This window comes from Chelonoidis abingdonii, chromosome 1, assembly GCF_003597395.2.
Source record: "Chelonoidis abingdonii isolate Lonesome George chromosome 1, CheloAbing_2.0, whole genome shotgun sequence".
In the NCBI taxonomy this organism is placed as follows: domain Eukaryota; kingdom Metazoa; phylum Chordata; order Testudines; family Testudinidae; genus Chelonoidis; species Chelonoidis abingdonii.
In genome coordinates, this window is record NC_133769.1 from 149,360,714 (window position 1) to 149,432,436 (window position 71,723).

General features: G+C 48.5%; 3 non-coding genes across 3 annotated transcripts; 2 read left to right on the forward strand and 1 right to left on the reverse strand.

The window, feature by feature from the left end:
• The first annotated feature begins 17,929 nt into the window (after positions 1 to 17,929).
• TRNAM-CAU (transfer RNA methionine (anticodon CAU)) lies at positions 17,930 to 18,002 on the forward strand. The gene has a single exon. It is a non-coding gene; the product is annotated as a tRNA-Met (tRNA).
• Positions 18,003 to 32,988: 14,986 nt separating this feature from the next.
• On the reverse strand, positions 32,989 to 33,061 carry TRNAR-UCU (transfer RNA arginine (anticodon UCU)). Its single transcript has one exon. It is a non-coding gene; the product is annotated as a tRNA-Arg (tRNA).
• Positions 33,062 to 41,692: 8,631 nt separating this feature from the next.
• Positions 41,693 to 41,774, forward strand: TRNAS-GGA (transfer RNA serine (anticodon GGA)). Its single transcript has one exon. It is a non-coding gene; the product is annotated as a tRNA-Ser (tRNA).
• Positions 41,775 to 71,723: the final 29,949 nt, after the last annotated feature.

Consider the following 71,723-nt stretch of genomic DNA (forward strand, 5'->3'; position numbering starts at 1 on the left):
TTATCACACCACCTCCTGCTCCCAAGCCCCATGGGAGAATCTAGAAAGGGAGTCATGTCCCTCACTGCGCTCCAAAGAGCGCTAGGACTCCTTCTGCCAGCACTCACTCCTGAGCATCCCAGCTCCTGGACTCTTCGCCCAAAGGCTCAAGGCCTGGGGTAGTCCACTGCACAGTCAAACACAATGGTTTCGGAATTGAAGGAAGACAAAAATGGAGAGAAAAAACAGAGAGAAAAAGCTTTGTCTGTCTCCCCTCCCCCTCCAGCAAGACAGTATCAAGACCAGCGAGGGGGGGGGCGGTTCCCCACCCATTTTATCTGCAGCGAGAGGGAAAGTCTGGGGCTGCCTTTAGTGCCTGGCTGGGGTCTCCTGGGCAGTGGAAAACATCCCGTGTTTGGTGCTGCCGAGAGGATCGTGCAGAACTGAGACGTCCCTTGGCTTGGATCAAAGGGGGATGTTGGATGGAATTTATCACACAACCCTCCCTGCTCCCCAGAGCCCCATGGGGAGAATCTAGAGAAGGGGGAGTCATTCCTCACCTGCGCTCCCACAAGAGCTGCTAGGACTCCTTCCTGCCAGCTACTCACTCCTGGATTCATCCTCAGCTCCTGGGATCTTTCTGCTCCAAAGGCTCCAGAGGCCTGGGGTGTGGAGGGTGTCACTGCACAGTCTGAAACACAATGGAGGTTTCTGGAATTGAAGGAAGGAGCAGAAAATGGAGAGGAAAGAAACAGAGAGAAAAAGCTTTGTCTGTCTCCCCTCCCCCTCCCAGCAAGAAATGTTATCAAGGACCAGCGTTAGGGGAAATGGTGCCCTGGGCAAAACCTGTACTTTGGTGCTTCCTCATTGCCCCTGGATGATTCCCCTCCCCCTTTACCCCTCGCTCCTGCACTCCCAGTCCTTGCACCTCCTTCACTCCTAACTCCTGCCCCCTCCTGTGCCCTAACCCCTACACTGTGTCCCCTTTGCCCTTAACTCCCACACTCCCCTCCTGTGCCACCAGCCACTGTCCCTCTCCTGCACCTTCTTCACCCCTAACCCCTGCACCCACTCCTGGACCCACGTGGGGACACTGACCTGTGTGCATGGAGCACCTGCCATTGCTTCCCGCTCCTGCCTGGAATGCTGCTCGTCCAGGCATCCCTAGAGCCTGTGGGGGCGGGGCGAGAAGCAACATCACCTGAGCTCCCTGCTTCCAGGTCACTTTCCTCAGCCTCTATGGGGCCATGGAGGACCATTGGGGCAGGAGAGAGTAGTGAGCACCTTTGCACTGCCACACGGTGCCCTTTGACCCCGTGGAGCCCTGGGCGGCTGCCGGAGGGCCCCACCCCTAAGGCCGGCCAGGCTCCCCAGCACAAACAGCAGAGAACACAGAGAGACTGGCCACACACTGAGCAGTGGTAGCCTCGGTGGCTCGTAATGGAGGCTCGGGGTGGCTCAGCCTCCTCAAACCTTGCATTGCCCAGGGGTCAGTGGGGTCCATGACTAGGGGCCCTGGCCAGATTGGGCCCCCCTGGAAAAGTCTCCCCTATGTCAGCCTCAGGGTGGAGGAGCTCCCACTCCCTGCTACGGCCCTGGGGGATGCAGCAGGGGCACAGAGCTTCTCTGGTCTTGGGGCCACAGCAGGGTAGGGGTAAATGAGTGATAGGGTGGGGCTAGTGGGAGAAGGGGTGGAACAGAGGTGACGTAATGGATGGGGCTGTGGGTGGAAGGTGTGGAAGGGGGCAGAGCCACAGACAGAAGGGGGGGGTCTTGGGTCCGGTGCTGGGGCCCCCACACTTGTTCTCCCTTTCCCTGGGCTTTGGCTTCACTAGCCCCTGCTTAGTGAGTAGGGTTCAGTGGTCCCCAAAATGTGGGGTGTGACTCCTAGGAGGACACAGAGGAAGATTGATGGGGGCACCTCAGGGCCTGAGCCAGCCCCCATGGAGGGTAGGGAGGGAGCACCACTCAGACCCACTCTGTTCTAGCTCTTCTCCAACCCCACCCTCAGCCTGGGCCCTTGGCTTCCAGCCTGGCCTCAACCTCCTTACCCCTGTCCATACTCCTCTCCCCAGCAAGCAACGGCCCCACTCCCAGCCTTGGTTCTTGACTGCGGCTTCCGAGGATCCACAGCCATGGATAAGAGGCACAGTATGAAATGTTTCAGGACCACTTTTTTAGGATGACATTCTCAATCATTTCTATGAAGTCCAATAAAAACTATTCCTCACCCACCTACTCCTCCATCAGGATGGAGTAGGTATGTTCTGCTGCCTTCACTCATGCAGGAAGGATAATAACATTTTGTTCCATTCAATCCTAAAGTGATTTGTAATCTGCCACCAGCCAAAACTAGTCATTTTGGGAAAGCGGCCCCATCCCCATCATGCTGCATAGCTAGACAGAGAAGGTGTGTCTATGCAAACACCATCTGTTCCTGAAGTCTTTCACCCAGCTTCTCACTAGATGTGAGGGAGGAGCTCATTCAGCCCCTGCTTATGCTTAGTATTTAAAAACGCCATAGTGTCCCTCTTTCTGCTGGCCTTAGATTTCTCCTCCTGTCCCTCACTTAGCAATTCATATGATGAGTCTGAGTAGTTAAGGCCCTAGACCGCTAATCCATTGTGCTCTGTATGTATGGGTTTGAATCCCATCCTCATCAGCTGCATTTAGTCTTTACCCTCTTTTATAAATAACCATCTCCCCTTTGGTACAATAACAGCTCTAGTAACGATGCTTCCTGCAAACAAAACTTTCTGAGAAACTCAGAGCCTCCCTGCTTTAAATAAAATATCGAAATCCCACATTTCTAAAAAAAAAAAAAAATTTCTCTAGTTCTAAGTTTTTCTCTCAAAAGGTAACAATCTCATAATTTCCCCCAAACACTCTGGGATCTCCCCAAATTATTAAAATACCCCCACCTCAGCAAGACCACGACAATGACCCACAGCTAGAGTGTCTAGGCCAAGCTGTTCTGAAGGAGGCAATGCAAACATTTTCTCCCTGCTTCCCTTGGCAAGGTCTGATTGGGAAAAGAAAATTCCCCAAACTGAAATTTTTTTGCTGAAAAATCAATACTAGTCTGTTTGGGGACTTTGGTTTGAATATATTGTTATTATTATCTTCTGATTCAGTTTTGTCATCCACGTGTGTTTCTAGATGTTGAGTTGTGGGGGAGAGAGGCCAAGTCATGGTGTCTCTACTCCTTTGCTATGATGTGAGTCAAGCACTGTCCATTGTTGCTGTGTTATCTCGGAGAAGTCTGCATTGTACACGGTTCCTGGGATAGTCCTTGGGAGTGTGGATCCCTTTAATGCGCCAGCAGTGAGTCTGGCTCCTCCACTGTTGCACTTGAAAGGCTGGTGGGGGGGCTTTTCCCAACCTCATAACATATCTCAGTAACATATACAGAACAAAACTTCATAACTTCCCAACCAATGTGAGCACACACAATCCAACAAGACATTAATGTTCAACAGATGAACAGTTGAAGATTTTTAAAATGATACCTCACCAGGCAGACTTTGTTCAAAACATATCATCACTATATGAGAGTGGTGAATATGGGGCTTGCAGGGTGCTGCTTTGACCAGAGCGTGCCCCACCAGGGCTTACATTGCAATGGAGACGTACTCTTAGAGTCCATCTCTCCTGGGATAAAGATGGCCGCAGGACTGGCCTGGGTGATCTGACTTGGGTTCATGGAGCTAAAGCTGAGGGGCTAAAAATTGTGGTGCAGATATTTGTGTTCACACTGAAGCCTGAGTTCAGAATCCCTCACCCTCACGGGACCTCAGAGGTTGGGCTCAAGCCCATATGTCTGCACTATAATTTTATAGTCTTGCAGCCCAAGCCCCATAACCCTGAGTCAGCTGACCCAGGCTTTGCGACAGGCATCCTGGGTGTGTTAATCACTGTGTAGACATAACATTAGGGTACATCTACAGTGCAATGAAACACCCAGGGCAGGTCTGTGTCGAATTAATCAGGTTCATACGGCTTGGGCTGTAGAGTTGCAGTGTATGTGTCTCAGCTCAGGCTCAGTACCCTGCTCTAGGGGGCCAGAAGGTTGGGAGGGAGTTTAGCAAGTGGAAATGGTAAAACCACAGTGAAGTATTATCCTGGACACATGGCGGTTCTCCATTGGTCTGTCTGCTTTTGGGGCAGGGATAATAACTCCCAGTGGTGCTTTGTTGAGTGGCTTTTGGGGCACCTTTTCTTGGCTGCTGTCAGAAGACAAGATTCAGAGCTAGATGGACCTTTGGTCTAGCTCAGTGTGGTTTTTCTTATGGTTTAAATTACACTCACAGACACTGATAACAGAGTTACTGAAAGTTTGGGAGTTAGGCGCTGGTATGTCAGTGGTCCAGTTCCCTCATGGATGACCCACTCCCTCTGGGACAGGGGGAGATCTGAGCTCTCACACCAAATGGCTCATTGTGGCTGCCAGAATCTGTGGACAGCTCATTTAGTTTTCACTGAGGGTTGTGTCCTGCTTTGTGCACCATGTGTGAGAATGAAAATCCTAAACCACCCTTAGAAATAACAAATACAGCAGGACGTGTTATTGTCCCTGCCCGAAAGCAGACAGACCAATGGAGAAATACCATTCAGTCCATGGTAATACTCCACTGCCATTTTACCTTTTTCACTTGCTAAACTCCCTCCCAACCTTCAGGGTCCCAGAGCCCAGTATTGAGCCTGAGCTGAGACATCTACATTGCAAATTTACCACCCCACGGCCAAAGCCTCGGGAGCCTGAGCTGGCATGGGGCAGCTCTGGGTGTTTCACTGCAGTGTGGACATAGCTTAGTATTATGTCTACACTGTCATTAATACACCCAAGTCACTATTCTCAAACCTTGGGTCAGTTGATTCAGGCTTGTGGAGTTTGTGCTCCAGGGTTAAAAAATTACAGTGTAGAAACTTGGGCTTGAGCCCAGCCTCTGACACCCCACAAGGGGTGAGGGTCTCCAAGCCTGGGCTCCAGTCTGAGCCCAAATGTCTACACTGCAGTTTTTAGCTTCACAACCTGAGCCCCAGGAGTCCAAGTCAGATGATCCAGGCCAGCCAGGCCACAGGGATTTAATCACAGTAGAGATGCACTCTCAGGGTATGTCTACAATACAGTGTAAGCCCAGGGTTAGTAGAAGTCATATCAGTAACCCCAACACATAAACCTAAACCATGAGGAAAAGACCCACCCACAAGTAAGCTGAGCAGTGTCTTTCTTCCTACGGTTCATAAGTCCAGCAATCAAAAGTCCTTTAACATGAGCCTCCCTCCCTCTGCACCCTACTCACAGCTGTTGTCCTTAGTCAGTGCAAGCCCAGAGGTGCCTCTGTAGAGTTCACCTGCCATCCTGGGTGGAAAAGGGGGAAAATAAGAAGGCACCGTACTCACTATGTTGTCTAGGGTCTCACTCATCCGTTCACAGCCTCTCTGTCCTAACATTGGTCTAACACCTAAATTTCAGTATTGGAACCCAGGCCCAAGCCCACTTGACTTTGGGACCCATATCCCCTGCCTAGCAAGTGCTATTGAATTGAGGGTAAGTCCTTCAATCGGGGTCTGCCAAGCCCAGTTCTGCTGCCCTCAAGTCACACAACAAGGATAACAACCCTTTATTTCCTCTGCCCCTATAACATGGAGACTGGGAATCCAACACCAGCCAAAAGTGATCATTTCAGCAAGCAATCCAACATATTTCCAACATACTGTAAAATCCACATGCTGACTCATACACTAAACCTTGCAAGAAAATCTTCCTGAGGGGGTCTGAAGCACCGGCTGCTGGATGGAGGAGGGAGCTGTGGGTTAGGATTGAGGAGCAGCGTGAGGAGGAGGGGCCTGTGGGTTGGGATTGAGGGGCACGGGGAATTGGAGGGGACTGTGAGGTGGGACAGAGGAGAAGAGTGAAGAGGAGTAGGTTCTGGGTGGGAGTGAGGAGTAGTGTCCGTAGGAGGGACTGAGGGTTGTGACTGAGGGGCACTGGGAAAAGAGGAGACATGGGTTTGGGCTGAAGAACGTCATCATTTGGGGATCCAGCAGGACAGGGGAAGGCAGAAGGTGATTCTAATTCCTTAGGGATATTCTGTGCATGTGTGTTTGCGTGCATTCAGGGGAGGAATATGCTATATGCCAGAGGTCTTTATTCCTCCAGGCTGTGAGGACAGAGGGGATGTCAGAAAGTTGCCCCTTCAATCCCCCCAACACAAATGCCCTTCCTAGGAAAGGCAAAGTCTTGAAAAGAAAAAGTAACACCAAAGAGGACTCCAGAAAGACAGTGTTTCAAGACACAGTGAGAAGTTTATCACCTGACCAGGGACTTGAACCTTAGAGTAAAACTCTGTTGCATTACCAACTAAGCTAGCCATGCTCACAACAAAAAAAAGTGCAAGTTGTGCAGAGGAGAAACTAGTCAAGAAAAAGAGAGATGGCCACAACAAGGGAAACCTGCTGCTCTCTCTCTCTTCCCAGCCCTGGCCTGGCCTGGTATTAGTGCTGGTTAAAAAGAGGGGAAAGTATCAGCATCTACAAGCCTTTCATAGCTGTACAAGAATCACGCACATTACAGAGGTGCCCATCTGCAAGCGTTGAACGGTTGGATTGACTAATGCAACCTGTAGACTTCCAGGGCACACTGGAATATACAGCCAAGTGTCCATCATCACCATTATTTCAAAGGGATAATGGTGCACATTGATTCTGAACAGTAAAGAAACCTGATTCCCGTATCATGAAAAGCCTAAAAGCCATTTCTTTCTATGGCCGAGAACACTAGGAGAAAAGAGTTCCAATAATTCTTGCCTGTTTAATTTTGAATTATTTTACATTATAAAGAAAATTGTAACAAAATTAGTCTGAACTTGAGCTGTCTGTTATTAAAAGCTGGTTCCCCAATTCAGTTCCAGCTGCTTTGCTAGAAACACCCCCAGGTGTCTGCTCGCCCCTGAAAGAGGAAAAAGAGAACCCCCCTGTCACGGAATTCTTCGGCAATGCTCTGGAACTGCTCCCCACAAAGCCAGTCAGGACTCTGGGGAGCCTTCTCTCCATTGGAGCAGACTTTTTTAGGGCAAGAATCTTACACGCCCTCCATGTGCTTCCTACAGCGAGCCCGCCCCAGAGGGGTCTTTGGGAAGCCACAGGATCCTGAACCCCCACTTTGCAGTCTGACGTGACTCTCAGCCAGCCAGTAAAACAGAGGTTTATTAGATGACAGGAACAAGGTCTAAAACAGAGCTTGTAGGTACAGCGAACGGGACCCCTCGGCCGGGTCCATTCTGGGCGGCAGTGAGCCAGACCCTCACGTTTGCATTTCACTTCTTGTTCCCAGCCAGTTCCAGACTGAAAACCCCTCCAGCCCCTCCTCCTCTGCTCAGTTCCTTTCCCGGACCAGGAGGTTACCTTTGTTCTCCCACACCTTTAGCACCTCCTTGCAGGGGGGGAAGGGCCTGGCCATTAGTTGCAAGGCGACAGAGGGTTGGCCAAGAACTGAGGCCCCCCCGACAGTATTTAGAGAAAACATTAAGAACATTCCCAGTTTGTCACACCCCCACTGGGCACTGCCCTTGGCTCCAGGCTGCTGTCCCAGGGTGCGTGTGGGGCTGCTGAGGAGGGAGCCAGTATTGGCCTCTGGTGCCCTGCTTCTAGCATCTGCCTGGCCCAGGCTGTCCTCTGCCTCAGCTGCTGCTCCTGGCCTGCTCTAGAGTCAAACACACAGGGCCCCCAGGGGAAGAGAGGCTGGGACAAGACGGCAGCCTGGGTTGGGCTGGGAAGATGCTGGGAGTTCTCGTTCCCTGAGAACTGGCCTGGCTCCCTTCTCAACAGCAAATAAATCAATTCCACGTCCTCTCCCCAGAAAAATCAGCCTGGAGCCAAAGGCAGCAGGGGACGATTCCCTTTGGTTCCCACTGAGGCAGGAGAGAACCCAGGGCGTTTCTAGCAGAGCTTATGGAACTGACTTGGGGAAACCAACCTTTAATAACAAGCAGCTCAAGTTTAAGCTAAGTGTTTTAAACAATTTTTACAATATTAAATAACCCTTCAATCATAGCGTCACCATCTATAAAACTGCTTCAGCCTTACAGGTTCCCAAGTGCAAAACTAAACATCTCTTCAAACACAAGGGAGTGGAGATCAGTCAGTGTTCAGAGTTGTCAAATTTTCTCCCTCACTCTGAACTTTAGGATACAGATGTGGGGATCTCCATGGACACTTCTAAGCTTAATTACTAGCTTAGATCTGGTAACACTGCCACCAGCCAGAAATTTCAGTGACTGGATCACTTCCTGTCCCCTCAAAACCTTCCCCTCCCTGGGCAGCCTTGAGAGGCTTTTTCACCAAGTTCCTGGTGAACACCGATCCAAACCCTTGGATCTTAACACAAGGAGAATTTAACCATTGTCCCCCGTCCCCCCCCCGTATTCCCTCACCAATTCTTGGTGAGTCCAGATCCAATCCCCTTGGATCTTAAAACAAGGAAAAATCAATCAGATTCTTTAAAGAAGCTTTTAATTAAAGAAAAAGGTAAAAATCATCTCTGTAAAATCAGGATGGAAAATACTTACAGGTGATCAGATTCATATAGCCCAGAGGAACCCCCTAGCCTTGAGTTCAAAGTTACAGCAACAGAGGCTAAAATCCTCTCAAGCAAAAAAGAACACTTCAATTGTGGAAACAAAAATAAGTAAAACTGCTTTGGCTGGCTATTACTTACAAGTTAAACATGAGAGACTGAGTTCAGAAAGGATTTGGAGCCTGGATTGACATCTGTCCCTCTAGTCCACAGAGCGAACAACCCCCAAACAAAGAGCACACAAGACACATCCTTCCCCAAGATCTTTGAAACTTAGTATCATCTGATCCTTATATTGGTCGCCTTGTGGTTCAGGGTAAGCCAGGTTTACTGGAGCTCAACCCTTACAGGTAAACAAGACTATCAAACCCAAAGCTATACTGTTATGAGCAAAGAGTCATCCCACAAAAAGAAACATGTGTGGTGGTACATACGGCCCCATCATGTGGCCATCGCCTTCCCTCTCTCTGTTAAAAGTTAGTATTGGCACAGAAACTTTCTTCCCTCAGGAAAGACCTGGAACCAGGGCTGCCAGCCAGACAAACACCTTTAAGAGGAGGCATAACCTGTCAAAAAATGATCTCCCTCTTTCAGTTCAGTGACAGCCTGAAATGTTATCTCAGCAAGCCAGAGGATGGAAAGCAGCTCTCAAGCCCTGTGTAGCTACAAGATAGAACACAAACACCCTATTCTGAAGAGATGTTTAGTTTTACCCTTGATAAACACAAGACAAAGGGAAGCTAGTGGTGTGCAGATATAAAGAGTGAAACAAACAATCATCAATAGTTATGCCATAGTGACTGCAAATTTTCTATAATCTCTTTATTACATCATCATATATTTCTCTCTGGCATCTAGACATTGACAGCCTTGACAAGAAATTGGATCTTGAAAATAATATGACTACCCTAAGATGGACTTGAACCCACTCGGGTGTCCTACACAGGTTCAAGTACTACAACATGGCCTTACAGTAGCTTTAATCAGGGCAATACATTGATACAAATTCCTGTTAATCATTTCTCAGCCAGAGTCCTTCACCCACATTCCTTAGGGCATTGGGCCACCATGTGGATGTTTCATTCCCCTCCTCAATTTGATACAGAGACACAATTTCATTTGCACAGATCCATGAACAGCAAAACCTCCCTGTGTCTCTGGTCTGAGCCAGGGCATTCGATTCCAGTGAACCCTTCTCTCCTGCAATGGCAATGGTCAGACACAGGGGACGTGGCCACCTTCACCTCTGACAGGGAGATATTGGCTCAGCTTTTTCTTTATGTTACTGTTGTTAGTCCATGAAACATCAGGGATGGAATGCAAGGCTGAGCTCACACACCAATCCCCTGAAACATTTCAGTGCCCCAGAGAAATCCTGCCCCCAGATATTGGAATGATATGGTGGAGCTTTGAATAGGAAAAGGACTGTCTGAATTGTCAGTGTGGGGAATGAACAACAATCTATAGCGATGTCGTTAGCCACAAACACACTCTAATCATGCTCCAGCCGGAAGGGAAATGGGCAGGAACTCTTGCTGTTCAGCCATGGACACACTTACACTAATGCACAGCCATGAGTGTGCTGGGGGAGCTGGTCTGAGCCATTTGATGTGGCAATTCAGTGAGAACAGAATCATTGTATAGCAGAGCAGCTGTATATCAAGTAGCTATGGCCAAGTGGTTAAGGTGATGAACTAGAAATTCATTGGGGTCTCCCCATACAGGTTTGAATCCTGCCAACTGTAGATGCATTAGTGTATTGTCATTGTTGTTGTCTTAGTGCTTGAGCATCCACAGATCTGGTCTCACTCTGAGGCTGGCTACACTTGACACTGCTCTAGCATTGTGGAGAAAACAGTTGTTACAGTGAGGGGAGGGGTTTTCCATCCCTGTAATTGCTACATTGACAGAACAATCTTTCCTTTCACTTAGCACTATCTAACCACGGCTTGGGTCAGCTTAATTATACTGGTTCCGGGGGTTTTTACACCCTGAAAAATGTACTTGTTAGAGGGTTTATCCCATCACCCTCCCATTCCCTGGTCCTTCTCGCATGACCAGAGAGCAGCAAAACATGAAGTTCAAAGGTGCAAACAATTCAACGTTTATTGGGGTAAACTTCCAGCAAGCAATGATTTCAATTTCCTTCCTCAGTATCCCCCTTCCCAGCTCTGGCACCACAGAGGTTTGTCTGTGTCCCTGTTCCCATTCCCTGTTCCTATTCCCCCCCTTAGCAAAACATAATTCCAATTCCCCTGCCCCCATTCCCGTTCCCCCCCTTACTTCCTGACTGACTGCAGACTATATAGTAAAACTGGAGTTCTGCTTAGCTATGCCTTAACCAAACACTTTACTGAAATAACTAACCAATCCTAACATATTGTAACATGATTATCTAACCAATTATACCCCACCATCTTCATTGGTTTACACCCAACAAATTAATTATACAGCAGACAGAAACAATCACAGAACCCAACAGAGATTATACAGACAAGCAATAGGGAAGTGGGGATTACAGTGATAGAACAACAAAGAAATGGGGATTTCACACCCCAGCTATTGATCAGTGAGTTGTTCCCAGACAGGATGCTATCATGGTAGAGGTTGTGGGTGCTGGTTGCTTGACTGTTTGGCTCCCAGTGCAGGATTTTGAGGGTCACCATTACTGTCTCAGAATGCCAGCACCCATCTTTTGTTCACTTAAAACACGAGCAGGGAGATTACAACACCGCAGAACTCATGGAGCTCCAGGAAACGTATAACTTTAGGTCCGAGCGAGTGTGTCTAAAAATCAGTTGTGCTGTAGAAGGTTTCCAAGAGTTGAAAAAGATGTGCCATCTCGACCTCCCTAAAGAGTTCATCAACTGTTAATGAAAACTAGGGCTGATAAGTCATGTTCTTTGTAATATCAGGATGTGGACTGGATTAAAGGGCTAGTTGTAAGACTCTTTTTTTCAAGTCCCTTGGGTGTTCTGGTCTCTGCATAGAGATGTGGTTTCAAATCCCACTCCTGACAGGACCATTTAATTCTATCCAGAGAAAATGGCCTCACTTCAATTTCCTTTGCAACAATAGAACACCATTTGCTTAGCTTTGCTATTCCAGTAGTTGTGAGAGAAGCTCCAAACCGGGGGAAACAGGGCCTGTTCTCTCGACTGATCAGTTTTTGTCTTCCTTCATTCCAAGCCATTTTCTCGAATACGTCCGTATTTCCCACACTTTTATGAAACTTTAGGGTCATCATTTAATTGCCACACTACTGTACTTATGAAGTAAAGTGAAACACAATTTTTTTTTGATATTTTTGCAGAAGAGTTTTGCTTTCTGCCCCAGAATTGAACAGGGGCTACCCGAGGGGGACAATGCTACTCCCTTTTCTTGGCTTATCCAAAAAACGTAAGTTTGTGGTTCCGTTTGTTTCCCTGTTCTTCAAACACCTCTCAGAGGTGGCCTAGGAATACTTGGCCCTGACTCTTGGGGTCCCTCCCTGTCCCACCTTTCTATAGTATTCTATTGCGTGGTTTTGTGCTGTGTCATTGTTCCACGCTGGGTTGTTTTGCACAGTGTCACTTTGTACTCTGATGCATTGTTTCGTGTTCTATGGTTTTTGCACTGCCTTGTGTTGCGTTGGTTTGAGCTGAGCTCTTTTGCAGTGTGTCATTTTGCCCTATAGGGTGTTCATTTGCACGGTGCTAAATTGTCGGGCTTTGCACTCCTACGTGTTGTCACTTTGTGCTGTGGAATCTCAGTTCATGCAGAATTGTTAGATGTTAGATTGGGGTGTTTTCACGTTTGTTGTTTTTTATATTATATTGCAATGGCATCGAATTATAGAGCTGTATGGCTGCAAGGGCCCTGGAGAGGTCATGAAATCCAGCCCTCTCTGCTGAGGCAGGGCCAAGCAGAGACGATGCGTCGGGGGCATGTGGGGTCAAGTGCCCACAGCAGCTGGCCCAGGCAGGGAGCAGAAGGAGGGAACCAGAGCCAGAGCAGGTTGTCTATGGCACCAAGTACATGTAGAGTATCCTTGACAGAGGTTTGTTCAACCTGTTCTTAAAAACCTTCAAGGACAGAGACTCCACAGACACCCTTGGGAGCCTATTCCAGAGCTTAACTACACTCAGAGTTAGAAAGCTGTTCCCAACATCTAACGTGAATGTCTCTGGCTGCAGATTAAGCCCATTACTTCTTGTCCTACCATCAGTGCACATGGAGATCAATTGATCATTGTTCTATTTATTATGACCAAACTTTTCTCTCTGAAGTCATCTGTTAAATGGTTTTTATCCCCTCTTCTTGGCTGGGGTAGAATGGAAGAGGAGAAAATCCTCTCTTAACAGAGGATGCAAATGTCAGTTTGGTCTCTCTTCATGTTTTACTGAAAGCTCAGAGAGAGGAAGAAACAGACCTGCCAAAGAGCATAGAGAGTTTGTTTCATTTGGATCTGTGACTATTAGCAGAAGAGTGACACCTAAGGGCTGTAGCTACCACCCACCATGGGGCTTGAATTTATGATGGTGGATTAAGAGCATCATGTTTTACCAACAGAGCTACTAATTTAAAGTCAGTCAACTGCCCGTCGCAGTGTAGAAGGTGCCCTGCGGGTGTTTTGTTTGTGAGCTGAGGTTTCCTGTCGACATTTGCCTTCTTTCCTGGTTTGTTACGTCCAGCGAGCAAACCAGAGTGTCACAAGGCTGTTAGATGCTGCTTTCTAGCCCAGAGAGCTGGGGTTGATTTAGCTGCTGCCGTCATCAGCTGGTCAGAGTAACCAGGAGTAGGTGGAATTTAGGATTCTCCCACCAAGGGGAGGTGCTGTTGGACTCATCTAGTGGGGGAGAGTCTGAAAAAGCTTCTCAGCTCCCAGAGAGGGGGCAGACAAGCTGGTTCCTCACACACACATTTTCACAGGGAATCAGGTCCCCTGGGGAAAAACTCAAAAGAAGCCCAGGCCCAGGAGTGTCAGAAAAGAGAATTACTGTTTGCTTTAGGAGATGGGTGAGAGAAACCTGCAGGTCCTTAAATCCTTCCAGCGTCTGATAGACCCATTTGTGGTGAAGGTCCAGGGAAGCCGAGGAGGACAAGGGAGGAAGAAAGGGCTTGCAGCTGTTGTGCAATCACCATGCTCTCAGCAGAAGGATCCAAGGGGTTCAGCACTTTGGCTGCTAGTTGAGGACACAGAACTCACAAGATGACAAAGCTCAGATCCCCATTACATGGAGTCAGAATGTGATCAGCTCACACTGAGGGGGAGCAACACCCCTCCCTTGGTCTCTATGTCAGAGCTCCTATCAGCTCAGTGTCCTTCCCGCAAGAGTCGGCTGCTGAGAGGTTGTGATGGGTTAAATGAAGGCAAAGGAGGATTATTCCTCATGGGTTTTCTTTGTGTTGCTCTGTGATCCTGCTGGAGGAAGCTGAAGCATCATTTGAGTTTGTTTCAGTGACTTGGGTTGGGCTCAGGTTGTGACCCTGAGCACAGGGGGTTCCTGCACTGTCTGGTCTTAGCCCCTCAGGAAGTGGACTATGGAGCAGCTTCAGAAAGTGGATGGAAAGTAGCCTAAGAAAGTGTAGCATAAGCAAGAAGAAACACAACACAATCAGCTTGCTGATGGTCTATTGGTTAGGATTTGAAACTTTTTACTGCCACAGCCTGGGTTTGACTCCCAGTCAAAGAAAGTGAATTTAAACCAAAAAACCTTCAGTTATTCTTCACTTACAATGTAAACAAATCCATGATTTTTTCCTGATTCCCCCATCTTCCCAGTGTGTCCATGGCAGAACTGGCTCCAGGCACCAGCGCAGCAAGCAGGTGCCTGGGGATGCCAATGGGAAGGGGAGGCTTCATCACAATTCTGCCCTCTCAGTCCCTCTCGGAGGGAAGGACTTGCAGCCGAAAGCGGCAGAGGTAGAGCTGCTGTTGATTGCAGCTTTTTTTTTTTTTCCTGCTTGAAGCGGCAAAAATGCTGGATCTGGCCCTGCTCCATGGACGACAATTTGTTAAATCCCAGATGAGTGGAGTTCTATCAGTTCTCAGCCTGAGTCCTTAGGTCTTAATCCTGAGGATATTGTCCCATTATGGGGCCATTTCCTGCCTCTCTCTTTCATACAGACGCACAATTTTCCTTGCACAGACACAGGAACAGCAAGACCTTTCTCTGTCCTTTGTGCAAAGCAGGGAGCCAAATTCTATAGAAACAATGGACAAGCAGGGGGCCCTGGGCACATCCAGCCCTGGCCGTGAGATGTTCCCTCCTCTCTTTCTTTATGCTCCTGTTGTTATTTCATGGATTGTCTGGGATGGGGGAAAAGCTGAGTTCACTCCAGGTGAGGGGAAAAGAACCCTGAAAATCTCAGGACCCACTGAGGTGCTGGGAATCTGCATAGGAAAGGGACTGTGCGAATTGTCAAGGTGGGGAATGACTAACAATCTACAATTAGATCCACCTCATTAACCACTGACACAGGCTAATCCTGCTGCAGATAGAAGGGAAACTGGGAGTGATTCTTTGCTGTACAGCCATGGAAACAGTGACCCAATTGCACTGCAGTGAATGTGCTGGGAAATTTGGACTTTACAGGCAGGTGGAAATAGTAGATCCTAGGAACAGCTGGAGCCCCCTTCTCATCACTTCTGCCACTAGGGTCAGGGATTGAGCTGTTCACAAAGCCCCACCACCATCATGACTTTCCAGCAGAAGGTAGCAGCACCACCCACCCAATGCAGGGGAGAGGGCTGAGTGTATCTCTGCACCCTGAGTCCAGGGCACAAACTCTCTCTGCCCCACATATAGAATCCAGCCCTACTGAAAAGTGACCCTTATGTACAAGTAACCTCCAGGAGAGCAGGACTGGCCTCAGAGAGGGGAATGGGCTTCTCATGAAGCTTATAGGTCACTGGATGTGCTGGGAACAGGAGGGCTCTGAGTGTAACCCATCGCAAACACAGCCCATCTGGGGATGTAGTGCACATGCTTTGCATGTATGAGGCCCTGGGTTCAATCTTCAGGTTCATATTTTTCAGCCTGCTCTTTGTTCATGCCCAGCTGGGATATGGCCCAGCAGTCTCCCTGCTGAAGTTTCAGTCCTGCTTAGTGAGGGGCAAGTGACAATCGCATGGAAGGTCATGGGAATGGGGTTTCTGCTCCAAAGTCACTTTGGTACATTTAAGATTCCCACCTGCTGTGCTGCTTGGGACAAGGGAATATGAGAAGGGCGAATCCTCCAGCACTGGAGGGAAAGGTCCCATCTGCACAGACTGAGAGGCAAGGAAAGGGAGGGACAGTCAGTGCTCAGAGAGGAGAGAAGTCAGTGATTTACACCCATCAGGGGACACTGTCTTTTTGAGTATCACAGGGGTAGCTGTGTTAGTCAGCATCTGTAAGAAGTGACAATGAGTCCAGTGCCACCTTATAGACCAACAGACGTATAGTAGCATAAGCTTTTGTGGGTGAATCCCCACTTCATCAGATGAATGGAGTGGGAATTCTGTGACTGACTAGCCAACTACAAAAGCAATTTCTCCTCCCTTGGAGTTCACACCTCAGCTGCTAGAAGAGGACCTCATCCTCCTTGACTGAAATAACTTCTTTATCTCTAGACTGATTCTTGCCTTCATATTTATACCTGCCAATGCAAATTTCTGCCACATGTGTCTGACAAAGTGAGTATTCACCTACAAAAGCTTATACTTCTATACGTCTGTTAGTGTACAAGGTGCCACGGGACTCTCTGTCTTTTTGAGGCGAGTGCAGCTTGCTTGGGATGGTGCTGATGATGGATAGAAAAAAGACTGGAGTCAATGACTGATGAGACCACAGAAGGGGAAAGGGAATGGTAGCCCCACAAAAGATCCTGGGTGCTCAGATGTCCCAGTTATTGCACCCTGGCCTGTCGTAGAGAGAGAAAAGACACAACGGGACCCAGCCCCCCTACAGTGATCCCATGGACAAGAACCTGGCTGGGAGTGGGGTGAAGATTCCCTCTGGGCAAAGGGGAGCTGAAATCCCTTAGTGTCCTGCAATTTAAGCAATTAAAGCTTCAAACCCTGCATGAGTGTGGGCTGAGGTGCATCAGCAGAAGGTTGCGCTGGACAGGGATGGCAGGTTTGTATAATTTTTGGTGGTGCCCAGAATGGGACAAGTCCTGCCCCTCCACACACACACCTAAGGCTCTGGGAGGGAGTTTGGGTGTGGGAGGGAGAGGGGCTGGGCTCTGGGAGAGAGTTTGGGAGCAGGGTCTGGGCTCAGTCAGGGGGTTGGGGTGCAGGGGGCAAGGTCTTGGAGGAAGTTTGGGTGTGGGGTCTGGGTTGGGGCAGGGGGGTAGGGGTGCAGGAGAGGATGAGGGGTGCAGCATTTACCTTGGGCGTCTCCTGAAAGCAACCCGCACCGCCCTCTGGCAGCAGCCCCTAAGTGGGAGGGCTGGGGACATCTCTGCCTGCAGATTCCACCCCCACAACTCCCGTTGTCACAGTTGGCTCTTGGGTGGGGGCAGCATGTGGAGACACCCCCCCCCCACAGTTTTTCTTCCCACACCTGGCTGATGGGAGGCAGCAGGGATCTCCCCAGTCTGGGGAATCTCTCTGGGCCCCACTGTTAGTTCTCCATCCTTTCTCCCCCTAACGACACTCACCTCTTCCGTCCCCTCCCCATTATCAATGCTTTAGAGTGACTCCTCCCTCCGTTTATGGGATACACACTCTGTGACAGAGACTGACTGGGGCTCCTCTCTGCATGGCCCCAATGGGGAAGGAAAGAGATGGGGCGGGAGAAGACAGGCAGAACAGTCAAATGGGGCTAAACCAGAACAAAGGAGATTTTCTTCCTGTTAAAACGTACTGGAGTCTCATGGCTGAAAAGTCACCTCTTGAGTTAGGTTTGAACCAGTTACTTTTCAATTACCAGGCAAAGCTGTGAACCACAGAGACTGGGAACTACCTGCTCCTGAATGTATCTAAAAAGCAACTGCAGTGGTGCAACTGGTTAGTACAAAAGGGCAAGGTGCTGGGATTATAAATTCAAGCCTTATCTGGAGCACTGGATTCTGTTCCCCATGTACCTTCCCCAACTTGTTTCTCTTACCTATGTAGTTTGCTTTGCCTAATTCCCATGGAAAGTGCCCTGCTAGAAAAAGGATAGTAAGTTCTAAAATTTAGAGGTGGATGCATAGCTTGGAAACATCCCCCCTGTGTTGCCATTAGCTCCAGTAGATTGTTCCCTCGCAGGGCAAATTGATTTCTTTGTGCTGAGAAAGCTGCCAGGAAAAGTCTCTGGTCACCAGAGCTCCCTGTTTCTTCCAGCACACCCCTGGCTCTTTCCCTGCCCCAGTCACTGCTGTAGAAGGGTCCTATATGCACTAAGCCTAAAACTTTTCCAAGCCTTCTTAGTGCAGTAGGTAGCATGTCAGTTTCATAATCTGAAGGTCTTGAGTTCAAGCCTCAGAGAAAGTAATAGCTTTTGCTCCCTGCTTCAGATTTTCTAAAGGAAATCAGAGAAAAGAAACTAGAGGAGAGTGGTTTCTAGTCACCCTCCCACCCATCTAACAGACTTTTCTATGGCATTAACTTTTCCTTCTCTGTGCAGTTTGTATTCTCCATACAGCAAAATAAAACAAAAATATGCAAGTCTAAACCTAATACAGTATAAATCTCAGCCTCAGAGATCTTCCAAGAAGCTTCTTTCACAGACCAGACTTATTTCTTGTCTGGGCACAATCTTTTCACCTGATATAGTCCTTGTTCCAGCTCAGGTGGTAGCTAGGGGATTTCTTATAACTGCAACTCCCTTTCTTCTGTTCCACCCCCTCAAACAGTTTTGGTACAATGCAGGAATCTTTTCTCTCTCTCCTGGGGAAAAGCCCCAGGTTTAAGATGGATTCCTGTACCAGGTGACATGGTCACATGTCCTGTGAGACCCCAAGCCTTCATTCTTCCTGGCCAGACTCACAGATGGTGCAGGACAGAGCCATCTACAGTCAATCGTCCTGGTTAATGGGAGCCATTCAGAATCCAAACCACTATTAATGGCCCACACTTTGCATCATTACAACAGGACCTCAGAGTCATAGTTCATATTTCTAGTTTCAGATACAGGAATGATCGGTTCATACAAATAGGATGAATACACAGAGTAGATTATAAAATTTGTAATGACACCTTACAAGAGACCTTTTTCATGAAGCATATTCCAGTTACTTTATATTCACACTTATTAGCATATTTTCATAAAATCATATGGAGTGCAATGTCACAGTAGGGAAACGGTTTTACTGCAGCACCTGGGAGCAGTTGAGTTTCATGTTCAAGCTGTGGTATGAGTTCCTCCAGGTTTCTTGTAAGCACACATGGACCTTAGCGGGTGCTCTCAATATAGGAATGGCCCAGATACGATAAAGTGATGGGGAATGCATTTTCCTTTTTAATTTTTGTATTTCCAATGACATTTCTCTTTAACTGTGTTTTCTCCGGGATTTGATATTTAACTAAAGAAAGAATAAGGCCTCAGGCCTCCGGATGGAGGAGCAGGCTGGGGCTAGGACTGCTAAGAAAGCAAGAGTAGCAAGTTTTCATGACTAATTTCTCTTTTGCATGAAATTTGCCTTTTTCACATGTGAGCCTGGCTAGTTCACTTGGTGGAGCATCAGGCTTTTAATCTGAGAGTCTAGGGTTCAAGTCATTACTCAGCCAGAAAAACAGCTCTTTCTGTAATATCCCTCAAGATCTTCAGAAGGCATCTCTTGAGGACTCTCCTGGACTTCAGCTTTTCCTTCTCAGGATTTGGCCTTTCCTAGGAAGGGCCCTTTACTTCCTGGGACTAAAGGTGCTACTGCCTCACATTCTGGAGGAAGAAAGGCCTCTGGGCCTGTAGCAAATCACTGTATGCTGACTTCTTGAGCAAATGCAGGGCTGGCCAGAGAGGCATGTCCTCTCTGCCAGAAAAAATTGTCCCTACAGACAGGGGCGGCTCCAGGCCCCTGCATGCCAAGCATGTGCTTGGGGTGGCAAGCCACTGGAGGTGCTCTGCTGGCTGCTGCGAGGGCAGTAGGTAGGCTGCCTGTGGCTTCTGCAGGCAAGTGGCCAAAAGGCAACCTGCCTGCTGTGCTTGGGGCGGCAACATGCCTAGAGCTGCCCCTGCCCACAGAGTCCTCCCTGCTGGAAGTCTACAGTAATCAACAGATCCTCTGCTTGTCCCATGGTGTAAGGGCCAGCACTCAGGCCTTTAAATCCTGACATCAAGGTTCAAGTCTCAGTGGAACATTAGAATCCTTCAGTTACCAGCTAACCATGTTGGGATTTCCAAAGCTTCATCTTGCTCTCTCAAATGACATCGTAGCCTATCTTTTGCCCGCTTCCTGTTGTGACTCACAGAAGAGGGGACTTTTGATCCAGAAGCGAGGCTCCCCCTTAGGCTCAGTCTGAACAGTGGTCAATGTACCAATGCATGAGACAGGTCAATTTTATTTTGCTTTGCATAACCGTGTTTTCTCCTGGATCTGATATTTAACTAAAAAAAGAAGAATTTCTCTGGCCACCAGATGGAGGAGCAAAATGGGACTAGGGCTGCTACAGGACCAAGAGTAGCAAATTTTCTGAATTTTCTGTCCTCTTTTTCTTGACTAGTTTCTCTTCTGCACCAAACTTGCCCTGCTTTGTGTGAGCCTGGCTAGCTCAGTTAGTAGAACATTAGACTTTTAATCTGAGGGTTCAAGTGTCTGCTCAGCTGGAGAGGGAATGTTTCCCCTGTGGTATTCCCCCAATATCTAAAAAAGGTGTCTCTTCAGGAGATCATCACTCCCCCACCCCACCCCACCCCCACGACTTGGCCTCCCATAGGAAGGGCCATGTACTGCCTGGGACTGAAGGGGAACTTCCTCACATGCCCACTGGCCTCTCAGTCTGGATTAAGAAAGGCCTCTGGGAGCTGCAGCAAACTACTGCATGCCAACTTGGTGAGCAAATGCAGGGCTGCTCCCATAGGGTCATCCACACCAGAAATCAGCAGAGGTCTGGGTGTTCCCTATTGGTCCCATGGTGTAAGGGCAGCACTCAGGGCTTTGAATCCTGCAATCTGAGTTGAAGTCTCGGTGGGATCTGAGGACAATTCCTGCGCTACCTAACCCTGTTAGGTCTTCCAAGGCTCTATCTTGCTTTCTCAAATGCCATGAAAGCCTGTTTTTTGCCTTCTAGCTGTTGTGACTTGAACACAAGAGGGGACGTTTGATCCAGAAAGCTGGCCGTGCCTGGAGTCCTGTAGGTAGGGTTGTGAGCTGCATTTCCTCTGAGTCCTGAAGCTGAGCTGCAGCCTGGCCTAGGAGGTAGACCTATGGGTTGACCTACTGGCCCAAAGTCATTTGGGCGGTGTTGGTGCTCCTCAGGGATGCTGAGGGGTCTAAGGGAGGGAGGCTCAATACTCCTCCCTATCAGTCAGGGCAGAAGAGGAGGGCTGCAAGAGTGGCTGCAGGAGTGATGAGCTGGGCCTTCTAGCACTCGGTTGGGGACATGGTGGGGAACACAAATTGGGAGAAGCAGTTGCTGGCCTGTGAAGAAAGGCTCAGCCAGTGGCATAAGTGGACCTTGTCATTAGCCTACAAAGTTGTGATGCTCAAGACCTATCTTTTGGCTACAGGGAATTTCCTCATCCATGTATTTCCCCCTCCTCCACGAGTGCTGCTGAGACCCGACAGGATGGCCTTCCACCTCTTGTGGGGCAATAGGATGTCCCTACCTAGTCAGGAGACATGTGGCTTTTCTTCTGTATTAGAAGGGGGTTGAGCCTGGTGGGCCTTGAAGCCTTTTACGGCTCTACTTTTTTGTTTTTCAATTTTCAGGGAGTGGCTGAGCTGGAGGTCAGGTCAGGCCCGAGGGGAATGTTGAGGCAACTGCAAAGAATGCAACTGACTCTTCCGATATGGTCGTATTTGCTTTTTAACCCACTGGGTGAAGCACCGGGTATGGGATGGCCGATGGTGGCAGAAGAGGGAGGAGATTAGGAAGCCCCACCTCCCCCAGTGTTCTTCTATTCCCACCATACATCCTACAGGATTTTCAGTGGGTGGCTAGGTGGAAGGTGCTTTCAGGATGGGTTCATCCGCAACAGTGGCCACTCTCACAGCAGCGGCAGCCACAGTAGTGAGGCCCTGAACAGAGGTCAATGTACCGCTGGGTGAGACAGGCTAATTTTAGGGAGCTTCCTTTGATGGTGAGCAACTGTCCCCAGAACTTCCTGACAGGAGCTTTAAAGTATTTGCAAATCTGCATGGCCGGTATGTGCAGAGCAAAGGCTGCCCAGGGCACTGTGTCAGGCTCTGGCACCGCTTGAGACAATGGACCATCTTCAGCCACCAGGTAACCCAGGATCTAAGGCAGGAATGGGGTGAGGGAGCAAGTCAAGCTGAGCAAGGCAGGCAAAAATTCATCTAGCCTTTGTGGGCGCTTGCAATGATGCCCTTTTTGTGTGCCAGGGCTGACAAAAACATGCCAGACAGAGAAGCAGCAGGCCAAAAAAGTGCCATTTACATGCTGAAGTAGCTCAGCACTGGAGATCTAGAGGTTCCCTAGTTTAATCCCAGGCTTTGGCATGCTCTTTGGTCCCTACGTGTGCTGTGGTGGGCTGTTTTCTGGAAGCACAGCAGTGCCTTTACCCACTGTGAGTCCTTCATTTGGGGCTCCCAAGCAAGAAAAGAGAGAATGGACTTATGCACTGAGTTGGCCCACCTGACCTTTCTTTCTTCTCTTGCTCTTTCTCTGCAAGGGAAGGAAAAAGAAGCTCTCCTTCAAGCTGGAGTCAGAAGGGAGATGTAAAGATGACTTCCTAACTACCAGCTCCAGTCCTTTGCTCTACCAGTTGATCTATTGAGGGGATGCCACCACTTTCTCCAGGTTGGCCCATTGGTGTGTTCAGAATGGAGAGGGGTAACTAGTGGTGTTCCCTAAGGGTCAGTCCTAAGACCAATCCTATTCAACTTATTTATAAATGATCTTGAGAAAGGGATAAACAGTGAGGTGGCAAAGTTTGTGGACCATACTAACCTGCTCAAGATAGTTAAGACCAGTGCAGACTATGAAGAACTTCAAAGAGATCTCACAAAACTAAGTGACTGGGCAACAAAATGGCAAATTAAATTGAATGGGGATAAAGGTCAAGTAATGCACATTGGAAAAAATAACCCCAGCTATACCTATAATATGATGGGGGCTAATTTAGCTACAACTAATCAGGAAAGAGATCTTGGAGTCATCACGGATAGTTCTCTGAAGACGTCCATGCAGGGTGCAGTGACAGTCAAAAAAGCAAACAGGATGTAAGGAACCATTAAAAAAAGGAGAATAAGATCGAGAATATCTTACTGCCTTTATACAAATCCATGGTGCACCCATACCTTGAATACTGCATACTGATGTGGTCTCCTCATTTCAAAAAAGATACACTGGCACTAGAAAAGGTTCAGAGAAGGGCAACTAAAATGATTAGGGGTTTGGAGAGGGTCCCATATGAGGAGAGATTAAAGAGACTAGAACTTTTCAGCTTGGAAAAGAGGAGACGAAGGTGGGATATGATAGAGGCCTATAAAATCATGAGTGGTGTGGAGAAGTGAATAAGGGAAAAGTTATTTACTTGATCCCATATAAGACCTAGGGCCACCAAAGAATTATTAGGCAGCAGGTTTAAAACAAATACAAGAAATTCTTCTTCACACAGACAAGCAACATGTGACACCTTGCCTAGGGGTTGTGAAGGCTAGGACTATAACAGGGTTTCAAAGAGAACTAGATAATTTATAAGTTTCAGAATGGAAGCCATGTAGTCTGTACAGCAAAAGAAGAGGAGTACTTGTGGACCTTAGAGACTAACAAATTATATTGAGCACAACTCTGACATAATAATAAAAAGGCTGACAAAGGAGGTGCTGTCGTCATCATGACTAGGTGAATATGACGAGAGGCTGCTAGGCGGCTCTCTAACAACACATTCTACAAGATACCCTCTGACCCCCACTGAGAGTTACCAAAAGAAAGACACATCCATCTCAAGAAACTCCTGAAAAAGCACAAGAACAAATCTGCCAGAACACCTAGAACTCCAACCAGGGTATTCTATCATCTACCCAGAATCCATAAACTGGAAATCCTGGATGCCCCATCATCTCAGGCATTGGCACTCTGACAGCAGGAGTTTGGCTATGTAGACTCCCCTCAGGCCCTACACTACCACATCCTAGCTATCTTGAGACCACTGCTTCCTGAGGAAACTACAGTCCATTGGTATCTTCAGAAAACACCATCTTGGCCACTATGAGACAGAAGCCTCTACAAACATTCCACAAAAGATGGATTACAAGCCGTCAGGAACTGTACCCCGATAATGTCAGGCAAACTTGGTGCTGAACTTTGTGACTTTGTCCTCACACAACTATTTCACTTTTGGGGACAATGTATACTTCAAGTCAGCGAACTGCTATGGTACTCACATGGCCCCACAGTATGCCAACATTTTTATGGCTGACTTAGAACACCGCTTCCTCAGCTCTCATATCTAACACTCTTCTCTAATTGCGCTCACTGATGACATCTTCATCATCTGACCTAGGAGAGAAGATCTTGAGGATTCCACCATGATTTCAACAATTTCCATCCACCATCAACCTCAGCCTGGACCAGTCCACACAAGAGATCCACTCCTGGACACTACAGTGCTAATAAGCGATGGTCACATAAAACCACTATACTGGAAACCTACTGACCTCTATACTTACTTACATGCCTCCAGCTTCCATCCAGACCACACAGATCCATTGTCTACAGCCAAGCTCTATAGACACAGCATTGCTCCAACCCTCAGACAGAGACAAACACTACAAGATCTCTATCAAGTTTCTTACAATCAATACACCTGCTGAAGTAAAGAAACAGATTGACAGAGCCAGAAGAGTACCCAGAAGTCACTATACAGGACAGGCCCAACAAAGAAAGTAAAGAGAAGCCACTAAACAAAAGAGAGAGATTGTGGAGAGAAGTATAGGAAAGTTATTTACTTGATCCGTAATATAGCCTAGGGGCCTGTTATAAACAGATAGCTAAGGGTTAATGTTCTTTTACCTGAAAAAGGGTTAACAAAGGGAACCAACACCTGACGCAGAACCAATCAGGAAACTGGATGTTTTCAAAGTGAGGGGAAGGGAACTTCTGGGGTGGTTTTGGCTTGCTCTCTCTGTTTGTTGTTCTCTCGGCTATGCGAGAAGAAATTTTCTTTCTATCTCCAAGCTTCTTTCCCCTCTGTTACCAAGGGTGAGTACAAAAGGAAAAGCAACAGTTATAATGTATTTTGTATTTACATTGTGTGTATCTTGCTGGAATGTAAATTGGATATATTTTGAATCAGACTGTTTATTCCTATTTTCTTATAAGCAATAGCCCTGTATGATCTCTTGAATGCAGAGTTTATATTCTTATGTATTTTCTTTCTTTTTATATAAAGTTTTCTTTTAAGACTTGTTTGAGTTTGCTCTCTGGATAGATTAAAGAACAAGGGGAGGGAATTCTCTTTGTGTTAGATCTATGGAGGGGGAAGCTCAGCAGCACCAGGGAGTTGGTGGGAGGGGGAAGAGAGATAGGATCATCTCTGTTTCCTTGTGTTTGAAGTTTGTCTCTTTGTGGATAAGGAGACATGCTTCTTGGTATTGTGATGTAAAGAGATTGCATCAGTCTCTCTCAGTTAGCCCAGAGAGAGAAAGTCTGGGTGGGAGAGGGAGGGGGAAGGGAAGTGGAGTATTTCCCTTACCGGTAAGACTCAGAGCTTCTGGGTCTTGGGGGTCTCCAGAGTTTCATGCTAAGCACCCAGATTTTGGACACTAAGGTCCAGATTTGGGACAGAGGCTTATTACAGGGTCATCAAATGAAATTAATGGGCAGCAGGTTTAAAACAAATAAAAGGAGGGTCTTCTTCACACAGCACATAATCAACATGTCGAACTCCTTGCCTGAGGAGGTTGTGAAGGATAGGAATATAACAGGGTTTAAAAGAGAACTAGATAAATTAACAGGTTTCAGAGTGGTAGCCGTGTTAGTCTGTATCAGCAAACAGAACGAGTAGTACTTGTGGCACCTTAGAGAGTAACAAATTTATTTGAGAAACAACTCTGACATCGTAATCCAAAAGCCTGAAAAAAGAGGTGCTGTCATCATCACAAATAGGTCGGAACATGAATGAGAGGCTGCTAGGCAGCTCTCTAACACCACATTCTACAACCCATTACACTCTGATCCCACTGAGAGTTACCAAAAGAAACTACACCATCTGCTCAAGAAACTTCCTGAAAAAGCCAAAGAACAAATCTGCACAGACACAACCCTAGAACCTTGACCGGGGTATTCTATCTGCTATCCTCCTCAGGCCCTACATACCAGCACTCCCAGCTATCTTTAAGACACCATTGGCTTCCTGAGGAAACTACAATCCATTGGTGATCTTCCAGAAAAAACCATCCTGGCCACTATGGAGGTAGAAGCCCTTTACACCAACATTCCACACAAAGATGGACTACAAGCCGTTAGGAACAGTATCCCTGACAATGTCATGGCAAACCTGGTAGCTGAACTTTGTGACTTTGTCCTCACCCAAAACTATTTCACATTTGGGGAGAATGTATATCTTCAAGTCAGCGGCGCTGCTATGGGTACTCACATGGCCCCAAAGTATGCCAACATTTTTATGACTGACTTAGAACAACACTTCCTCAGCTCTCCTCCCCTAACATCCCTACTCAACTTGTGCTACACTGATGACATCTTCATCATCTGGACTCATGGAAAAGAAGCCCTTGAGGAATTCCACCATGATTTCAACAATTTCCATCCCACTATCAACCTCAGCCTGGACCAGTCCACACAAGACACTCACTTCCTGGACACTACAGTGCTAATAAGCGATGGGTACATAAACACCACCCTATACTGGAAACCTACTGAACGCTATACTTACTTACATGACTCCAGCTTTCACCCAGACCACACCACATGATCCATTATCTACTTGCAAGCTCTAAGATACAATCGCATTTGCTCCAACCCCTCAGACAGAGACAAACACCTACAAGATCTCTATCAAGCGTTCTTACAACTACAGTACTCACCTTCTGAAATGAAGAAAAAGATTGACAGAGCCAGAAGAGTACCCAGAAGTCACCTACCACAAGTGCAACGTGCGACAAAGAAAGTACCACGTCACTAGCCATCACCTTCAACCGCCAACTAACACCTCTCCAGCACATCATCAAGGATCTACAGCCTATCCTGAAGGATGATGCCTCACTCTCAGATCTTGGGAGATAGGCTGGTCCTCGCTTATAGACAGCCCCTCAACCTGAAGCAAATACTTACCAGCAACCACACAACAAAAACACTATCCCAGGAACCTATCCTTGCAACAAAGGCCATTGCCAACTCTGTCCACATATCTATTCAGGGGACACCATCAGAGGACCTAGTCACATCAGCGACTCGTTCACCTGCACATCTATGAATGTAATATAAGCCATCATGTGCCAGCAATGCCCCTCTGCCATGTACATTGGCCAAACCAGACAGTCTCTATGTAAAAGAATAAAAGGACACAAATCAGATATCAAGAATTATAACATTCAAAAACCAGTCAGAGAATACTTTAATCTCTCATGGTACCAGCGATTACAAACCTAAAAGTCGCAAAATATTACACCAAAAACAACTTCAAAAAACAGACTCCAACAGAGACTACTGAATTGGAATTAATTTGCAAACTGACACCATTAAATAGGCTTGAATAAAGACTGGGAGTGATGGTCATTACACAAAGTAAAACTATTCCCCATGTTTATTTGTCTCCTCCGTACTCTTACAACCTTCTTGTCAACTGTTGGAAATGGACCATCCTGATTATCACTACAAAAGGTTTTTTCTCCTGCTGATAATAGCTCACCTTAACTGCTCACTCTCGTATATTGTGTATGGCAAATCCACATATGTTTCATGTTTTGTTTATATATATATATATATATTATTTCCTGCTGATTTTCACTGACATGCATCCAATGAGTGGGTTTTAGCCACAAAGCTTTATGCTCAAATAAATTTGTTAGTTTCTAAGGTGCCACAAGTACTCCTCATTCTTTTTGCAGATAAATTAATGGAGGTTAAGTCCATGAATGCCTTTTAGCCAGGATGGGTAAGGAATGGTGTCCCTAGCCTCTGTTTGTCAGAGGGTGGAGATGGATGACAGGAGAGAGATCACTTGATCATTACCTGTTACGTTCACTCCCTCTGGGGCACCTGGCATTGGCCACTGTTGGCAGATAGGATGCGGAGTTGGATGGACCTTTGGTCTGACCCAATATGGCCATTCTTATGTTCTTATAAAGGGAGGGGCAGAACACTGTGACACAGTTTCTGTAGTGTAGTGGTTATCACGTTTGCCTAACACACAGAAAGCTGCTAGTTTGAAACCAGGCAGAAATATGCTGGTTTAATTTTCCCAGCTCCTACTGGTCTGCCCCTGCTGTTGTAGGAGCAGCAGTGATTTCTATGCTCAAAAGGTCTGTTATACTCCCCTCGCTCCCACTTTTGTCTCCTCTCCCTCTCTGAATGCCTGTGAAGTGGCTTTCCCCTTCCCGAACCCTCCTGGAATGCTCGTGGGATGAATGGGCTGGTTGAAGAGCAGAACTTCCAGGTAGACAAGGTGTCTGGGACTCTAATTAGGCAGCACTCTCACACCCAGAGCATGGACACTGCCCAAGGTGGAGTATGACCAACCAGATGCAGCCAAATCATCTCTAGTCGCAGGCCATGAGGAGCAGGTCCTTAAAAGGGGAAGGGGCCATGTGCTCAGGAGAGCACTCACAAGCTTGTACCTCCAGTGAATCCCCTTTGCCCGGACTGCCTAGCCATTGGTAGCCTGAGTTGTATTTCATTGTGCCTCAGGAAGACTTACCTTCATTGCACCGTCCATAGCTGTACTGTGGGACACTTACCTTGCAGAATCCTGACATCTCCAGTGCTGTGCCAGTCCTGGGAGCATGAGTATGCAAGTGTGAGTGTGACACCCCCCCCCTTCTTCTTTTGAGCTTAACTGTCAATATAATAAACGTGCTGCTTTCTGCCAAACTCTAGTGGGTCATTAGTCCTCCCTTCACTTACTAGCTGGCCCAATTTTGGGCAACACCTGCAATAAACTCAGTGCCTCCAGGATAGAGGTCGTGAAATGAGCTGAGAAAAAGCCTTAGCTTCAGTATCTCCCGTTCGGTCCATGCTGGAGCTCTTTTTTGATTCTGGGACTGCATGGTCACCTGTGCTGATTGGTGCTCCACGCTGGGCAACCAGGACATGAAATTCAAAAGTTTGCAGGGCTTTTCCTGTCTACCTGGCCAGTGCATCCGAGTTCAGATTGCCGTCCAGAGCGGTCACAATGGTGCACTGTGGGATAGAGCCCAGAGGCCAATACCATCGCATTGCGGCCACACTAACCCTAATCTGACATGGCAATACCGATTTCAGTGCTACTCCCTTTGTTGGGGAAGAGTACAGATATCGGTATTAAGAGCCTTTTATATCGATATAAAGGGATTCGTTGTGTGGATGGGTACAGGGTTAATGCGATTTAACGCTGCTAAATTCAATATAAACTTATAGTGTTGACCAGGCCAGAGAGAGCAGCCGGTTTCTCCTATTGTTTCCCACTCTTGTTTTCTTGACTAGTTTCTCCTCTGCACCAACTTGCTCTTTTTGTGTGTGTGAGCCTGGCTGGCTCAGTTGGTAGAGCATAAGATTTTTAAACTGAGGGTCCAGGGTTCAAGTCCTTGGTTATGTGATAAACTACTCCCCAAGATCTTAAACTGTCTTTCTGTAGTCCTCTTTGACATTACTTTTTCTCTTCAGGACTTTCCCTTTCCTGTCCTGCTGGATCCTCAAATGAGGATGCTCTTCAGCCTAAACCCATGTCCCTTCTTTTCCCAGTGCCCCTCAATCCCAATCCTCAGTCCCCCCAATGCACACTGCTCCTCATTCCCAACAAGACCCTACTCCTCTTCACCCTTCTCCTTTGTCCCAACCCACAGCCTCCTCCTATTCCCAGTGCCCCTCAATCCAACCCACAGGCCCCTCCTCCTCACACTGCTCCTCAATCCCAATCCACAGCTCCCTCCTTCCCTCCAGCAGCAGGTGTGTCAGACCCCCTCAGGAAGATTTTCTTGCAAGGTTTCGTGTATGAGTCTGCACGTGGATTTTACGATATGTTGGAAATATGTTGGATTGCTTGCCAAAATTATCACTTTTGGCTGGTGTTGGATTCCCAGTCTCCATGTTATAGGGACAGGAGAAATAAAGGGTTGTTATCCTGCCTCTGTCCCAGAGGGAGGGGGTCATCTGCTGGTGGCTTAGAACACTCATCTACCAGCTCCTACCTCCCAAACTTTCAGTAACTCTGTTATCAGTGCCTGTGACTGTAAGTTAAACTGTAAAAACAGGCGTACTGGGCTAGACCAAAAGTCCCTCTAACTCCATATTCTGTCTTCTGACAGTAGCCAATACCAGGTGCCTCAATAGCCAGTCAATAAGGCACCACTAGGAATTGAACTCAGGATCTCCTGTTTTACAAAACAGGTGCATGAGCTATCTAAGCCATCATGTCTGCCCACACCTGACTCCCTGCCAGCCCCACCGTGCCCTGATAAGCTTTGCTTGTGTTTGGATTCTGCAAAGCAGAGGAGCAGGTGAGGTTTTTGTTGTAAGCTGTGTGTGTGTGTGAATCTTTGGCCAGGTCTGCACTACAAAGTTATTTCAGCAGAATTATATTGCTCAGGTGTGTGAAAAACACACAGTGCTCCCTCAGTCACAGCTTTTGGCTGGTGTACACACTGCAGTGCCACGTCTGGTGACAAAACTGCCCTGTTTTGGTGACAAAATAAAACCACCTTGAAGACAGGCCTAGAGCTTTTTGCAGCAAACTTAAAGCAACAAATTGTCAGTGAAAATGCTGCTGGTCATTATATCACCATAACTGACCTCCACCAGTATCCCACAATACCTGCCGTGAACTCACCTGCCCTGTATTCCTGCTACAGAGGCTGGGCCCCTCCCCTGTTCATAGTGCCGGGAAGTTCTGACAACTGGGCTGCTATCTACACCAGTATTAGTTTGATATAACTGCATTGTTTGGTGGGGTGTAAATTTTTTACATCCCTAAGTAATGTAATTATACCGACCTAATTTAGTAGTGTAGACCTGTCCAAAGAATCACTCTCACACCTTGGGACCCTGAGACTGACAGTCCCCAGGGGCAATGGGGAGAGGCCAAGGCTCCAAGTTAGCTGGACTGACAGGGCAGGCAATGTAATGAAGGAGTCACCAGGCCAGGGAGTCCCATCTTCCTTGTGAGCTGGAACTGCCTGGGTCAGAGTGGGGCAGAGCTAAGGAGAGAGCAGGAGCCCAAAAAGAGCCGTGGAGCAGAGCTGCGCAGGTGTAGTGCCAGAAGCTGCTCCCTGTAGGACTTTGCAACCTATAGCAGTTACTGATACCTGAGGTTGTTCTTCTTTGCTGACTTGTCCTAATTGGCTAAAACTTGACAGTGGTGGGGGTGGAAGCATAAAGGTTTCGTCCTCCAAACAACCCTGCCTGGTGTACATCTGTATATATTACCTCTTAATGCAGGATTGTAAAAAATAGAGTGAGGTCATTTAAACATCATTTATTTTGCAGCTTCATTTACTGTGCTAACAATGTAGCATCCTGACACCGATACTTCTGCCCATGTGACCTGTAGGTTGGATTCATTTTAGTGGGACACGGAACATGTGGAGGATAATTTAAACCCTTAATTTCCTTAGGGTTTCCCTGCAATATACTTCTCTGCTGGTGCGATTTCTGACCATTGCATGTCAGTTGTATTTATTACTATAGCACAAGTAAGTCACACAAGTGACATAGTCTAAGGGCTTGGCTACACTTGCAAGTTAGAGCTCATTAAAGGAGCCCCGGGTACCCTAATTCCTGAGGTGTCCACACTGGCAAGGCACGTGGAGCGCCTGGGCTCTGCAGCTGGAGCGCTCCAGGTAATCCACCTCCATGAGAAGCATAAAGCTCACTGCGCCCTGCTGAAATGTCTGGGCGTCAGTGTGGATGACATGTTGCATTACTGCACTGTGATTGGCCTCAGGAAATGTCCCATAATCCCCTGAAGTCAAGTTCCCACTGTGGTCATTGTTTTGAAATCGACTGCAGGCATGCAGATATCCCCTTTCAAAGCTCAGTTTCTGACAGCCAGCTGCTTATCTGCTCTGGGACAAAGCAACCATTAGTGTGGAATGCTGCTGTTGTGAGTGTGTGTGAGAGAGAGGGCGGTCTGCTGCTGTCTGAACACACAAGACAGCATGCTGACAGACTTTCAGCCCCCCAAACACATTTTCGCTCCCCCCACATACACACAACACACTCCCTGTCACACTCCACCCACTCGAAAAGCACGTTGCAGCCACTTGCACACTGGGATAGCTACCACAATGCACTGCTCTCTGTGGCATTGTCAGAGCTGCTAATGTGGCCACTCCAGTGCACTTGCAGCTGACAGTGTAATCATACGGCAGCGTTTTCCCTGCTGCAGTCTCCGAGGGCTGGTTTAACTCCCAGCGCTCTACATCTGCGAGTGTAGCCAAGCCCTAAATTTTCCAGACCAACCGAACTAAGTAACTGCCCTTCACCACCATTTGCAGTGAGTAGGGGCACCGTGGAGCACACATCGCACTTGCTGGCTCAGCCTTGTGCATGCTGGGGTGGCCACCTCCCCGTTGATGAGACCTGGTCCCACCATCTCCATGGAGCTCCAGTCTGCCCTGCTGCCGTCCTTGTCTGTGTTGTCTTCTCTAGCAGTTGACTGGAAGGTGCGCATTGGCCGCATGCCATGTATCCGTGTTGTCTCCAAGGGCGAAAGCAGGAAGAATGGTGCCTTCATAGCCCGCCCAATATTCCATAACATAGTTAAGGAAAATATTTCTCAATGAACTCTCAGTAAATATCAGAAACAGCCAGTGTCTGCGTCAGTCTAGGAGCACTGGTATTTTCTTGAAATTTGTCAGAACAACCTAACTAACACCTAACACGTATTTGAACCTCTTTTCACATTGTTGCTCATTCTCAAGATCTGCTTTGCCTCCAGACAAATCCATTGTCTTTCAGAACCGCCTTGCTTTTTCACTGAGGTGTAGGAGTAAACACTCCCCTTCACTCTATTCTCAGACAAACACTAGTGTTAACTGTTTGCTTCTGATGGGTCTAGAAAGCATATGTCAAGCAGAAGATGCCATTTCTGGAGGATTGTTCCCAAGATCCAGTACTTTGTATTCAAAACGTCTCCCAGCTTTGTTGGTGAAAATAACACCAAGGTTACTTTGCAATATACAAGAAGAAGTGAGTTTTTTACCCCAGATGGGACTTGAACCCATAATCCCCAGCTTAGAAAGCCAATGCCTTATCCATTAGGCCACTGGGGCCTTGAAATGCACTGGAAAGAGGGATGGAAATTCTCTCTCTTAATTGCATATTCCTCACATTCACTCAGAAACCAAATACCCCATTTAATCACCTTACAGAAATGTCTGCATTCCCTGGCAGTGAGGCAACTGGGCAGGTCGCTGACAGAGCTGAGCACCACCTTTCTGATAGCCATCTTTAGAGAAGAACCCTACCCTAGAGTCACCTCTCCCTCCTTCAGCACCTCCACGTCTGTGGCCCTGAGTGACCCTAGGATGATCAGGGGGTGAATCGGGGGCTGGAAGTGGGGTATGGTCAGCCTGTAAGGAGTAACCAGGTGGGGCTGACCCAGGGGGATGCTGTGGGCTGCTGGTCGGTTGTTGGGATCCGAGCTCTAGATCAAAGCTGCACAGCAACCTGACACCCAGGGTTATAGGGCAGACATAGTGACCCCCTTACTGGCCTCGGTGAACCCAAACCCTTGTTACTAAGGGCATTTAGGAGTCTCTGTCACTTAAAGCTTCTAGGAGCTCCCCAGCAGGCTGCGAGCACCAGATACCTTCTGCTTCACAGGTTAGACTCTTGGAGCTGTGCAAGCCGCCCCCCTGCTTGCAGGCTCAGTGTAAGAAGAGGGAGGCCCGGTGCTGGCAGAAGAGGGTTTTGATTAATCGACCTCTGTGTTATGGGCACAGGACGCTTCCACTCAGTAGCATAGCTGGGAGGGAGCAAGGGGAGCAGTTAAGGGCATCGGGCTCCTCTGGTGGGAGTGTGGAGCAGCCGTCCATTTTCCTGTTCACATTCCTCTGCAGAGTAAAAATTGGGGAGGGGAGGCAGAAGCCTTACTTCCCTCCCAAAATGTCCAAGGGGGAAGCCAGGACAACAGGGTGGGGTGGCAAGTGGTGACCAGACTCTCACCTCCAGGGTCTAGTCTAGCTCAGGGTCCAGCTCACCTTCCTCCCTGCACCACTGGCTCCAGTCCCCTTCTGCCACCAGGTCAACCCAGGCACTAAGGCAGGAACAGGGTGGGGAAGCATGTCAAGCTGAGCAAGGCAGCAAAAGCCAGTCTTGTCTTCTTGGGCCACTCACAATGACGTCCTTTTTGTGTGCAACTGCTACAAAAACCTCCTGGGCAGAGAAGCAGCAGGTCACAGCTGCCAAAGTAGCTCAGTTAGGAGAGTGTTAGACTGAAGATCTGAAGGTCTCTAGTTTAATCCCAGGCTTTGGCAGGCACTTTCATCTCCCTTTTGTGGAGGGGGGCTTGTTTTCTGGGAGGGCAGCATCACCTTCACCTGAGGCAAGTACCTGATTTTGAGCTCTCCGGCAGGACAACAGAGAGCATGGGCTTCTTCCCCTAGTTGGCCCACCTGATCTACAACGATGAGAGATGGGTGCTGTCTTTCCCACATGACTTATTGGTCAACCCAAAATGGTGGGGAACAGAGTGAGGCAGGATGGCCCTTGGAGATGGTGCCAGAGTGGGCAGGGACTTGGGAGGAAAATTCCTCTGCAAAGCTGAGTGACGACAGTACTGAGGAAGGGGCGTCTGGCACATGGAATGTGGTAGGGATTCAGAGGCCCAATAGGAGGCACTTGATGTTAAGGTGTGAAAGGAAAGTTTTATGGAGGGAACTGGCTCCCTTCCTCTGGACCAGACGGTGTTTGGTGTTGCAGGGGGGTGGATTTTAATTGTGTCAGCTGGCCTGAGAACCACTGGTCCCGTTTTCTCGACCGTCAGAGGAAACATTTTTACAATGAGCACTACCTGGCGCAGGTCTGTAGTGAGGTCGGCTTAGAGGACGTGTTTCTCCGTAGCAGAGCCAGTGGAGGGTGGGCAGTAGCCTCCTATTCCTCTGATTTGAGCTCACACCAACTGCAGATGGGTTACACCTTTCTGCAGGGACAGGCCAGGAGTCACACTGACCGTATTTACGTGAAGGAGAGCATGTCGACAGTCCAGTGCAGGGTTGTGCCAATGGACAGCTCGGATCACACAGCTCTCACCGTGTGCTCAATGTGGGCAATTCCCTGACCCAGGGCAGAGGATATTGGAAGCTGAACATCCAGAGCTTGCAAGATAAAGGAGCAGAGGGGCGAGGCCTGGCGGTGTTGGCAGAACAGGAAAGCATCAGAGGGTCCTATGGCAACCAGGGGGATTGGTGGGAGTCGGTGAGGGAGGAATTGGCGGCTTTGTTCCAGCGGTTGGGCAAACACCACAACATTAAAGAAACCAATGGTGCCAAGTCCTGCAGCATCACCTGTGGGATTTCCGCAAGAGCATCCAGGTGGGGAGCCAGTCAGCGTGCGACTGTACAACCGGATCAAGCGACAGCTGGCCAAGTGCCAGGAGATGAAGCTCCAGCTGGCTGATTTGAGCGGGAGCACTGCGTGAAGGGAAGGGCAGCCTCCCCTGACATTTTTGCAGCCTGCAGGGAACAAAGACAAAGTAGGGGGATGCGGGGACTCAGGGCAGGAGGCGCAAATGCAGTAGATCAGAATTATGGTTGATAGAGGAGAAAGGAGAGTCCTGTGAGAGGAAGCCACTGGTGGGAAGAACATGAGGCTTTTAACTGGGGGGGGGGTCCCAGTGTTTGAACCCTAGTTTTAGCAGCTGGCTTTTAAGCTGTTGTGCAGGCCTGTCACCAAACGCATCCTGGGTGTGTCCAGAGCCACATATGGATTCCCAGAAGCCGTAGCAATTTCCTGGAAAGCCCCCTTTCTCCTGCTGAGTCCTTAGGAAGCAGGATAGAAGCCCACATCTGCAAGAGCTGGCCCAGAAAATGCAGTCTGTGGTTGGCAGGAAGCACTGTGAGACCAGGTGCTGAGAACACTGAGGGGAGAAAACAGCAGGAGCAGCTGCAGAGAAGCTGTGAGTGCACAGTGCAAAACTGCCAGCTGATAGTCACTGGTGTTTAGAGACTGTGACACCATCTGGTCCCATGGCATAAAGTTCAGCTGTCAGAACACTGAATAGTGCAAGCTGAGCTCACATATCAGTGGGACTCTGGGACCTGTTGCTTCATACCTTAGCAGAGGTGGAGTTTCAAGGCTTTGTCTTGCTGTTTCAAATGATGTGGGAGCCAGTCTTTTGCCTGCTGGCTATTGTGACTTGCACACCAGAGGGGCCACCTACTCAGTCTGTTTGTGAGCCTGGCTACTTCAGTCAACTGAGTATCTGATCCAAGGTTCAAGTCCCTGGTCAGACACTCAATTATTCCCCAAGGTCTTAAAAATCATTGTCTCTGGAGTTCTTCCTGATGTTACTTTTTCTCTTCAGGATTTTGCCTTTCCTAAGAAGGGGTTTCGTATGTGGGATTGAAGGGGCAACTTCCTGATACCCCTCCCTGTCCTCGCAGGCTGGAGAAATAAAGGCCTCTGGCCAGGGGTGGCCCTAGACTAGCTGCCAGCAACTGGTGCCTTAGGTGAACCCTGCAATCGGTTCCCCCTGCAATTGGTGCCCCCCACTCCCAAACCCCAAGGGCAGATCTAGGCTGAGGTTTTTTGGTAAATGGGGAAACATTTTGCCCCTTTTTTCCTTTTAATGTTTTGAAGCGTTTTTGTGGGGGTTTTTTAAACAGAGGCTTAATAATTCAGTTTGTCCATCCGTCTATCTGTCCAACCAAAGTTTCTTTCTCCATTCTTCTGATTCTGGCTGCCCCTTATTTCAGCCATACCTTTAGTCTTGAACTATATAGAGTAGTGAGGTACCTTAAGGGTTAAATGCTAAATACCAAACCCAAACAACACTAGTTACATGTGTCTGGCAAAAAGTGTCTGGCAGTTTTGACACTTTGAATGATTAAAATGGATTTTCAGTGGCATTATAAAAAAAAACACCAACAAAGCAGAACCAAACCAATTCATCTTAAACCTTCAAAACAAAACTTGTACAAACCATGAGTGTCAGTTTAGGTCCTTAAAACATTACATCATCACACACTAAGTTCTTTTTTGCCTAACATCCCTTGCACTGTGATTACTCTTTTACACAACTGTACCCCGATAACACATCCATCTTGTACAGCCAGAGACAGCCAGGGGCAGGCAAGTTAAGTTCCAATAGAAACCCCTGACATTCCTTTAGCGATTTTGATTACATTACCCAGTAGTCAAATAATTTTGATGAGATTATCTCTCCACTTGCTGCCTCTAGCCATCCATTATAGGGCATTTCTGTGGGAAAATGGCCCATTTCCCTTCAGAATAGCTGTAAAGGTTTCTCAGGACAAAACATAGTGGTGGTAGTAGCCACTCTACCTGACCCTCTTGTATAATTTAATTATCAAGCTTCCATCCAATGTGACTGCACAGAGCTGCACATACAGTTACATTCACTGAAACTGAGCAACTGTCCCCAGAACTCACTGACGGGAGCCTTAAAGTATCTGCCAGTGGCACAGGTACTTTTTAAGTACCGAGACGTGCAGTGACACATCTTTCATGGGAACTGGCCAGCATGTGCATGGTTGGCGTATGCAGAGCAAAGGTTGTCCACGGGCGCTGCGTCAGGCTCCGGAACCACATGAGACAATAGACCACTTTCTGGCAGCTGGTTTGTTTCCCTGGAAGGTGTGGGGACTTCTGGCTACATGATGGCGGCTGCCAGACTTGGTTGGACAGGATTATTTTCAGCTCACCTGAGTCTTGTTCCTGGGCGAATGAGGGCAACCACAGGGCGTCAGCAGAATCAGCTGCAGCTGCAGCAAGGGCGCCCTCAGCAGGGGCCGCCATATAGCAGGCAGGTGTCACAGGACACACTGCACTGCCTGCTCAATGCCAGAGCATTGTATCACCTTTGTCAGAGCTGTTGTCAGTGACAAAGGCAGGTCTCCGCAGCAGCGGCTAACCGGGTTTCTGTGGCTGTTGACTGGCTGGCCGCGGTGGGAAAAGAAGTGAGTCACTAGCAGAGTGGAGGTGGGCATGGGCTGGGCTCTGGGGCCAGGACGGGCCTTGATTCCCTCCTGCTGGACTTTGTTTCCAGGCAGAAAGGGGTTTTCCAGCAGCAACTGGGAGCAGTTGAGTTTTGTGTCCAGGCACTGTATCAGTTCCTCCAGGTTTCTGGTGAGCACACAGGGCCCTTAGCGGGTACTCAGGACACAGGATTGGCCTGGGAACCGTGCATTACTAGCGATTGTATTATTCCCGTTTTTATATTTCCAATGGCATTTCTGGCGGGGATTGCATTGTGCTTTGTATAACGGGGTTTTCTACTGGAGTCAATATTTTAATTAACAAAAAAGAAAAAAGACACAGGCTCTCATGTCACAGCAATTACTGCCAAGGCAGCCTCCTTGCCCATGCAATCACATTTTCATCAGCTCCAGGGGAGTGGTTTGATTCTTTCCACGGCTCCTCTGCAAAGAAGCCTTTTCCATAACAAGCAATTACTTGGCTTGCTGACCCAGGTCTCTTCCGTTTCCTAGCAAGACATTGCAAACTCTGAGCAGAAGAGACAAAAGGCATGCAGCAAGGCACCACTGGGAGCTGAACCCAGGATCACCTGTTTACTAGGCAGGTGCTTTAGTCAGTTAAGCCATGGTGCCATCCTTAAGAAAGGTTTCACAACTGCTCCACTTAATGCTCCAAGACAACACATCCAAATGCCAAATCATTTCCTGCCAGACCTGCCGACATCGCACTGCCTGACTCTCTGCACACAGAAAGCCACAGCCGAGGGGAGAGAGGGTTTCTACGGCACTCTTCTCCTGCTAGCAGCCGAGATTGGATAGGGGTTAGCTCGCTGCATTGTGATCGCAGTAGCTTCGGCTCAACTCTGGGCGACAGTCACCTTTTCATCAGCTCCAGACTCGTCATTTACCTCATTCCAAGACTTACCCACCAGGAAGGCTCCCTTTGTCTTGAACAAGCATTTATAGGATTGTCCGGGAAGGTCTTTTCTGTTTAGAGGAAAGAGATACCAAAAAGGGAGCCTGACAGATAAAGTTGGCTCCGCAATGAAAAACTGGCAGGCCAAGCTGGGAGCTCCTGATTCCTAGAAAGGTTCTTCAGCCAACTCCACTGGAAGGTCATTCTCTAGAGGCCTTGCAAGAACCACTGCTGATGCTCACTGAGAAAGAGAAGCCAACGCAGAGTTCTCCACTGCCTGCAGACATGCAGCTACTAGGAGGTCTGGGCACAGAGAGGCCCCTGCTAGCGGAAAAAGGCTTTGGCAGAGTGTGACACTCTGGAGCTCAAAGTAGCACGCTGGACCCCCATGTTCACAGCTGTGCTGTGATTATGATATGCTTTGTACAAAACAGGCCTTGTTAGGTGTCGTTTAAAAAGTCATGGTCCACTGAACATCACTTTCCTGTTGGATTGTATGTGCTGTAGTTGTATGTGAAGTTACAAAGTGTGGCAGCAGGGAAACAAAGAGAGAGTTTAAGTGCAGCCATTTACGCGTCAGACATGAAGCAACTGTTGAGCTAAGTCTCAGCCTAATATCGCGGGACCTGTAGAAGCAGGGCCCACGTTAGAAGCAAGTGGAAAACAGCAGAGTAGTCAGTGTGACCCAGCCTTGAGATAACAATGTTTGAGAAGAGAAAGTGAGAAACTACTGGACTAGATAGCAAATAGCCTGAATAAAATGCAAATGTTTTTAATTAATGCACATCACAAAGAGGTATAAATGCTTCTGTGATTTTGCTTGTACGTTGGAGAAACGGAGGCACTTCCCTTGCAGTTGTTTGAATAAAGCTGTCTCTTATTTTGTTGCTTCCAACCTGAGAGTGGAGTTCGTTTCTTCCACACCAGTATTGCTGTCTGTGCATTCCGGAGCTATGGGGTGAGCGGGAAAGGCCCACAGCTAGCTTGTCAGTATCAACAAAGGAGCAGCCGACATCAGGACCAACGAGATGTGTTGGTGGCCCATCAAGAAGAATCCACTCTCCCAGAGACTTCTTGGCGAGAGCACGGTACACAATGGGGGCTACCTACCCCCCATGTCCCAGCAAGGGTCTTTCTAGTCCCACTTTAGTGTTTCCCAATTTGTAATCAGTCTTTGTCCAAGATTCCCTCCCTGAGCAGCACCAGCCTGGGCTCCCCAACTAGTGTTATATCTGCCTTGACCTGGGACCCAGCTTGGCAAAGAGCCTGCAGCCCCCTCTGTACTGGAGGAGTGAGAGCAGCCCTGGAACAGGGCAGGGCAGTCTTGAGGGAACAAACCCAATGTGTTTGTGAGACCCTCATCTAGAACCTCTGCCAGGCAGCTTGTGCTGCTGGAGCTTCTCTAGTCTCCAGCGAGGATTAAAAGCTTCTCTGCTCCAGGGAAACCCCTGGGGGAGGAAGATAGGGCTCCTGCAGGATAAATCTTCCTGCCGGCAGAGCTCCAGTCCCCTCCTCATGGGCACAGGGCATTACACACGGCACCCACCACATGCACACACCCCTTTGTGGGGAGAATCAGCTCTGGGATATTGGGGTCAAACCCTTCCCACCTCATCCCTGCAAACCTTCTCCTGGCTTCAGTGAGCGAATGGGGGAGTGAGGGACTAGTGCGGTAACAGCAGCAGCACGGCCGTGGGGCTTGGCTGGTGGCTGAGGCCCGTCGCCTGAGCATGAACCCAGCCGACTCCAGGAGATGGACCCGGGTCACCAGCCCAACCTACCACGTGGCTGCTGTCACTGCCCTGTTAGTGCGCGAGCTCCCACGGACCACACTGGGGAGAGCCCTCAGCTGTAAGGTAGACGCTCTTGAGTGCCTGGCAGGGCACAGCTCCTGGCTGACCTGCACTGCTGGGGCTAAGGGTGCTGGGTGACAGGGGGGCGTTGGCTCTGGGGTGGGACAACAGGATCACAGCAATGAAACCAGCTCGGCCCACAGGGGAAGAGTTCAGTCCAGGGCCTGGTGCATTCTGGGAGCAGGGACGGTGGAGAGAAAGGGCAGATACAGGACAGCTTTGAACACTCTGTGTAGAACTGCCTGTCCTGACCTGCAGCCCCTGTTACAGGGGCTTTTAGCCATAGTTTTAATTAGGCCAATAAATTGAAACAAACCCCTGTTAAATCATTTCTCAGCCCGAGACCTTCAGCCACATTCCCTAGAGCAATGGGCCACCATGTGGGCTTTTCATTTCCCACCTCAATTTCACACAGCGACACAATTTCATTTGCACAGATCCATGAACAACAAAACCTCCCTGTGTCTCTGGTCTGAGCCAGGGCATTCGATTCCAGTGAACCCTTCTCTCCTGCAATGGCGATGGTCAGACAGAGAGGTCGTGGCATTTGCATCCCTGTCAGGGAGATACTGGCTCGGCTTTTTCTTTCTGCTGCTGTTGTTAGTCCAGGAAACATCAAGGGTGGAATGCAAGGCTCAGTTCATGCACCAGCCCCCTGAAACATTTCAGTGCCCCTGAGAAATCCTGCCCCAGGCTATTGGAACGATGTGCTAGAGATTTGACTAGGAAAGGGACTGTCTGAATTGTCAGAGTGGGGAATGAACAGCAATCTACAGCAGTATCGTTCACACAAACACACTCTCATTCTGCTCCAGCCGGAAGGGAAATGGGCAGGAATTCTCACTGTTCAGCCAAGGACACACTTACACTGATGTGCAGCCGTGAGTGTGCTGGGGAAGCTGGTCCGAGCAAACAATTTGAAGTGCCAATTCAGGGAGAACTGACTCATCATATAGTGAAAGAGCTATATATTAAGTAGTTGTGGCTGAGTGGTTAAAGCAGTGGACTGGAAGTCTATGAGGGTCATCCCATGCAGGTTCAAACCCTGCCAACTACACAAGCACTGTGCTATTGTTATTATTGAGGTCTTAGTGCCTGAGCACCAACAGTGCAAACTGGAGCCAGATCTAATAAAAGGTTCTACAGCCACATAAATAAGAAGAAAACAAAGAAAGAAGAAGTGGGGCCGCTATACACTGAGGATGGAACAGAGGTTAAGGATAACCTAGGCATGGCCCAATATCTAAATAAGTACTTTGCCTCGGTCTTTAATAAGACTAGTGAGGAGTTTAGGGATGATGGAGGGATGACAAACGGGAATGTGGATATGGAGGTGGATATTACCGCATCTGAGGTAGAGGCCAAACTTGAACAGCTTAATGGGACAAAATCGGAGGGACCGGACAATCTCCACCCGAGGATATTAAAGGAACTGGCGCGTGAAATTGCGAGCCCGTTAGCGAGAATTTTTAAGCAATCGGTAAACTCGGGGGTTGTGCCGTATGACTGGAGAATTGCTAACGTAGTTCCTATTTTTAAGAAAGGGAATAAAAGTGATCCGGGTAATTATAGGCCTGTTAGCTTGACGTCTGTCGTGTGTAAGGTCTTGGAAAAAATTTTAAGGGAGAAAGTAGTTAAGGACATTGAGGTCAATGGTAATTGGGACGAATTGCAACATGGATTTACTAAAGGTAGATCGTGCCAAACCAACCTGATCTCCTTCTTTGAGAAGGTGACGGATTACTTAGACAAAGGAAATGCGGTAGATCTAATTTACCTCGATTTCAGTAAGGCGTTTGACACGGTTCCGCATGGGGAACTGTTAGTTAAATTGGAAAAGATGGGGATGAATATGAAAGTTGTAAGGTGGATAAGGAACTGGTTAAAGGGGAGACTCCAGCGGGTCGTACTGAAGGGTGAACTGTCAGGCTGGAAGGAGATTACTAGCGGAGTCCCTCAAGGATCGGTTTTGGGACCGATCTTATTTAACCTATTTATTACTGACCTTGGCACAAAGAGCGGGAATGTGTTAATAAAGTTTGCGGATGACACGAAGCTGGGGGGTATTGCTAACACGGAGAAGGACCGGGATACTATTCAGGAAGATCTGGACCACCTTGTACACTGGAGTAATAGTAATAGGATGAAATATAATAGTGAAAAGTGCAAGGTCATGCACTTAGGGATTAATAATAAGAATTTTAGATATACGTTGGGGACGCATCAGTTGGAAGCGACGGAGGAGGAGAAGGACCTTGGGGTATTGGTTGATAGCAGGATGACTATGAGCCGCCAATGTGATATGGCTGTTAAAAAAGCAAATGCGGTTTTAGGATGCATCAGGCGAGGTATTTCCAGCAAGGAGAAGGAGGTGTTAGTGCCGTTATATACGGCGCTGGTGAGACCCCACCTGGAATATTGTGTGCAGTTCTGGTGTCCCATGTTTAAGAAGGATGAATTCAAACTGGAACAGGTTCAGAGAAGGGCTACTAGGATGATCCGAGGAATGGAAAATCTGCCTTATGAAAGGAGACTCAAAGAGCTTGGCTTGTTCAGCCTGGCCAAAAGAAGGCTCCGGGGGGATATGCTTGCTCTATATAAATATATCAGGGGGATTAACGTTAGGGAGGGAGAGGAATTATTTAAGTTTAGTACTAATGTAGGCACGAGGACGAATGGGTACAAACTGGATATTAGGAAGTTTAGACTTGAAATTAGACGAAGGTTTCTAACCATTAGGGGAGTGAAGTTCTGGAACAGCCTTCCGAGGGAAGTAGTGGGGGCAAAAGACTTATCTGGCTTTAAGACTAAGCTTGATAAGTATATGGAGGGGATGTTATGATGGGATAGTTTAATTTGGGCAATTGATTTTGGATTATCGGCAGATAAGTCTGCTCAATGGTCTGTGAGGGGATGTTGGATGGGATGGGAACTGAGTTACTGCAGAGAATTCTTTCTTGGGTGCTGGCTGGTGAGTCTTGCCCACATGCTCAGGGTTTAGCTGATCGCCATATTTGGGGTCGGGAAGGAATTTTCCTCCAGGGCGGATTGGCAGAGGCCCTGGAGGTTTTTCGCCTTCCTCTGCAGCATGGGGCATGGGTCGCTTGCTGGTGGATTCCCTGCAGCTTGAGGTCTTCAAATCTCAATTTTGAGGATTTCAATAACTCAGTCATGGGTTCGGGTTTGTTATAAATGTGTATGGGTAGGGTTTTGTGGCCTGCCTTGTGCAGGAGGTCAGACTAGATGATCATATTGGTCCCTTCTGACCTATGAGTCTATGAGTCTAGTTTCACTCTGTCTACACTTAAAATCCTGCTGTGGCACTGCTATAGCACTTTGGAGCAGATAGTGACAGGAGGTGTTTTTCCATCCCTGCAATAGCTACATTGACAGGACAATTCTTCCTTTTCTTTAGCACTATCTAACCAGGGCTTAGGTCATCTTAACTATATGGATTTGGGAGTGTGGGTTTTTCACACCCTGAGAGACGTCGCTCTGCCAGTGGAGTGCTCAGCGTACACCAGCCCTTAGATCCCTCCTGGTATTTCAGTGCAGACACTGAGCTATGAGAGGAAAACATCAGCTCATAAACACAGAGACTGAATTCCCCACATTTAAGCTCTCTTCACTTTCCAGAAAGTCACGAAATTCAATTCATTCTTGCTAGGACAGAGAAAAAATAAGTGACACTAAGTTTTTGGCTTGGTTAAATAAAAGTAAGTGATTACTTAATATAGTAAAAAGCTGTACTGATTCCTCTAACTAACACCATCATGTGAAATAGGAACAGAGACAAATCTTGTCAGTGACGACTAATTTCGCAAATGATCTTCCTATTATTAATTTCCACGCTGCCTCCATTGGAGGTCTGGGCATCTCCAATGTCATTGCTCTGCATTCACCTTCCCCTTAGAATTGTTCTCGGACATTCACCTTCTTCTGCAGCATTGGGCATGGGTCACTTGCTGGAGGATTCCCTGCACCTTAAGGTGTTTAAGCCATGATTTGAGGACTTCAATAACTCAGACATAGGTTAGGGGTTTGTTGCAGGAGTGGATGGGTGAGATTCTGTGGCCTGCATTGTGCCGGAGGTCAGACTAGATAATCATAATGGTCCCTTCTGACCTTAAGTCTATGAATCTATTCCCAAATTTGGAAAATTGTGCAGTTCAAAATGTGAATAGTGACCTTGTCTCCTTCCTGCACCTACTCAACATTGATCCACAGCAGCTTCTCCATCTGCAGTCATCCCAGCACTGCAGTGCAGCCGCCCAGGGTTCAGCAGGGGCCCCTGGCAAGGACAGTGGGTGCAGCTAACAGCCCAGTGTGCGTGGCAGTGAGTCAGCTGTAAAAAAAGCAACACCCACTCACACAAGTACAGAGAATGAATTCCCCAACTTTGACATCATGACACCCTAGAGAAAGCCACACGTGTCAGTTGTATTTTCACAGGAAGATACAAAAATCAGGTAACAACAATTCCTAAGTTGTGTAAATAAAGTTGAGGAGATAGTTATTAATGTCACAAAAATATACTAAAGATTCCTCAACAAAACACCTGAAGGTGAAATATGAACAGAGACAAACCTTGTCAGCAAAGGCTCATTTCCTAAAAGATCCTCAAAATGTTACTAATTCCCACCTCTCCTCCACTGTTCTGCAGGCAGCTTCCCATTAAATGCTGTTGTGGGACATTCCCAGACCTGGAAATGTATGAACAACAGAATTTGAAGAGCAAACCTGGCTCCCCGCACCAGGTGGGATTTGAGTGTTTTATCCCTGTCACTTAGTCTTTGTCAATAGCACAGATGCCATGGGCAGGACTCCAGGCTCTGCTTGAGGGATCCTGGCACAAGGGCTGGAGGAGGGAGAAAGGATTATAGATTCTGACCTGTGCTCTGGAGAGGAGGTAATAATTGAAGGGGGCATTTTAACTCCTCTCCTCCTCAGTGTCCCCTGGGCTTGAATACTACAGGGCCAAATGAGGGGGTGATGCTACTTCATTAATGAAAGCCAGTGCTCTAGATGAGGCTTGAACTCACAACCCCAGCATAGCTCCTCTTAGCACTGCCTTATAAGTACTGTGCCCTATGCAATTGCACCACTGGAGCACCTGTTAGCTATGTTTCTCTGAGACCCCTAGGTCGATAAAGGCAAGGAGTGACCCCAAAACATTCTCAGTGGAGATGAGAGCAGATAGCGACACGTGTTGGTATTTGGTGGGGTGGATTCTTCTTAAGGGTTCCAGCACCCTTTTGTTTGTCTTTGTGTAATAACAGAGCTGATTAAGACTCAATGGAGAGTCTTGCTGCAGACCAAGAGATCTGAAATCACTGATAACCAAGTCTAAGCATTAGTCCTGCTTTGGGACAGTGTCTCTCACACAAGAAACTGCAGAATCTGCGCTAGCAATAGGGGTCCCTCACTAACAGCTGAAATCAGGGAGAGCTGTGTGAAGTGCAGGGACCCAGGGGTGCCTGAACAGGCGGGAGCAACACTCCAGGACTTTTAAAAAAAACTGCCTTACCACTTTGTAATGAACGTAAGGGTGAGTGAGGGTGGGGAGGGGACGGAGAGCAGTGAGCAGGAGGAAGGGTCTTGGGGAGAAGAGGCAGCATATGAGTGGGGCCTTGGGGAGAAGGGGTGGGGGAGGGGCATGGCCTTGAGTGGAATGGGTGGGGCTACTGCTTGGGCTCTGGTGGCTGCTACTTTTAGGTAGGGTTGTCTGGGGTGGGGGAGGAAGTGGGGCAATTTGCCCTGGGCCCCACAGGGGCCCCTCAAGCCCTGGCTGAGAATCCCTTCCCTGGCTAGAGGACCTTTTTAATTTTTACTCATCCAGCAGCGGTCCGGGTCTTCGGATGCCCTTCGGCGGTGGGTCCTTCAGTGATGGCGCTGCCAAAGATGCGGAGTGAGTGAAAGACCTGCTACCACTGAAGACTCAGACGCTGCCCAGTAAGTACAAGCACCACAGCGGGTGGCACCTTTTATATGTCTGCTTCTCCACTTTGCCCCAGGCCCCCGAATCCTCTGGGCAGCCCTGCTTTTAGGGAGCCTGTTCTGCTGCTGGTGGGACCACAAGACGTCCCAGAGCAGAGAGGGTGGCCAGCAACGCGGTGACAGGGTGGAATGGCAAGTGACCAGCAATGTGGCCAGACAGCGGAGGAAGAAAGGGGCTTTCCCCCTAGGGGTGAGAGGTGAACTCTGGGTTTTCACTGACCCAGGGAAGCAGCTGTGGGCAGGACCGGCGCTAGCAGTTTTAGCGCCCTAGGCCCACGGCAATTTCACCACCCCGAGCCCTGGTCCCGCGGCTCCGGTGAAGCTGCCGCAGTCGTGCCTGCGGAGGGTGCGCTGGTCTGTGGCTCCGGTGGAGCTGCCGCAGTGGTGCCTGCAGGCGGTCCACCCAAGCCACGGGAACAGCCGACCGTCCTCAGGCACTACTGAGGCAGCTCCACTGGAGCTGCGGACCAGCGGACCCTCCACAGGCATGACTGCGGCAGCTCCACTGGAGCCGCCTGCCGCCCCCTCCGGCAAAATGCTGCCCACCAATAATCCTGGTGCCCTAGGTGATTGCCTAGGCCGCCTAAATGGAAGCGCCGGCCCTGGCTGTGGGTGAAGTGCAGTAAAGGAGGGGCACATCCAAAGAGCTTTTGGTGTCTGGATTTAAGAGCCCGAGGCAAAAGGCCACTGCCCAGCGCACTGTGGGTGGGTGTTTTGCTCATAGTGGTGTGTTATGAATCCTGATTGTGGTGTTTTCTCAGGTTAATACAAGGTGATTTTCCTTCTTTAGTTTCTTTTCTACACTCAGGCCACGTCTAGACTACGCGCCGTATCGGCGCGTTAAAATCGATTGCTCTGGGATCGATATATCACGTCTAATCTAGACGGGATATATCGATCCCTGAGCGCGCTTATATCGATTCAGGAACTCCTCCAACCCCAACGGAGTTCCGGAATCGACATTGTGATCCGCGGACATCGATCCCGCGCGATGAAGACGGGTGAGTAAATCGATTTTAGATATTCGACTTCAGCTACGTTATTCACGTAGCTGAAATTGCATATCTAAAATCGATTTTATCCCGTAGTGTAGACCAGCCCTCAGTGCATGTGAGGGGGGAAAGTATCACCCCTTAGAGGCACCCAGTGGCCAGGGTTAGTTTCCCCAGGTTACTGGGTGGGGGCTTAAGCAGATTCTGTGTTGTACTGTTGAAGAGGAGCCCCAAGCACCCAGACAGGGAATTGTAACTTCAATCTTCAGAGTAAAAGCCAGAGGTGCTGCCAGCTGAGCTAGCCAGGCCACCTAAACGTATTAACCACTTTCACCTCAAGAGCAAACACTGGGTACTTCTGTGCTTCTCAGCAGCTGGGAAAAAGCCTCTTAGGGGAAATATCTCCTGCCCCACTGCCGAAAGGAACCCCTTGAGTGGCAACAGTCAGAGGCCCCACCAGGAGGCTGGTCCTGCTTTTCTACCTCTTTGTGATGCTGGCTGCAGAAGAAATGCTGGTCTGTGGGTGGCCTTCAGTGGGGGTTTGATATGTCAGGGAGCAGGGAGTAGGCTGGCCGGGTGTCTTTGTGGCTGTCTGCTGGCCACGCATAGGCATGGTTCTCCCCTCCTCTTGCCCTGCCCTCGGTTGCTCTGTGGCTTTTAAGCCTTCCCCTGGAGCTGTCAGCACCAGCCGCCTCTGCTCTAGGTGCCCAGAGGAGGAGAGGTGCGCTGAGCTATAGGTTGGGACTCTTTCTCCCTCCTGCCTAGCCCTGACTATGAAGCCTGGCCCTGGCACTTCTTCCTTTAAATGCCATATGGGCAAGAGGAAGAGTGTGGCAGCTGCAGGGGCCAAAGTTGTGGACATCAGGTGAAGCTGCGAGAAACAACCATATGGTCAACCTGCAGGAATCTCTAGCCAGAGTGTTAAGTTCTAGGACCCCAAACTATAGTGGCCAATCCATTGAATGAGCTGGACTAAAAAACCTATGTCTAGTGGACATAAGTCGCCTAGCATGAGGGGAAAAAAATCACTCTAGCTCACCGAGAAAGAAGATAGCCAAGCACATTGAGCTCCAGGGCTTGCAGCAAACCAACATATCACCACAAGGTCTCACTGAGATTTGAACTCAGATTCCAGGATTCAGAGTCCTGAGTGCTGCCTATTACACCATAGGACCAGCTGCTATTTCATTTTCTAGACCCCTGTGACTCTCAGTTGGCTGGCTTGCACTCTGCACTTATTGCTTCCCACCAGCGGCTTCCTCTTGCAAGACTCTCTCTCCTCCTCCAGCGACTGTGGTCCTGCACTATCAGATCCATAGGTCCTGCCCTGAGTCCCTGCATCCCCCTGCTTTGTCTCCATTCCCTGCAGGCCACAAAAATGTCAGGGGAGGCTGCCCCTCCCTTCACTCGGTACTTCCGCTCATATCGGCCAGCTGCAGCCTCATCTCCTGGAACTCAACCGGCTATCATTTGATCTGCTGCAGGACTTGGCACTATTGGTTTCTTTAATATTGCGGTGTTTGCCTGACTGCCAGAACAAAGCCACCAACTCCTCACTCAGCGACTCCCACCAGTCCCCCTGGTTGCCATAGGACCCTCTGATGCTTTCCCGTTCTGCCAACACTGCCAGGCCTTGCCCCCCTACTCCTTTATCTTGCAAGCTCTGGATGTTCAGCTTCCAATATCCTCTGCCCTGGGTCGGGGAATTGCCCACACTGAGCACACGGTGAGAGCTGTGTGATCCGAACAGTCTATTGGCACCACCCTGCACTGGGGTGTCGACGTGCTGTCCTTCACGTAAATCTGGTCAGTGCAACTCCTGGCCTGTCCCCGTAGAAAGGTGTAAGCCATCTGTGGTTGGTGTGAGCTCAAATCAGAGGAATAGGAGGCTACTGCCCACCCTCCACTGGTTCTGCTACGGAGAAACACGTCCTCTAAGCCTGCACCAGGTAGTGCTTATCATAGAAGAGTTTCCTCTGATGGTCAGGAAAACAGGACCAGCAGTCCTCAGGCCGGCTGCAACAATTGAAATCTCGCCCCGACACCAAACACTGTGCGGCCCAGAGGAAGGGAGCCAGTTCCTCCATAGAACTTTCCTTTCACGCCTTAACTGGGGACCATACGCACTAATATAGCAGTAACCAGTGCTGCAGAGCACAAAGTCCACCAGTAATGCTCTCCCTGGTCGGAGCTCCAGCACCTTCTGTACTCGCACCATGAATGTGAAGAACAAGACTCCAACCCCATCATTCTTCCCTGGCCCAGAGGACCAGAGAGATGGGCCCTTCCACCAATCACCCTCTGCCCATCGAGCTACTCTAGAGTTGTTAATGTGCATTTCCTGAACACCCACCATGTCCAAGTTCAGCTGCTCCAAGGCACTGAACATCAGTCGTGTCCCCCTGGGCCCCCAAATCCCTTCCACCTTCCACATGGCCACTTTCACAGATGCCCCTTCCAGGGCACTGCCCTCACTCAGCTGCACAGAGGAGTTTTCATCCCCAATCCCTGCCTGTCACTGCCCAGCACCCCCTCTGGCACCATTCCTGAGGGCCACCCTGCCTCACTCTTCCTGACATATTGGGTCCACCAATAACTCATGTAGGAGAGACAGCTCCTGTCCCTCACTGTTAAAGGTCAGGCCAGCCACCTAGGGGCAGAAGCCCACAGTATCTTTTCCTATTGCAGAGCCCAAGCTCAGGGACTCATCTTAGGTGCAGGTACAATGATGCTCCCAGAAAACAAACAGCCACTGTACAAAGCAGGATGAAATGGACTGCCAAAGAATGAGATTGAACCAGAGACCTTTAGACTATCAGTCTAATGCTCTCCCAATTGAGCTACTTAGAAGCATTGTGCCTTACTGCTTTTCTTTCTGGGAGATTTTTGCAACGGTTGCACACAAAAAGGACATCATTGTGAGCAGCCCATGAAGACAAGACTCGTTTTTGCCTGGCTTGCTCAGCTTGACTTGGTGCCTCACCCTGTTCCTGCCCTAGTGCCCGGGTTGACCTGGCGGTGGAAGGGAACTGGGGGCCAGTAGCGCGGGGAAGAGGTTGAGCTGGACTCTGAGCTAGACTAGACCTTGGTGGCAAGCGTCTGGCCACCACTTGCTGCCCCACCCTGCTGTCCTGGCTTCCCCCACTGGGCGTCATTTCGGGAGGGAGGTGGGGCTTCTGCCTCCCCTCCTCGATTTTCACACTGCAGAGGAGTGTGAACAGGAAAACGAACGGTTGCTCCACACCCCCACCGGAGGAACCCGGCGCCCTTAGCTGTAGTAAGAAGTGGCTGTTGGCTGACAGGGCCTGTCCCCGAGGAGCTGGAACAGCAGCTGCCGCCTCCCCCTCGGCTCCAGGCTGTGGGAAATGCTCCTTGCCTGGCTGCATGGGCGGATGCTGCTCTGTGCTCTGGAGAGCGTCTATATTGCTCTGTCTACACCCCATCTTCACTGAGCCAGTCTGGTAAGGTCCCAAGTGCCCCCTCCGGCCTGGTAGCTGAGAGTCTGTGCAGACATCAACCACCCTGTCAGCCCCCACAGGCAGCAGCAGCGCCAGCCTCCCAGCACCACAGGGGCACTCAATGCACTTCCTGTGGGGAAATGGCTCCTTGGCGTCCAGCTGCTAGAGTGAGAGCCAGGAGAGAGCACTGTCTGGCTCACCTTGGGGGAGAGAAGAGACCTGATGAGAGCTGATCTCCTTCAGTCTCCCCTGCAACGCTGGTCAGTTTTATTCTCACTGTGATAGTCAGTTCTTCCCTTGAGGGCCATTTCTAGAGGGGTGCAGGGCCCAGGACAAATCCCCCCCTTTCTGCCCCAGGCCATGCCCTCACTCTGTTATGTAAAGCCTCCACTCAAATGCAATTGTAAGATCTATAACTTGTATCATTAAGTTCTTCACTCTTTTTGCAGACTTTGTAACTTCAGTTATTGTTAGCATAGCCTTTTTGTAACCTTTGCCAGCTCTGTGGCTTTTTTAGGTTGCCACTTGTATGAAGTTCCAAGCTTTGTAATATCTCATCCCTCAGAGAGAGAGTGAACGAGGGAGTGTATGTGAGACTGGGCAGAGAGGAACTGCAAGGAGAGAGGACCCCCGAGCCAGGAGCCAGGTGTGTCTGATATACTCTGCCCTGAGAAGGCAGTTGTGAAGTGCTGTAAAGGAAAGAAGAACCTGTATGCATGAAAGGAACTGGTCTGGGAATGTTTCTCGGTGAGGGACACAGAAAGGAAACTCAGTGTATGTGACAGGAGCCGCCCAGTTCCAGAATAAGAGGAAGAAGGCACAAGCCCCTGCTTCTTGACTCTCTCAGCAGCCTGGATTCGTGACTGCAGACAGACACACCAGATCTACTGTGCTTCGGCTTCTCGGCCTCCATGCTGTCTCCGGTAACTCTCTGCCTGTGTAAGTGTGTGGGGGCATGAGGGTATGAATGCAGTGAATGTGTGCGTGTCTGAATAAGCTCCATCTCTTTTCTATCTGACCTAACAGCAGCATTGTAATAAAACTAATACAAGTGCGACCCTGGGTTGGTTTTTAGGGGAACCGAGGTAACACACTCCTCCCCTTCCTCCAAACCCCGACCCCTGTCCCATCTCTTCTCGTCCTGCACCTTCCTGCCCCATTCCTCTCCCTCTCTCACCTCTTCCTGTCCCTGCTGCTCCCCATCGCTCCTCCAGCACCTCCTGCACCCCACTGAAAAGCTAATCACCTTTTCTTTTTCTGTTGGCGTTGCAGCCCCGTAGCTCTCATGGAGTGGCTGACCTGGCTCCTTTTGCACGCTACAGAGAGGAGCAGAGCCAGGGCTATGGCTGATCTATGGGGCACTAGGTGAGCGACAGAGGCTACAGGTGCTGAGAGTTTGCCTGACCCCTCAGGGACACAGTGTGAGGTGGTGTCCTAAGCATCTTTATGAAAGGAGCAGAACAGGATTTACTTGGGGTGGGGAGAGAACTGAGAGTGTCTCAGGGGGTTGTGGAGAGGTATTGCCCGGGTGAGAGACTGGCTAAAACACAGGCCTTGCTATGAGCGGAATTCAAACCTGCGCAGGGGAGCCCTATTGGATTTCAACTCCAATGCTTTAACCACTCAACCATCACACCTGTGAGCACAAAACTGCCCCAATGCCAGGGAAACTGGTAAAGAATCACAATGCCCAAGCATGAAGTCATCTGAACTACAGAATTTCCACCGCAAACCTGGCTCCCAAAGCACAGGGGGGATTTGGGATTTGTTCTCTTTGCTTAGCCATGTGCAGTCACACAGAGAGCGCTTTTAATAGTCTCCCCTCTCACAGAGTGGGAATGGGAAATGATTCTGAACTTGAAGCTTGATGTGAATGAGGATGTCTGGACCACAGGGCCAGGGACTGATCTTTGCTATAGAAACCAGTGACACACAGAACCAGGCTAAGGAAAATGTTTCCTGGAGTCAATAAGTGGATTAGCAGCAGTATTGTGCAGAGAAATGTCTCACAAGACGAGTCAGCGCATTGGTAATTCGGTAGCAGAAGTCACAGCGACAGCAGAGGAGGTCTAGCTTTGGTTTCTGGCCAACAGAGGGATGAGTTTTATTGTCTTCAAATTTCAGTAGAAAAATTCAGACCCAAACTGTGTGTGCTGGGCGTTTCTCTGTTTTGTTTTGTTTTTCTCATTTGAAATGTCCTTGATCATTTTTCTGGGAAAACTGTTTGGACAAGGCCAGGGAAGAGTTAGAACAATTACAAATCTCCATGGGAGTGAGGGGGTCTCTCAGCGCCGTGGGCGGGGTGAAGATTTTCATGGAGGGGAGTTGAGGAGATAAATGAAAGGCTTGTGCTTAGCAAAGGGAGCAGCTTGGCAATTTCATGTTTACCAAGTGAAACCGCCCCCCGCCACACACACATTGGTCCCCTGCTGCTGCTACCCCAGCTCAAACCCCACTGTCACCCCCAGCATGTGACCTACAGCTTCCTGCTGACAAAGCCGTTATCCATCAGAGACAAAATCTCTTCATCTGCCCCTTCTCCCAGCTGAGCCCTCCGCCCCCAGAGCCCAGGACAATCCTGACCTAGCCATGCCGGGGGTTCGGGCTTAATCTTCAAGGCTGAGTGCAAAAGCTTCAGCCAGGCACGTTTCGCTCCCTTCCTACCTCGGCCCAAGCGGCAAAGGAGAAATGGACGAGACACGTCGGTTGGAAGACGCCTCCCTCCCACTTCTCTATAGCCTTCTGTGACGTTATTAATATGAACTGGGACCGTAGAGATCATTGTTGCCACCACTGTTATATATGTGCAGCAAGTATTGTGCAAAGGTTGGTGTGTGAGATGTCTATGACAAGGTTATGATTTGCTGGTTATAATTATGCTGGCTCTATGTGTATTTTTTTGTATTTTTTTTTGTATTTGAAGTTATGAATATGGGCTATGTACTTGTATCTCAAATGTATTTGATTCCAAGTAGCCTCAGTGTCGTCAGCCCCCAACTCCTTCAGGAGTCCATAGCAAAGAGACCCCCCACACTGCCCTGGACTCCCTGGGAGATGCCTCCCACTCCCCGCTCAATAGAGCGCCAAGGATTAGAGTGGCAGCATCTAGTGTCAGTGGAGTTCAGTGGCTCAGGCCAGACACCTGAGCTGGGGACCCACCCCCATAGCACTGCTTGACGGCCTGGGCCCGGGGTGTTCACAGCCCCCTCCTCACCCCTCCCTGAACCCAGCCTGGCTCCTCACCTGGAACAAAGCAGAAGCATCTGTCAGCCTTGCTGCTGTCCGAATCCTAGGCACTGCTGCTTTCCCGTGGGGAGCGGGCTGAGCTGCTAGGGCTTTGAGAGGGATCCTCCACCTCCTGCCCTGGGAAGGCTGGAAGATCCTCACTGACCAGGCAGGGCGATGCCTCCTTCTGGAAATTGGGGCTGGGATCCTGGGGCCGCTGCTGCCCCCACAACAAGCCCCGGAGCCACCTTGCCCGGTTCCGCTCCTGAGTTGGGTCCTGTCTGCCCAGCCACATCCTGGCCCAGCTCCATTTTGGTCTGGCCAGTGCCTCTCGCACCTCAGCACCTGCGCTGGGAGCAGGTTTCCTCTTCCAGAAGGCTTGGCACTGTCATCTCCTAGCCCAGCCGAGAGCTCCTTCCCCGCCAGTGCAGACGGTGGGGTCGCTCCTGCTCCTGGGGAAGATGGCAGCTGCATTCCTCAGGCTCTGGGGCCACCTGTAGAGCCTTCTTTCTGAACATCCCAAGTGGGGAACAGGCGTGAGTCTGATGTTAAGGCAGCCTCTCACTAACCAGCCTGTTTGGTCCCTCCCCATCCCTGTCCCAGCCAGAGCAGCTCCTCCTCCCCACACAGGGGTGCAGGAAGCGCAAGTACACACACTGGCAGGAGTTCATTGCATGATCTGCTCCCCCTCAACATTTCCCCTCGTCATCCCTGAGGCTGCAAAAACTGAGGAGTCTTCTCCTTTTCGAGCACTGGGGTCAATCACAAAGACCATCGGTCACTTTGGACAAACAGCTCCCTCGTGCCAGCCCAGGACACACTCACACTTCCCCCCACCCGCTCCCCAGGCTAGAGAAGGAACAGAACCCAGGAGAGTGGACTGCTCCTGGGAAACCATTCCCCACTTCAAAGTCCCTCGGCATAGCAAGGCCAGGGCCCCCTCATTTCCCATTGATTTCCATGCTCAGCAGCTCCCTGGGTCTGGCCCAGCTCAGAGACTCTCAGCCTGGGGAACAGTTTCCCCCAAGGGAAGGGCTGGGAGCCCCATTGCTGGGACCTTGCCAAACACACTGGAGACGGCTCTGGTGAAGCCCGTCCCCAGTCTGAGAGTGAGGGGCTCCTGGGGGCTGCTTGAAAATCCAATCTCCTTTGGGAGAGATTCTCTCCCACTCTTTCTGCCTCCCTCTAGACAGACAGGGGACACCATCGAGGATCTCTAATGCCACTCACTTGCTCTGGTGATGGAGCGATGGATGGAGGATGTTCAGTGTCATCCCTCACCCTTCTCCTCACTCTCCAAGCCCAAAGCAGGCTGGAGAAGGGGGTGGTGACCTGAGGAGTTACCCTGCTCAGCCAGCATACAAGGTGATGACACGATCGATCGGCTGGCTGTGAAAACAAGGGTCTGTCTTTGTCATGGTTCCTTCCCCACTCTGAACTTTAGGGTACAGATGTGGGGACCTGCATGGACACTTCTAAGCTTAATTATTAGCTTAGATCAGGTGCACTGCCACCATCCAGAATTTCAGTGTCTGGAGCACTCTCTGTCCCTCCAAAACTTTCCCCTCCCTGGGTTGACTTGAGGGACTTCACCAATTCCCTGGTGAACGCAGATCCAAATCCCTTGGATCTTAAAACAAGGAGAAATTAACTATCCTCGCTCCTTTCCCCCCACCAATCCCTGGTGAGTCGAGATCCAATCCCCTTGGATCTTAAAACAAGGAAAAATCAATCAGGTTCTTAAAAAGAAAGCTTTTAATTAAAGAAAGAAAAGTAAAAAATTATCTCTGTCAAATCAGGATGGAAAATACTTTCCAGGCTAATCAGATTCATATAGCCCAGAGGAACCCCGTCTAGCCCTAGGTTCAAAGTTACAGCAAACAGAGGTACAATCATCTCAGCAAAAAAAGAACATTTACAAGTTGAGAAAACAAAAATAAGACTAACACGCCATGCCTGACTATTACTTAAAAGTTTGAAACATGAGAGACTGATTCAGAAAGATTTGGAGAGCCTGGATTGACGTCTGGTGCCTCTAAGTCCCAAGAGCGAACAACTCCCAAAAACAAAGAGCACAAACAAAGACTTCCCTCCACCAAGATTTGAAAGTATCTTGTCCCCCTATTGGTCCTCTGGTCAGGCGGCAGCCAGGTTTACTGAGCTTCTTAACCCTTTACAGGTAAAAGAGACATTAATCCTTAACTATCTGTTTATGACAGTCTTATTGCCAAGGAAAGGAGAAACTTGGCCAGCAGCAGGGGGTGCAGAACATCACCCTAGTGTGGAGGTGACAGCGCCTCTGGGATCCTGAAATCCCAGCACTTTACACACCTTCCTGGAGCCTCCCAACCCTCCTGCGCTGTCAGAACTGCGACCCCAACCCTACTGATGAGAAACAGGCCTGGGGAGAGGAAGCTACTGGCTCAGGGTCACACCACGTGTCAGAAGGATGGATGGGACCCAGCAGTCCTTCTTTCCAGGCTCCTTCGCTAACCACTGCTGCACACTCCCTCCCACAGCTGGCAATTACAAGCAGGCCCTCATGGCCATGCCCTCTGCCTTTGAGAGGGACTGTGCTCCTCTGGAATGACTGGGCCAGGGGACTGGGAGTCAGGACTCCTGAGTTCCATTGCTGGGGATTTAATCCTTTCTGGCTATTGGAAAGTGCTGGGAGAATCACCGAGTCAAAGCTGCTCTGATAGTGCTAAGCAGCATCGGACCATTCAAGGTAGGAGCGCACTGCCCAGGAGGAGGAGTGTTTGGCTCTGGGGTTTCACTTCAGCCCAGTCTATAGAGAGGGGTCCAGCCATAGAGTTTGGCTCAAGAAGACCAATTCTCCAATTTGTTACAAGTGTTTTGAATTCCAATCCTGTGCTCCAAAGTGCTTGGTGTCATTTGCAAATTTTAGAAGCATGCTCTCCACTCCATTTTTCAAATCATTCATGAAAATATTGAATAGTCCCGGACCCTGGACTGATCCCTGCCGGACCTACTAGGCGCACCCTCTCCGTTGGACAGCCAAACATGGAGAAGGACTCTTGGAGTCTGGGCTTTCAACCAGCTCTGCACACACATTACACTGATTGCAGCTAGACCACATTTCCCTCGTTTGCTTGTGAGAATGTCCTACGGGACTGTGTCAAAAGCCTTACTAACACCGAGATAGATCACATCTACTGTTTACCCATCTCCACTAGGCCCGGAACCCTGCCAAAGAAGGAAAGAGGATTGGTTTGAAATGATTTGTTCTTGACAAATCCATGCTCACTAGTCCTAGGAACCAAAGTAGCCTGTAGGTGCTGCTGACAAACTGATTGTTGAAGAATGTATTCCAGTATCTCTCCAGCTGTGGAAGCGAGGCTAGCTAGTCTGTAAGTCCCAGGGTTCTCTTTGCTCCCCTTTGAAAGATATGTCCTGTCTTGTTCATGGATGGGAAGATGTTCTTTTCCAGGGATCTCAGACCAGAACTGGGGCACAACATCTGGTTTATTAAGGCCACAAAAATGGAGACAGGAACCTCTTCTCTCCTGCTGGCAAAGAACCCCAGGTACCTAAAAGACAGGCACTCACATCCCTGAATGGGCTTTAAAAAAGACAGTGGTTACAAAGTTTGGCCCCAACCATTTCTTGTTTCCACAGACTATATATTTTAGCAAACTTTAGAATTCCTTGGTGCTAAACACCGTGAAACTCCCCTTTCTCCTTCACAGAGGGCTTTAACGCCCCTTATCTCACTCAGGTTCACAGCCACTCAGAGTTCGAGAAGTGTTCCTGTTCCCATTGGACAGATGGGGAGTCATCTGAGGTACAGAGAAGGGAAGTGACCTACCCAAGGGCCTACACAGCAAGGAGGTGGCAGAGCCAGAAAGAGAAGCCACCAGTCCTGACTCCTGTTCTAACAAACAGCAAAACCTGCCAGGGATAGAGCCCAGGGACTGAGATGGTGGGCAAATTTCATTGAAACTGTTTCTGTCAGAAAATCCCCTTCAGACTAAACCAGTTTGTTTCTCGAAATCAAAACAAGTGGGATGAAAGTTCTTTGCAAAAATATTTTGTTGCAAAACAAAAGCATCTCCTGTTTGTCACAGTGTGTTAAATTGTCTTGTCGCACACAAAGAGGTGACACTTAGATCACAAACATGAGACACAAGTCAAATAGACTATTTCAGCTATTCTATTATGTCATAATCTGATTGGAATAAACTTGATAGGACACTTCATATAATGCACTACTCCTAGTGACACTCTCCAGTGGATCCCCATCCTCCACCCACAATGAGGTAGGTAGGAGCAGATCATTATTATCTCTACTTGAAAGAGGGAGAAGCTAAGGCTGAGAAAGGAGAATTGACTTGTCTTAGGTCACACAGCCAGTCAGTGGTAGAGTTGGGAATAGGACCCAAGAGCACTGATTTTCAAACTAACCGTCAGATCTTGAATTTCAAACATCAAATTACTTGAGTAAAGTGTTCTCAAATGAGCTCCAGACCAACAACAGTGCACAGTAATTATTCAGCAAGTATTTTAGGAGAACTGCAATGTTAAAGCGAATCATGAACTGCTCAGAGACCATTAATGCAGAGATGCAGCAAAATTTGTCAAACATATAACTGGTTATGACTTATTTACTTGGTCTTAAAAGAGAACAACAAGGATCTGAGTTTCCTCCCTATCAGTAACCCCCTGCTCAGCCAATCAGGGCAGAGACTGAGGACAGGCTGCAGAGGGTTCTCACAACCCCACATTTTTGGGTCGACCTCCCACAGTGGGAACAGAGCACTCCCTAGCAACACACACACGCACACAGACCCCACTCTTGGTGTTGAGAGGGGAACAGGAGAAAGGACAAAAGAAGCAAGGGACAAAGAGAAAGGAGGGAGTGTTGGATGGAGGAAAAAGTGAAACAAAAGGGACAAACCCTAATGTCCCCACTCATTGTAAGGGACAAAATCCCAGGTGTGGAATAAAATTATGCCTCCTTAAACTCATGTTTTCCATGCCTAGAATTCAACTGTAACCAGATGGATCAGACTGGACAGGTTTCAAACCTCGAGGAGGCTCTTACCTTCTAAACAGGGACGGCTGTTTTCTAGTAAAATCACTACAAGAGAAGGAGAAAACTTGAAAGACGTTCCTCCTGGCGCTCACGTACATGAACCCGAAAACACTCTCAGTCCTCAAAGAGAGACCTGGAGAAGGAGACTTGCTGAAGCAAAGCCACAGGGGTCTCTGAGGTTTCCCTGGCCCCAAGCCCCTGTCATGTCTGGGTGATGTCAGCATCTCTCTGTGAGATCACCACCTCCCTACCACCTTTGACCAATAGGCTGAGGGCCTGCAAAAGGCCTTTGTGATGTCACTGCCACAGCCCTCCTTGCTGTGCTAAATGTCCTGCCCCTGGCCAGGCACTTTGGAGGTTTGAGCTACTCCCTGTGGCTCACCCACTCAAGGAGCGTTCGTTCTAGGAAGCAAGCCAGCTAAGATAGGCTGAAACATCAGACGCTGCTCCCAATGCTACACTCAGTTTTTCAGAAATTAGTCGACTTTATGGCCAGAAGAGACCATTAGAGCACTCAATCTGACTCCCTGCATATCACAGGCCCCTGTATGACACAACAGCTACTTTTGGGGCAAACATTCCAGAAAAGGCATCTAGACTTCATTAATGACATCAGGAGATGGCAAAATCCATCACTTTCCGTTGATAGCTTGTTCCTGTGTGAATCATCCTTGCTGTTGAATATTTGTGTCTTATTTGTAATATGAATTTGTCTCTTTCACCTTCCAGCCATTGGGTATCTTGTTATGCCTTTCTCTGGCTAGATTAAACAGCCCTTTCATACTCAACCTTTTCTCTCCATTAAGACCCTTCAACACTTCAATGAAGTCACCTTTCAATCTTCTTTTGATAAGCTAAACAGGTTGAGCTCGTTCAATAGCTCACTAGAAGGCATTTTTCTCCAGCTCTCAGGATATTTGTTGGCTCTTTGGTCATCAGACTCCTGAACTGCAGCTGTATATGGTTCTTGTTCTTCTGCACAGCATAGCTCCTGGAGAAGAGGAATCTGCAAATGTACATTCATATGATACCTTTGTTTAATTGATGAAAACATAAACTAGACACTTAGATGATTGGAACTGATTTTAGTTGATGTACAGCTTTGCTAGGTTTTTATGCATTTGGAGAGCGAAATGTTGAGTGTTTGCATTCATATCAAGCACCTCCGTATAGTGGAGCTCCTGAACATAATGGAGAATGGAAATTTTTTTTATTATTATTATTTTTAAAAAAAGAAAGAAGTTTATAAGAAAACACTGGGGTTTGAATCAAGAATCTCCTGATTGGCAGTCAAGCTCTCTACCACTGAGCTATACCCCCATGACAAAAGGAGTATGGAATCATGATTTCCGGACTTTGAAGGACAGATCCTGTTTTAATGAGGTCCTTTGCCATTCCCAGACCACAGGTGGTTTTGAAAATGGGGTTTGATTAAACTTCTTCAATGTGGTAAACACTACAGCTTGCACACCCACCAATATAGATTATCCCATTCACATAGCTGCCACCTCTTGGGAAGTGGATTAACTACACCCACAGGAAAACTCTCTCCCATCAGCATTTGCCTTTGCAAGGTAGCAGAGATGGTTACCAGTCATTCTGTACCATCTTCTGTGCTATTGTAAATTGGCTATGAGATGACGGTTATCAGTCATTCTGTACCGTCTGCTGCTGTCATGGGTGCTCCTGGTTGACTTTTGCTGAGGTTGGCCAGGGGCGCAAATACAAAAACGGGAATGACCCCCCAGGTCATTCCCTCCTTTATGTTGTATCTAAAAATAGAGTCAGTCCTGCCTAGAATACTGGGCAAGTGTACTAGAGAACCAGTGTATCAGAGAACCAGAGAGCACAGCCGCTCTGTGTCAGATTCCGCAGAAATGATGAGCTGCATGCCATTCTAGGGGGTGTCCCTGCAACAACCCCACCTGTTGCTTCCCTCCTCTCCCAACCCTTCTGGGCTACCATTGCACGGTCCCCCCATTTGTGTGATGAAGTAATAAAGAATGCAGGAATAAAAAATACTGACCTTTTAGTGAGATAAAATGAGGGGGAGGCAGCCTCCAGCTGCTATGATAGTCCAGGCAGGACATTAAATGGTGGAGGGGAGAGGAGCACAGCATCCTGCTACTATGATAGTCCAGGCAGTACAGAATCTTTTCTTTACATATGAAAGGGGGGACCACATTGATAGAGTTTGGCCCCCAGTTGCTATGATGAGGATGGTTACCAGCCATTCTGTACCATCTACGGGGAATGACTGGGAGTCATTTCTATTTTTACCTAGGTGCCCCCAGCCAACCTCACCTGAGACCAACCAGTAGCACTCACAGGCTGATGACAAGGACAGCTACCAGCCCTACGGCAAGGAGGGGAGAGGATGCTGTTGTTCATTGCCCCAGCATTGTGTCTACCAACAGCATGCAGTAGACATACGGTGACATTGAAAAAAGTCAAGAAACAATTTTTTTCCTTTTTCTTTCACGGGGGGAGAGAGGGGGTAAATTGACGAGATATACCCTGAACCACCCCGGACAACGTGTTTGACCCTACAGGCATTGGGAGCTCAGCCAAAAATGCAAATGCTTTTCGGAGACTGTGGGAACTGTGGGATAGCTGGAGTCCTCAGTCCCCCATCCCTTCCTCCATGAGCATCCATTTGATTCTTTGGCTTTCCATTACGCTTGTCAGACAGCACTGTGCTGTGGACTCTGTATCATAGCCTGGAGATTTTTCAAATGCTTTGGCATTTCGTCTTCTGTAACGTAACTCTGAATAGAACAGATTTGTCTCCCCATATACCGCGATCAGATCCAGTATCTCCCGTACGGCCCATGCTGGAGCTCTTTTTGGATTTGGGACTGCATCGCCACCCGTGCTGATCAGAGCCTCCATGCTGGGGCAAACAGGAAATGCAATTCAAAAGTTCGCGCAGGGCTTTTTCCTGTCTACCTGGCCAGTGCATCTGAGTTCAGATTGCTTTCCAGAGCCGTCACAATGGTGCCACTGTGGGATACCCACCCGGAGGCCAATACAGTCTATTTTGCCGGCCACACTAACCATCAATGCCGATATGATTAAGTACTGATTTCAGCGCTACTCCTCTCGTCGGAGAGGAGTACAGAAACCCGGTTTTAAAAGAGCCTTTATATCGATATAAAGGGCCTCGTTGTGCGGATGGGTGCAGACGTTATAATCAGTTTAAATGCTGCTCAAAATCGGTATTAATGCATAGTGTAGGACCAGGGCTCCATTGTAGCCTGTCTCAGACGAGACCCAGATCTAGCTCTAGCTCGGCTCTGTGGATACTCAGGCACTAAGACAACGAGAATGACAATACACTAATGCATCAAGTCGTTGGCAGGATTTGAACCTGCATAGGGCACGCCCCATGAATTTTCTAGTCCAGCACCTTAACACCACGCAACCACAACTACTTGACTTACAGCTGTTTCACTCCCCCCCCCCCCCCCACCCTACACACAATGATTCTGTTGTCACTGAATCGTCACTTCAAAGTTGCTCAGACCAATTTCCAGTCCCAGCACATTCATTGCTGATTGCATTAGTGTAATGTGTGTCCCACAGCTGAACAGCAAGGGTTCCTGCTCATTTCCTTACAGGAGCTGGAGCAGGATGAGTGTGTTTGTGGTTAACGACCCATCCGCTAATATTTTACGAATTTGTTTTTGTTCATTCCCCCCACTGACCAATCAGATAGTCCCGGCTTTCTCTTCGAATCTTCACCACATATCCTTCCCAAATAGCCGAAGTCAGGATTTCTCTGGGCACTGAAATGTTTCAGGGATTGGTGTGTGAGCTCAGCCTTGCACTTCCATCTCTGCTGATGTTTCAATGGACTAACAACAGCAGCAAGAAAGAAAAAGCCGAGCCAATATCTCCCTGTCAGAGGTGCAAGGTGGCCATGTCCCTCCATCTGACCGATTCCCACTGCAGGAGTGAAGGGTTCACTGGAATCGAATGCCCCTGGCTCAGACCAGAGACACAGGCGAGGTTTTGCTGTTCATGGATCTGTGCAAACTGAAAATTGTGTCTCTGTGTGAAATTGAGGAGGGAAATGAAATGTCCACATGGTGGTCCAATGCCTAACGGAATGTGGGTGGTGGGTGAAGGACTCTGGCTGAGAAATTATTTAACAGGAATTTGTATCAATGTATTGCCCTGTTTAAAAGCTATGGCTGTAAGGCAGCCACCATTATTAGTACTTGAACCTGCGTGGAGACACCTGAGTGGGTGTCAAGTCCATTACCTTAATGAGGGGTAGTTGATTATTTTATCAAGATCCAAATTTCTTGGTCAAGGTCTAGTCAATGTCTAGATGCCAGAGAAAATAATACACTGATGATAATAAGAAGTGTAACCTTCCGCCAGACCGAACTGATAGCAGCAGGGACCGGGAACAATAGATAGGGGTCCCTTCCCTACAACGTAATGCAAACCAGCTCGAGCCCCCATCCAGTGACCTGGGAAAATCTTAAACACATATCCCTGGGTGCCTCAAAGAGGCAATATTTCCCCTCTCACAAGCACAGAGTCTCGGTGTAGCAGAAAAAGTTTAATAACATGAGATAAACAACAAGCATTAAATTGGGAAAACACCTCAACTAGGCCGTGTCCTTTGCCCTGGGCTCTTGAGTCCAACAACCCTAAAATCACCCCAAGACTCCAAAGTCCAATACCTCAAATGTCCCAAGAGTCCAGCAACCCAAAAATCACCCACAGTCCCCAAAGTTCCGCAAGCCAAAAGTCTCTGTCCCAGGTCAGTGCAGCCCCAGAGTTCAAAAGTCTATCTGGAGGTGTTGCCCCCACCCCCACCAGCCTGGGTAGAAAGGGGCACCTTACGTGGTCCGGGGCCGACTGCCCTGCCTCTCCATGGGATTCTTCTTCCGCCTTCCCCACGAACTACTCCGCTCCACCAGCTGCTCTGTTCTACCAGCCGTCCTGTGATCCACTCCAGGCATCCCCGCAAACTGCTTGGCTTCACTTGTTCCATGGAGCCACTCCAACCATACCACAAACTGCTCTGCTCTGCTCTGCCAGCTGCTCTGCTCCACCAACCGACCTGTCATCTGCTCCAGCCAGCCTCCTTAAACTGCTCGCCTCCGCTCGCTCCATGGGCACTCCAACTGTCCCATAAACTGCTCTGCTGCACCAGCTGCTCTGCAATATAACTTCAGGCTCCCCTACTAGCTAACACAGCACTTTATGATCTCCACTCAGTAATTTTAGCTCTTTAGTGATTTCATCTCTTAGTAGGGGAGCCCCAGTGCTATTACACCATTAGCCCAAAGTGAGCTCAGCTCAGCAAGCTATAACAGATTCTTATGGGAACCAAAAATCAGCTCTAATAATCAACTGCTGAGAAAGAAAAAAAAGCACAATTGGTGCTTCTCAATCAAACCTTCCACCTGCCCCCAGCCTCTCTCAATTCACTGGATTTTAGCACCCATGTCCCTTGTCTAGTGAATGCCACTTAATTGATGGTGAGACTCTCTGTCATAAAGCAGTTTTATAGTTCCTCATTCACATAATCAGGGTGACAACACTTTATTCCTCCTGCACCAATAACAAAGAAATTGGGGATCCCACAGCTGTCAAAGTAACAATTTTAGGCTGCCGTGGGCTATACTAGGCGGAGTGCGTGTGCCTATGCAAACACAATCAGTCCCTGAAATTCTTTTCTACACTCGTCATAATTCACCACCAGATATCAGGGTAGAGCTCGTCCTGACTCTGCTTACCAAAGTATATAGAAATATTTTGCAGTCACTATGGGCATAACTATAATGATTGTTTCGTGTTTCACTCTTTATATCTGGCACCTTTCCCTTTAATCTTGCAGTTTATCAAGTGTAAAACTAAACATCTCTTCAGATACAAGGGAGTGTTTGTGTTCATTCCTGATAGCTACACAGGGGCTTGATGTAGCTGCTTTCCATCCTCCGGCTTTGCTGGGATAAGTAGCATTTCAGGCTGTCACTGAACTGAAAAAGGGAGATCATTTATTGACAGGTTATGCCTCCTCTTAAAGGTGTTTGTCTGGCTGGCAGCCCTGGTTCCCAGGTCTCTCCTGAGGGAAGAAAGTTTCTGTGCAAAATACTAAAACTTTTAACAGAGAGGAGGGAAAGGCGATGGCCACATGATGGGGCCAGTATGTACCACAACATGGTTCTTTTATATGAGATGACTCTGAACACTGGCTGATCTCCACTCCCTTGCATTTGAAGAGATGGTTAGTTCTGCACTTAGGAACCTGTAAGGTTGAACCAATTTTATGGATGGTAACACTACAATTGAAGAGTTATTTAATGTTGTAAAAACTGTTAAAAACACTTAGCTTAAACTGCCTGTTATTAAAGACTGGTTTCCCCATATCAGTTTCATAAGCTCTGCTAGAAATGTGAGTTCTCTTATGCCTTGGTAGAAACCAAAGGGAATCATTCCCTGCTACCCTTAGCTCCAGGCTGGTTTTTCTGGGGAGGGTATATGGAATTGATTTGCAGTACAGCCTCTGTCAGCGGCATCCAGTACACATACAGTGACAAAAAGCAAAACGGGCTCCATGGTTGCCATGCTATGACGTCTGCTAGTGCAATCCAGGGAAAAAGGGCAAGAAATGATTGTCTGCCGTTGCTTTCACAGAGGAAGGAAGGAATGACGACATTTACCCAGAATCACCTGTGACACTGTTTTTGAACCATCAAGCATTGGGATCTAAACCCAGAATTCCAATGGCGGGGTGACTGCAGGAACTATGGGATAGCTACAGGAAAGCTACCCACAGTGCAACGCTCCAGAAATCGATGCTAGCCTCGGTTCATGGAGACACATCACTGAATTATTGTGCTTTGTGTGGCCTCGTGCACTCAACTTTATACAATCTGCTATATAAAACCGGTTTATGTAAAATCGGAATAATCCTGTAGTGTAGACATACCCTTAAAATGCTGCTGTGACACTGCTCTAGCACTGTGGAGAAGACAGTTGCTTCAGTGAGAGGAGAGGTTTTCCATCCTTGTAATAGCTACATTGACAGAACAATCTTTCATTTAGCACTATTTAACCACGGCTTAGGTCAGCTTAATTATACTGGTTCTGGGGTTTTTCACACCCTGAAAGACATACTTGTTAGAGGGTTTATCCCATCACCCTCCCATTCCCTGGTCCTTCTCACGTGATCAGAGAGCAGCAATACACAAAGTTCAAAGGTGCAAACAATTTGATGTTTATTGGGGTAAACTTCCAGCAAGCAACGATTCCAGTTTCCTTTCTCAGTATCCCCCTTCCCAGCTCTGACACCACAGAGGCTTGTCTGTGTCCCTGTTCCCCTTCCCTGTTCCTATTCCCCCCTTAGCAAAACATAATATCCATTTCCCTACTGCCCCCATTTCATTCGCATTCCCCCCCTTACTTCCTGATTGACTGCAGATTATATAGTACAACTTGAGTTCTGCTTAGCTATATCTTAACCAATCATATTACTGAAATGTAACTAACCAATCCTAACATATTGTAACATGATTATCTAACCAATTATACCCCACCACCTTCATTGGTTTGCACCCAACAAATTAATTATACAGCAGACAGAAACAATCACAGACCCAGACAGAGATTATACAGACAAGCAATAGGGAAGTGGGGACTACAGTGATAGAACAACAAAGAAATGAGGATTTCATACCCCAACTATTGATCAGTGAATTGTTCCCAGACAGGATGCTATCATGGTAGAGGTTGTGGGTGCTGGTTGCTTGACTGTTTGGCTCCCAATGCAGGATTTTGAGGTTCACCATTACTGTCTCAGAATGCCAGCACCCATCTTTTGTTCACTTAAAACACGAGCAGGGAGATTACAACACCACAGAACTCATGGAGCTCCAGGAAACGTGTAGCTTTAGATCCGAGTGAGTGTGTCTAAAAATCAGCAGTGCTGTAGAAGGTCTCTAGGAGTTGAAAGAGATGTGCCATCTCGACCTCCCTAAAGAGTTCATCAAGTATTAATGAAAACTAGGGTTGATAAGGCATCATCTTTGTAGCATTAGGATAGTGGACTGGTCTAAATTGCTAGTTGTAAAACTCCTGTTTTCCATTCCCTTGGGTGTTCTGATCTCTGCATTGAGATGTGGTTTCAAATCCCACTCCTGATATGACCATTTAATTCTATCGGGAGAAAATGGCCTCACTTCAATCTCCTTTGGAACAATAGATCACCATTTGCTTAGCTTTTCTATTCCAGTAGTTGTGAGAGAAGCTCCAAACCAGGGGAAACGGGGCCTGTTCTCTTGACTGATCAATTTTTGTCTTTCTTCATTCCAAGCCATTTTCTCAAATACATTCATATTTCCCCCACTTTTATGAAACTTTAGGGTCATCATTTAATTGCCACAGAACTGTACTTATGAAGCAAAGTGAAGCACAACATCTTTTGGATATTCTTGCAGAAGAGTTTTGCTTTCTGCCCCAGAATTGTGCATGGGCTACCCGAGGGGGACAATGCTACTCCTGTTTCTTGACTCATCCAAAAAACATAAGTTCATGGTGCCCTTTGTTTCCCTGTTCTTCAAACACCTGTCAGGGGTGGCCTAGGAATACTTGGTCCTGACTCTCACGGTCCCTCTCTGCCCCACCTTTCTATATGATTCTGTTCTGTTCTCTGCCTCACCTTTCTATATGATTCTGTTGTGTGTCGCTGTTCCACACTCAGTTGTTTTGCACAGTGTCACTTTGTACTCTGATGCATTGTTTCGTGTTGTATGCTTTTTGCCCTACCTTGTGTTGCATTGGTTTGAGCTGAGCTCTTTTGCAGTGTGTCATTTTGCCCTATGGGGCGTTCATTTGCATGGTGCTGAATTGTCGGGCTTTGCACTCCTACGTGTTGTCACTTTGTGCTGCGGAATGTCGGTTCATGCAGAATTGTTAGATGTTAGATTGGGGTGTTTTCACTTTTGTTGTTGTTTATATTATATTGCAATGGCATCGAATTATAGAGCTGTATGGCTGCAAGGTCCCTGGAGAGGTCATGAAATCCAGCCCTCTCTGCTGAGGCAGGGCCAAGCAGAGATGATGCATCAGGGCCATGTGGGATCAAGTGCCCACAGCAGCTGACCCAGGCAGGGAGCAGAAGGAGGGAAGCAGAACCAGACCAGGTTGTCTATGGGACCAAGTATATGTAGAGTATCCTTGACAGAGGTTTGTTCAACCTGTTCTTAAAAATCTCTGAGGGCAGAGACTCCACAGACTCCTTGGGAGCCTATTCCAGAGCTTAACTACACTCAGAGTTAGAAAGCTGTTCCCAATATCTAACGTGAATCTCTCTGGCTGCAGATTAAGCCCATTACTTCTTGTCCTACCGTCAGTGGACATGGAGACCAGTTGATCATTGTCTTATTTATAATGACCAAACTTTTCTCTCTGAAGTCATCTGTTAAATGGTTTTTATCCCCTCTTCTTGGCTGGGGTAGAATGGAAGAGGAGAAAATCCTCTCTTAACAGAGGATGCAAATGGCAGTTTGGTCTCTCTTCAAAGGGAGAAGTAACTTGACCTGCCGAAGAGCATAGAGAGTTTATTTCATTTTGGTCTGTGACTATTAGCAGTAGAGTGACCTAAGGGCTGTCGCTACCACTCACCATGGGGCTTGAATTTATGATGGTGGGATTAAGAGCATCATGCTCTACCAGCTGAGCTAGCTAGATTTAAATTCAGTCAACTCCCCAGTCGCAGTCTAGAAGGAGCCCTGAGGGTGTTTATTTGTGAGCTGAGGTTCCCTGTCTGACATTTGCCTGCTTTCTTCATTTGTTATGTCTCCAGCAAGCAAACCGGAGCTGTCACAAGGCTGGTTAGATGCTGCTTTCTAGCCCAGAGAGCTAGGGTTGATTTAGCATGCTGTCGCCATCAGCTGGTGAGAATAACCAGGGCAGGAGGGTGGAATTTAGGATTCTCCTGTCATGGGGAGGTGCTATTAGGCTCATCTAGTGGGGGAGAGTCTGAAAATGCTTCTCAGCTCCCAGAGAGGGGGCAGACAAGCTGGTTCTTCACACACATTTTCACAGGGAATCAGGTCCCCTGGGGAAAAACTCAAAAGAAGCCCAGGCCCAGGAGTGTCAGAAAAAGCAATCACTGTTTGCTTTAAGAGATGGGTGAGGGAAAATTGCAGGTACTTAGATTCCTCCAGTGTCTAATGAAACCATTTGTGGGGAAGGTCTGGGGAAGTTGAGGGGAGAAGGTCTTACAGCTGTTGTGCAATCCCCATGCTCCCAGCAGAAGGGTCCGGGGGGCTCAGCACTTTGGCTGCTAGTTGAGGACACAGAACTCACAAAACAGCAAAGCTCAAAGCCCCGTTACACGGAGTCAGAATGTGATCAGCTTACACCCAGGGGGAGCAACACCCCTCCCTTGGTCTCTGTGCCAGAGCTCCTATCAGCTCAGTGTCCTTCCCACAAGAGTTGGCTGCTGAGAGGGTTGCAATGGGTTAAATGAAGGCAGAGGAGGATTGTTCCTCATGGGTTTTCTTTGTGTTGCTCTGTGATCCTGCTGGGGGAAGCTGAAGCATCATTTGAGTTTGTTTCAGAGTCTTGGGTTGGGCTCAGGTTGTGCCCCTGATCACAGGGGTTCCTGCACTCTCTGGTCTTAGCCCTCAGGGAGTGGACAATGGAGCAGTTTCAGAAAGTGGATAGAAAGTAGCCTAAGAAAGTGCAACATAAGTGCGAAGATAAACAACATTACCACTTCCCTGGGGGTCTAGTGGTTTGGATTTAGCACTTTTACTGCTATGACCTGGATTCAGTTCCCAGTCAGGGCACTTTAGTTTATAAGGTGCCACAGGATTCTCTGCTGCTTAGTCAGGGAAAAGTTACTTTAAACCAAAAAACCTTCAGTTATTCTTCACTTGCAATGTAAACAAATCCTTGGTTTTATCCTGATTCCCCCATCTTCCCAGTGTCTCCATGGCAGGGCCGGCACGAGCACAGCAAGCCGGTGCCTGGGGTGGCCAGTGGAAAGGGGAGGCACGTCTGGCTCTTTGGTGACAATTCTTCTGAGGGAAGAACTTGCTGCCAAAAGCAGCATCGGTAGAGCTGCCACTGATTGCAGCTGTTTTATTTTTTTTTTCCGCTTGGGGCAGCAAAAATGCTGGATCTGGCCCTGCTCCATGGAAGACAATTTGTTAAATCCCAGATGAGTGGAATTATATCAGTTCTCAGCCTGAGTCCTTAGGTCTTAATCCTGAGGATATTGTCTCACCATGGGGCCATTTCCCTCCTCTCTTTCATACAGACGCACAATTTTCTTTGCACACACACAGGAACAGTAGGATCTTTCTCTGTCCCTTGTGCAAAGCAGGGGGCCAAATTCCGTGGAAACAATGGACAAGCAGGGGGCCCTGGGCACATCCAGCCCTAGCTGTGAGATGTTCCTGCCCCTCTTTCTTTATGCCCCTGTTGTTATTTCATGGATTGTCTGGGATGGGGGAAAAGCTGAGTTCAGTCCAGGTAGAGGGTAAAAAGGACCCTGAAAATCTCAGGACCCAACCCCTGCTACCAGGATCACTGAGGTGCTGGGAATCTGCATGGGAAAGGGACAGTGTGAATTGTCAAGGTGGGGAATGAAGAACAACTAGATCCACCTCATTAACCACTGATACAGGCTAATCCTGCTGCCGATAGAAGGGAAACTGGCAGTGATTCTTTGCTGTTCAGCTATGGAAACAGTGACCCAAATGCACCACAGTGAACGTGCTGGGGAAAGCTGGACTTCACAGGCAGATGGAAACACCTAGAACTCCCCACCCCACTTCTACACCAGAGTGAGGTGTTATGCTGCTCACAGGGTCCCTCATCATGACTTTCCAGCAGAGGATTGCAGCACCCCCCACCCAATGCAGGGGAGAGGACTGAGTGTATCTCTGCACCCTGAGACCAGGGCACAAACTCCTTCTGCCCCACACATAGAATCTGGCCCTGCTGCAAAGTGACCCCTATGAACAATTAACCTCCAGGAGAGCAGGCTTGGCCCTCAGAGAGGGGAATGGGCTTCTCGTGAAGCTTATAGGTCAGTGGATGCAGTGGCAACAGGAGGGCTCTGAGTATAACCCATAGTACATGAAGCATATCTTGGAATGTAGCTCTGTGGTAGAGCACATGCTTTGCATACATGAGGCCCTGGGTTCAAGCCCCAGCACCTCCTGGCTCATATTTTTCACCCTGTTCTTTGCTCATGCCCAGCTGGGATGTGGCCCATCACTCTCCCTGCTGAAGTTTCA